The sequence below is a fragment of the Muscardinus avellanarius genome (genome assembly GCF_963383645.1).
Source record: "Muscardinus avellanarius genome assembly, chromosome: 1".
NCBI classification, from domain to species: Eukaryota; Metazoa; Chordata; class Mammalia; order Rodentia; family Gliridae; genus Muscardinus; species Muscardinus avellanarius.
In genome coordinates this window covers 124,020,217-124,092,305 of record NC_137786.1, presented here as the reverse complement: position 1 = coordinate 124,092,305, position 72,089 = coordinate 124,020,217, and the positions used below count along the sequence as shown (strand labels likewise).

At 42.3% G+C, this 72,089-nt stretch overlaps 3 protein-coding genes across 3 annotated transcripts; 1 reads left to right on the top strand and 2 right to left on the bottom strand.

Annotated features, from left to right (window-relative positions):
- Window positions 1–7,784: 7,784 nt before the first annotated feature.
- LOC308271919 (putative olfactory receptor 10D4) lies at window positions 7,785–8,717 on the bottom strand (the record flags this gene model as incomplete). The annotated part of the gene is made up of 1 exon (XM_080708592.1): window positions 7,785–8,717. The coding sequence occupies one exon, from the start codon at window positions 8,715–8,717 to the stop codon at window positions 7,785–7,787; it is 933 nt and encodes a 310-aa protein (XP_080564718.1).
- Window positions 8,718–15,442: 6,725 nt separating this feature from the next.
- Window positions 15,443–16,375, bottom strand: LOC308271912 (olfactory receptor 10D3-like; the record flags this gene model as incomplete). The annotated part of the gene is made up of 1 exon (XM_080708578.1): window positions 15,443–16,375. The coding sequence occupies one exon, from the start codon at window positions 16,373–16,375 to the stop codon at window positions 15,443–15,445; it is 933 nt and encodes a 310-aa protein (XP_080564704.1).
- Window positions 16,376–36,200: 19,825 nt separating this feature from the next.
- Window positions 36,201–68,891, top strand: LOC308278322 (uncharacterized protein; the record flags this gene model as incomplete). The annotated part of the gene is made up of 7 exons (XM_080718028.1): window positions 36,201–37,128; window positions 48,305–48,538; window positions 49,899–50,072; window positions 51,608–51,837; window positions 54,013–54,903; window positions 64,394–64,487; window positions 67,939–68,891. The coding sequence occupies 7 exons, from the start codon at window positions 36,201–36,203 to the stop codon at window positions 68,889–68,891; spliced, it is 3,504 nt and encodes a 1,167-aa protein (XP_080574154.1).
- Between the last annotated feature and the right edge of the window lie 3,198 nt (window positions 68,892–72,089).

Here is a 72,089-nt window from a genome sequence, read left to right as displayed (position 1 = left end):
GAAATCCTATAGAGGAGCAAACAAGACAACCTAAAGGAAGAGAAAGGAGGGGGGAAGAAGGAAAATCTCTAAAACACACAATGTACTTACACATATTGCAGTCAACCACCAAGCTAAGCAAGGGAGGGAGAGATGAGGAGGGAATGGGGTGGGAATTGGGTAGGGGTTAAATCAGTGATGTGTACAGGTATGTACACACAAGTTTTTACCCCAATATGATGTATGAATATAATGCACCAATAAATAATTTTTAAATTATTGTAAAAAAATAATATTGGGCTCGGCATAGTGGTGCATGACTATAATCCCAGTACTTGGGAGATGAAGACAGGGTTCAAGACCAGCCTCTGAACTTAGTGAGACCCTCAACAACTTAGCAAGAACCTCCTTCAAAATAAAAAGTAAAGCCTGTTATGGTGGCACATATTTATAATCCCAGTACTTGGAAACCTGAGACAAGGGGATCACAACAAGTTCATGCCCAGCCTCAGATGAGGCCCTCCACAATTTAGCAAGACCATGATTCAAAATAAAGAATAAAGCCAGGCATGGTGGTGCGCACTTGTAATCGTAGGATTTGGGAGGCTGAGACAGGATATTCTCAGGAAGATCTTGGAAGCCAGCCTCAGCAGGTAGTAAGACTCTCATCAACTTAGTGAGAACCTGGTTCTAAATAAAAATAAAATAGGTCTGTGTGTGTGGCTTGAAGGTACAATGCCTCTGGGTTCAATCTCCAGTGCCACAAAAAATAAGTAAATAAAAAATAAAGAATAAAAAATAGGACTGGGTATGTAGCTCAGAGGTTGAGTACCCCTGTGATCAATTCCCAGTTCTGAAAAAATAAAATAGGGCTGGGGGTTGGGGGTATTACTCATTGGTAGAGCACCCCTGGGTTTATACTTCAGTACCACAAAATAATTAGTTAACAGAAATTAATAGCATATATTTGATAAAGACACCTTGAAATATATTAAGTAGAGCTAAATTGCAAATAATTTTCTGGCTTTGACTGTATATATTTAATAAAATGCAAGGTGTTAGCCTTTTGGTGAGAACAAAGGCAATATGCACTGCTAGGAGAAAAAAAGAATGGAGAGAGATTTATGACCTACAGCAAGAAAGAACACCCCAGGAGATGACTTCCCAAGCCAGGTCTCTCTGACCACAGGAGGTGAGGATATTTGTATATATTCAAATTGGAGACTTGTATATATTCTAAAGGAGACTTGTGAATATTCAAAGTGGAAAGACATGATGTCACCTGTAGAGGCAAGCACATTCCCGAGCATGCCTAGTTCCAGATCATGCTTTACATCACATGATCAAAGATAATGAGCAAGAATGCCTCTGGGTGGAGAATTTAGCATTGTCTGAGATTTCAATGACCAAGGTTTATTCAAGGGCACCTAGAATAGAGGCTGGGGCAGGTCATCTAGCTTAAACTGGTTCTTTTTGGCTTTTATAAAAGACCTTATATAAAACCAAAACCACAACTTAAGGAAATGTTTGCAGCCATTTAAAGAGGCAGCAGTTTCTTCACTCACAATCAACAAAAGTGCTTGCCCCTAAAATGTCCTTACCAGCAGCTAACACACTAATTAAATATATCCTAGAATAAATGGATAGTCAGTGTCAGAACATTGAGTAATAAAAAACATGTGATAGGTAATGGAAGTCAAGAATGATTTCAAGGGCTCAGGATTTGTCCCATCAGTAACAAATGTTTGTTAGCTTGAAGTCATCGCTGCTTGGCAGGGGTGCACCTACAATAATACAGAATTTTTACAGGACCATCTTTGAAAAAAAGGGAAATCACTCAGCAATCCCTGTATTGCACTCCATGCTGAGCAGAGCCTAGTGTGGCCTCTGTTGGTAGTATCTGATGACTACGCAGCAGGCTGCCTGTCATGGTATTGCTCTTTTAGCATGGTAGTGCTACATTAGAGCTTTTCCCACTGTGAATGGATTGGTGTGCTTCACTAATGCTTCAAAATACTTTAGGACTACTTTAGAGGAGTAATAGTGTTATGATTAAATATAGACTGTCCCCTGAGAGCTCATGTATTAATGTTCAGGGTTGATGTGATTAAGTTATGAGGGTTGTAATCTCAGCAGTGGGTAAATCCATTATAATAGATTTACTGGGTGGTAACCTAGGGAGGTGGTGTGTCTGGAGGTAAGTCCCTGGGGTGTGGTCTTGGGGATGGTGACCTTTGTCTTTGAGTCACTTTGCTTGCTTGCCCTCTCTGCTTCCAGCCTTCATGATGTAAGAGCAAAGCCTCTGCTCTCCTCCTCCCTCTGTTTCCCACTGCCATTCCCTGATATCTGCAGATGTAACTTGGCCTGACATGGTCTGAAACTTGGATTTCTCAAAAAAAAAAAAAAAAAAAAAAACTGAGCAAATAAATCTTCCCTTCTCTAAATTGTGTGGTCAGTTGCTTTGGATTATAGCAGTGAGACTGTTGACTGAAACACAGAAACATTCATCTGTTCCATTCATTGGTAGCTTGCTTCAGTTGAGTTTTTGTCTTCTATTTAGGTGCTGTCATCAGGACATCTGATCATTCCAGAACTGTTATTGTACAAATATCAACCTGATTTTCTAAAGTGCATTTTGGAATTTCACTGCCTTTTCTAACTATGAATGAACTGGATATATTACATAATATTAAATATTTAGGGCTTCACAGATGTCTCTTTTGATCTAAGTCATGCACTAGTTGCGTTTGAGAATATGGTGTCCTGAAAATAAATTCCAAGTCATAAAAATAATTTGCTGATATAAAATTCCATATTATAAAAATAGTTCATAAAGATATGAAAATATCCATTTTTAAATCTCTTACCAACAAGGAGGAGGGATAACTCTTTGTGTCAATAAATTTCCTAAAGTGTAAGAATAATTGACTGATTCATAAAAACCTAAAAATTAACATTTATGTTGGGTTAAATATATCTATTTATTAACATTTTCTTTTTATAGTGAAAACTTTCAAAATCCTTTCTTCTCTTCCTTCTAGCTTTATAGAATCTATTTTCTAATCACCCAGTTAGTGTAATAGCACCCAGAATATCTTGCTCCCATCTGCCTGAAATTTAAAACTAATGATCCACCTTTCCAACTAAGGATCAATATTTAGTCAAAAATACTAAAGAGCTTGGTGCAGTGGGATATGACTATTTTCCTAGCTACTTAGATGACTGAGGTAGGAGGATGGCAAGTTTGAGGCCAGCATGGGCAACTTAGCAAGTTCTCAGATAGAAAATAAAAAGGGCTGTGAGTATAGCTCTGTGGTAGAGCACCCCTGAGTTCAATCCTCAGTAATGCAGGGGGGGAAAAAGACTAAGGATAACAAGTGCTAGAAAGGATGTGGGATGTGGGGGAAAGGGAATTTTTCCACACTGCTGGTGGAATTGTAAAATAATATAGCCACTAAGGAGAATAATATGGAAGTATCTCCAAAGAGTTCAATAGAACCAGCATATGACTCAGTATCCCTTCCGGGTACCCATCGAAAGGAAATGCCATCAGTGTGCTGAAGAGACATCCACACTGGCATGTTCACATGGTCCACCTGTGAGTCAGCACCTTAACGGGTCCACATGAAACTCCCTCTTCTCCACCTGCAGGGACACAGCAAGATGGCACCTTCTCACTGGTGGGTGTAGGTGCTAGTCAACTTGTGTGTATAGTCTGGGCAGTGAGAATAAAAACAAATATAAAATGCTTTGGTCTCTTTTGCCCAATTTTTCCTATTAGAATTAAAAGATAAAACATAGTATAGTTTGCTATGAGAAATGGAAGCTGTGTTTGGAGCACATCCTGAAACACATACCTACGATGAAATTTGTGTTACTCATATTCCCATGTGAATTCCTGGAACTTATGTGGTTGAAGCATACCTCTGTTAATTTGTGCATAATATTCATTACTTTCAGATGGTGATTCACTCCACTACTTAAGTTGTGTTAGGTATATTTCACATATAATTTATAACACCCCTGTCTACTGAGAATCTTTGAAGAAGAAGCTGCAATACATTAAAGAATTTGCAAACTATTTGACCCCAAGCTGACTGAATATGGTGGATGTAGATGAATGGAACCTTCTAGGCCAAGAGCCAAAATTACCAAGGGCTATCTTGGTCATTTTAATAGCCATTCACTATTAACTTTAGCATCTGACCTAACATCCACATGATTATTATGTAAAGTGCTTGGAATGTATCACTAAGCAAAGTAGACCTCTAGCCTCCACCAGTCTTAAGAATGCTGTAAGACAGCATCTAAAAACTATTGAAAAGCTGCCCACCTATGCTTTCACAAATGCATTTATCCAATGTGTTATGACTTTTGTTCTGTGGCCATAAAAGTTCATAGAACCCCTTCCATACAAAATATGTCATTCAGGTTAACATGAATTTACTTTCCCAAGCCAGAGTCACTCGTGTCTGGCTCCGAAGAAACTATTATATTATTTCTTTTAAAGCAGAGTCCTTATTTGCTTCACATATAATGAGCGCGAAGGGTAAGTATTGGGGCTGGAACCTAGGGTCATTCTACCTCCAAGCTATACCTCCAGCCCTTTTTTATTTTATTTTTTTAAAACATGCTCTTACTAAGTTTCTAAGGGGCTTGCTAAGTTGCTGAGGCTAGCCTCCAACCTGTGATCATCCTGTCTCAGCCTCCCGAGTACTGAGATTTTAGATGTGCACCACCATGCCTGGACATGTATATTTTATAATACTCCAAAATTCCATCAGTCTCCATGAAACCCTTTATAACATAAATACTATCTTGAAGCTGTGTCTTCTGTGCCTAAAATTTAGTAGTCACTTAATTAAAATGATTGTAGAAATTAATTACTGCATTGACTAGTTACTGTGAAAACAGGAGTGAACTGAAATTCAAGTGTCGGCCCTGGGATCCTTACGAAGTTCACCCTGTGCCTTCAGGGTTAGGGGCAGACTCTTCCTATGTTTTGGCTGTTTATGTCTCCTAATGAAGAACCTTCTCAATTACTAATTAACTCAGAAAAGGCAGCTGCAGGGAATCAATCAGGCACATCATGACCACACCCATGCAATGTTTTAGAAATAAAGGTAAACAGGGAAATTATAGCACTAATAATGAGCCTGAGGGATGCCAGAGTTCAGTGCTCCAGAGCTGCTGTTTTGAGGAGAAACCCAAGAGAAAAGGTGAATATACAATACAAGATGGTGAAAGATCAGCTGATGTTTCATCATCCCTCATTCATACATTCCCAGTCAGTAGTACCAACCCCCGGGGGATACAACAATGATGGGGAGACAGCAGTATCCTCTGGTGCAATTAGCTGGAGAGGGAGTACTGAATAAAAATATGGGGGTGTGGAAGCACCCAGAGGTGCACTGAGCATTTTTTTTTTCTGAGAAGGGGTAATAAGCCAGTAAGTCTGGGAATCTGTACATATGGAATACAAACATTTATTTTTATTTTATTTTTTATTTTATTATTTATATTTTATTTTTCTCTTTTGAAAACATTGGAATAACTTGTAAACAGAATGACTTTCACATTCCAGCAACCTGGATGGGGGCTTGAGGTTTGAGTTTAAAACTTTTGTTAAGGATTTATTGTGAATCAGCCCCTCTCAAGGCACTCGCATTGTTACCAACTCATTTAATGCTCCTAACAGTACTTTGAGAACATGGCTAGACAATCGATATCTTTTCCCAGGGTATTTTCACATTATTGAAAAGGCAAGCCTCTTATTTGAATATTTAAGATTTTTCTGGTGCTCATAAAGTTTTGAAGTGATTTTTATAAAGTGCAGTGATGAAAAAACACAAAATTTGAAAATCAAGCTATTAAAATTCAAGTATTCAGAAGTATAGCCTTAAACAAAGAAAACTGCAGAAATCCTTTCATATACAGGTGTGTGATCGAAGAGGAAGGTAGAGAGGTGGCACACATCTGTAATCCAAGGGCTTAGGAGGCTGAGACAAAAGGATTGCAGGTTTGAGGCCAGGCACAGTAACCCTCAGCAATTTAATGAGACTAGCTTCTAAATAAAAAAGCAGCCGGAGCCAGGCATGGTGGCGAACACTTGTAATCCCAACATTTTGGACGCTGAGACAGGAGGATCGAGGTTTGCAGGCAGCCTCAGCTACTTAGTGAGGCCCTTTGCAACTCGGTGAGACCCTGTTTCAAAATAAAGAATAAAAAATAGGGTTGGAGGAGTAGCTCAAAGGTAGAATGCCCCTGGGTTGCATCCCAGTACCGCCAAAAAAAAATTAAAATTTTTAAATTTAAAAGGGTTGGGGATTTAGCCTTTAGCATAATCCCCAGTACAGAAGAAAGAGAAAGCAGGGGAGAAGTCTGAATGTGGTGCTGCCTCTCCGTTTCTATTGCTCAGAGTCCTCCAAGAGCAAAAGGAGAAGGAAATGTGGCCCCACTATAGCCACCTACTATGACTTGTGTTTGCACAAAATGAGGCAAACTTTCACAACCTTTGTTAAATGTGGAACACATAGAACTGGTAGATTTATATGTCCAGAAAAGGGAGGAGAAAAGCACGTGGCATATTTATACTTTCAGAAAATACTAATTTATGTATAAATGTGAAAAGTAAGGCAACAAAATGATAGACTGCAATCAGATCAGCCAGCCTCAGAAGGGCAAGGGTGGCATGTGAATCCTTGCAAGAAAATCAGAAACATAAGGAACTTTAAATAATGTGGAGAGACCCCTAGCACAGTGGAAGGAGTAGGGACTTAAGGAGGGGAAGAGATTGCGGAAGGAAGCAGTTCTAATAATATTAATAATACTATGGGAATATGTAAAGGTATTGCAACCAATTTCACTAACACGTGTGGGGAGGGAAGAGGGGAAACAGGGTGGGGCACGGAGGGAAATACATTAAGAACTGTGTGCATACGTGATTTTATCACACTGAATTATACATCATAATTGCACTGCACTAATAAGACAATCTTTTTTAAAGAAAACATCAACACACGGTGACACCATCAGAAACCAAGGGCATCGCTGACCTCTTGTGCAGGGCTCTCAGCCTCATTTCAACCATTCTTCATCTGATCATTTCAGTTCCCCCATCATCTTAGCCAAGAGCTAGTCAGCATGGTGTCCAGCTTGTTGTGTCCATGGTGCCATCTTCTGGACAAAGAGAAGTACTTTACCTTGATTCATAAACCAGGCTCAAGGACAGGATTACACCACCAAGAACTGTATTAGAAATAGAAATCATTGTCCCTTCCAATATCAGAAATTAAGAACCTCTGGTTATTTTTTAAAACCATTAATAGCCATTAACTATAATGTTGTATGATTTTTAGCTTTGAGATGATCCTTAAAATGACCAAATTCAACTTCTTCACTTTAAGATGTTGAAATTACAGTTAGCTGGGCATAATGACACATGCCTGTAATCCCAGCACTTGGTAAACTGAGACAGAAAGATTGCAGAATCAAAGCCAGCCTCAGCAACTTAATGAGATATTCAGCAGCCTAGCAAGATTGTTTCAAAACAAAATAGGATGGAGGTGTAGCTCAAAGGTAGAATGCCCCTGGGTCCAAACTCCAGTATCAAAGAAAAAGAGAGAGGAGGAAAGAGATGAGGAGGAAGAGGAGGAGAAAGAGGAGAAGGAGGAGGTGGAGGAGGAGGAGGAGGAGGAGGAGGAGGAGGAGGAGGAAAGGAGGAGAAAGAGGAGGAGGAGGAGAAAAATTGGTTCCAGATAAACACCAAAGTCATAAAGACAGATGATGAGATAATGACTTGCAGCTCACTCCCCAGGAGTCTTCGATCCTTGGGTCAGTGTCTTCCTCAGAGCCATCTTCACCTCTTTGTTTCTCAGGGAGTAGATCAGAGGATTCAGAGAGGGGGTCACAATATTATTCAACACCTGCACCACAGAGTCCAGCCAAGGGCTGGAGGCAGGCCGGAGGTAAATGAGGACCACTGGTCCATAGAAGAGCAGGATGGAAGTCATGTGGGCGCTGCAGGTGGAAAAGGCTCTCCGCCTGCCTGCTGAGGAATTCATTTTCAATATGGAGAGAACAATGCAGGTGTAAGAGGCAAGGACAAGGAGAAGACACACAAGTGCAATGAGACCAACGTTGATGAAACTCACCGCCTGTGCTAGCGAGGTGTCAGTGCAGGCCAGAGCCAGCACCACTGGTATATCACAGAAAAAATTGTCCACTGCATTGGGACCACAGTAGGGCAGCTTAAAGATGAGGAATGTGAGCACAGATGCATGCAGACAACTCCCCACCCAAGTGCCTAGAGTCAGGGCTGCACACGCCCGATGGCTCATGATGACTGTATACCGCAGAGGGTGACAGATGGCTGCAAAGCGGTCGTAGGCCATCACTGTGTACAGGAAACACTCACTGCAGCCCAGGAAGTGGTAGAAGAAGAGTTGGGAGGCACAGCCCTGGTACGAGATGGTACGGCTTTGTCCCGTTAGGTAGAGCATCATTTTGGGAGAACTCACAGAAGGGAAGAAGATGTCAACCACTGATAGGTTTCCCAGGAGGAAATACATAGGCGTGTGGAGGCTGGGGGAGGTGAGAATCACCAGGAGAATGAGCAGGTTCCCCAGCAGCGTGAGCAGGTAGAAGGCCAGGAACAGGACAAAGAGCCCATTTTCCAGCCCCTTTGTATGAGGGATTCCCATCAGAAGGAACTCAGTTACTGGTGTGTGATTCCTCATCCTTGGGTCTAATTAGTCTAGGGCGAGCAACGACTAGCCTGTACATGGAGGGGAACCTCTCTAAAAGCAACTAACACTTTCAGAAACTCACTGGGAGCCAAAAGTTGTGATGTGTCATAAATAATTTCTAAATGGGAGTCATTCTAATCCTGTCACTAAGTAATGTATGGCATAGAGTAATTCTTTTATTTATTTTTCAACTGTTTCCCCAAATTAAGGGAACTGCTAACCCTAAAGGAAGTATAGAACAGGCAGCATAGTATTAATATTTTATGCTGTGTAAAGTCTTTTAATTGATATAGACTTGAGTTTAAATGTCATATTTGTTCCCATTTTGTGACTTCAGATAACTTTGGAAAAAATATTTAAATTTTCTCTTAATCTCTATTTAGAGTATGCTAATTTCTTTGGTTATATTTTAATATAAACAAATGATTTAGATTAACTCGGCCCTACCCATCCTTGTTTTTTTTTTAATTATTCCACAGCTGGGCACAGTGGCACATACCTATAATTACAGTATTTGGGAGGCTGAGACATAAAGACTATAAGTTTAAGGCCAGCCTCAACAACTTAGCAAGAATCCAGCAATTTAGTGAGACCTAGTATCAAAATTAAAAACAGAAAAGGGCTGGGGGCACAGCTGGAAGGTAGAATGCCCCCTAAGTTCAATCCCCAGCCCCAGAAAAAAAAGGTATATATTCAAGATACTAAGATTCTGATTTTAACCAGCCTTTCTTCCATGACATTTATGTAGAGTAACAAACAACGGTCCTGATTGCTGTTGCGGCAGATGATTCATGAAGTTTCTCCATCTCAGTGAGAACAACTGAAAACTGAAAATCATCTATGGCATAAAAGAGAAAAGAATGGGAAAGATGATTTTAATAAAGCAGTATACAATTTCCAATGTTGAAAAAAAAAACAAGGATCAGTTTCAGTATGGAGTTTAGCCTCTCCATCCCAAAGCTGTCTGCATCAAGATTAAGCATAGGGGGTCACCGTGGGGGAGAAAGTTATAGTCACACTTCAGTGGCCAGGTAAGCTCAAGAGAAAACACCACGCAGTCCACTCAGCAAGGACTAAGACAAACTCAAGCTGAACTCACCCATACTCCTCGCCCTCTGTGAGCACATATAACCCTCAGAGGAGGAGAAGAAAGCACGCCAGAGAAAAGCACTTACAGACTGAAGGGAAACATGAATAACCATAATACGCTGAGGCCTGGCCCCACTTCCACAGCTCCCAAGTTCCCCTTGCCCTTACAGGATGTGGAGCAGAACAGGCAGGCTCAGAAACAGGTTTCTCCTCCTCAGGCTCACTCAGGCCCTAAAGTCTAGAACCAGCAGTGTCCCTGGCCCCAGAGTAAAGAAGCAGCAACCACCCCCTCAGGAGAGAATAAGTGTCTTGACTTCCTCTGGGACCCTGCTCCCTAGTGGGTGCTGACTTCATGGCGGAGCCCATAGAGAGAAAATACAGTGGAGCCGTCCCTCTCCTCTCTGCTCTTCTTCTCCACCCCGCCCCACCACCCCCTCGTTCCTTCTTAGACTAATATGTACTTAGGATGGATGGAAAAGGAAATATTATGCTAAGTGACATCATCCAGTCTTGGAAAGTCAAGAGTATATTCCATATATTTTCTCTTGTATATGGAAGCTAGAGAGAAAATAGGAAATAAAAAGGATTTTAGATAAATAAGGAGAGAGACCAGTAGAAGAGTGGGAGGGGTTGGGGGAGGGATATAGAAAACAGGAAAAGGAAGATGGAGGAACGGAAGAGTTCAAATAAGGTTCCATCCACACATGAAGGTATCACTACCAACCTCACCACCATGTACATGGAGGGAGGGGGGAGCGGGAGGGGTGCCGGGTGCCATGCCCAGGGAAGCACACCAAGTGCTGTGCCCTGCACATTTGTACCACTCTACATCTCACTGTGCTGTGTAATTACAATGCACCAATTAAAGTATAAAAGCAAATAAAATGCAGTTACTTAGTGCCACTTAGGTATATTCTGTTTTGAAAATTTTTTGATTATAACTCTTGAGAATGATTTTCCTGTTGTAGAGAGTCATGCCTATCTTGGTTTCAGATATTTGAAACTGCCCAGTGATCCTGTGACTTGAAGGATCTCAATTTGAAGAAAGAGCTGGAGATTAGGAAAGAAACTCCACTAAAAGAAAAGAAGCAATACCCACTCACTGCTGGTGCTAACAAAACAACACATAAAGCCACAACTCTGCAACTATTTTCCACAATTATCTTTCCAAACCTCCATCATTACCTGCAGAACTCTCTGTGCATATAACATATTCATTACCTGAAACTACATAAAGCTATAATTGTAGTTATTTTACTAAGCATTAAATTCTAAGTTTAATTCCAATAATAAGGGCTATTAAAATAAATACAAGAACAGATCAATATCTTAAGAAAACCAGAATTTTAAAGGGAAAATGCTTTTCGCTTGTTAACTGGTTTGAATGGAGACTTCATTTTCAAAGTTTAGAATGGATTGGGGGAGATACAAGGCAAAGAATGCTATGTGGAGTGCATTAGACCAATAAGGGGACACTATGATTTTTGACATCAGAAAGACTGCATAAGAGTTGAAAAATAAGTTATTCATTAAAATGATTGGCTATTTTACTTTTTTATTATTTTTGTGTGCATAGTGCTGGTAATGGAACCCAGAAGCTTTCTACCTTCAGGCTACACTCCAAGACCTATTTTCTATTTTATTCGGAAACAGGGTGTCACTAAGTTGCTGAGGCTGGCTTTGAACTTGTGCGATCCTCCGGTCTCAGCCTCCTAAATACTGGGATTACAAGCCTGCGCTACCACACCTGGCTGCTATTTTACTTTTTAAAAGAATATAGTGACACTATGACATCTCTGTAAGTAGAGGACTCATCTTTCCTGGAAAATGAGAACACGCAGTGATTGGGGCCGAGATGCACAGAGCTTTTTAAAGTATTTTACAGCCACAACCATCAGTTGGTTGTTTTCCAGCAGTGCTGGGAATTGAACCCAGGGCTTCCTGCATGCTACCCAAGTGCTCTACCACTAAACTTCATCCCTAGCCCGAGTCCATTTCTGAAGGAAACATTTCAATTCATTGCCCACTGACAACTTGGAGGAGTCAGAGGGTTTCAAGTTAGCCAGGTCTGACATTACAGAAGCAAAAATGGAAGGATGTTTATGGTGTTTCTCATCTGTGGGCAAATGCTTCCAGTTCACTCTTTTGCCCAGTTTTTCCTTCTTGCTGTGTCCTCTGTCCTTATATCTAAACGTAAATTTTCAAGGCCCCTTCTGTTGAAATCCTTAATCCCAATCACCTGTTGACTATTTCTTCCACATCAGTCATCTGCTGTATGTTTTACACTTTTTAAGTGCAGAGATCATGGTCATCTTGTTCACTCCTGTAACTATGTTGGCTAGTATTGGTTTGTTTGTTTGTTTGTTTGTTTGTTTGTTTGTTTGGTGGTACTGGGGTTCCTGGAAGCCCTTCTACATCCGGGCTACACTCCCAGACCTATTTTTACATTTTTTATCTGGAAACAGGGTCTCCTAAGCCAGCGCACGTGGCTGGCTTCAAACCTGCGCGATCTTCCTGTCTCTGCCTCCCAAGCAGGGGGATTACAAGCGTGCGCCACCACGCCCAGCCTAGTACTGGTTTTCATAAACAACAAACTATTAAGACTTTTGATGTCCTAGGGATACCCTTTTGACTTGTGTTCTCAGCTAATCACTGATTAAATGGTTGAATAATAGTTTATCAATCATAAAACAATCTAAAATGACAATAAGAAATGTCAAAATGTTTACAGTCCTTAATGACAAAATGAATAAGTAACATACATAATCAGTGGATAGAAGAAAAAAATCATTGTGGACTGAGATGTTCAGAGGAGGCATTACTGAAGTGGTAAAAGAACCCAAATTGCCAGGCATGGTGGCACACACTTGTAATCCCCACGCTTGGGAGGCAGAGACAGGAGGATCACGCAGGTTTGAAGCCAGCCGTGCTGGCTAAAGAGACCCTGTTTCCAAATAAAAAAGTATAAAAATAGGTCTGGGAGTATAGCCCGAAGGTAGAAGGGTTTCCAGGAACCCCAGTACCACCAAAAAAACAAAGAACCCAAATATAAAAGATATGTGATTTTTCACAACATCAAAGTAAATTTGTAAGCTCATCTTTTTAATTAAATAGCAAGTTAACTGATTCATTTACTTTTAATTAACTAGTGAATTGATTTTATTTTTAGCACATTCATCATGTGCCACATATCAAATACTCGTAAATATAAGGAAGAGTTCAAAAAAGAAAAAATGTTTAAATAAGGTGGAACTCTATCACTGATGGTTGAAAATCAGTCTACAGATTTTTGGCACTCCCTTCAATAGACAGGGCCTAATCTCTCTGTCACTGGACATGGGCTGCCACAGCAACTTTCTTTTTTTTCTTTTTTTTTTTTTTTTTTTTTTTTGGTGGTACTGGGGTTCCTGGAAGCCCTTCTACCTCTGGGCTACACTCCCAGACCTTTTTTTTATATTTTTATTTGGAAACAGGGTCCCTTAAACCAGCACAGCTGGCTTCGAACCTGCACGATCCTCCTGTCTCCGCCTCCCAAGCGCAGGGATTACAAGCATGCGCCACCACGCCTGGCTTACAACAACTTTCTTAAACAAAGGGAAAATAAAAGCAGGTGTGCTGGCATGTGACTGAGAAGGGCAGGTCACAAGAGCCTCCACATCTTCCTACTTAGACTGTTGGGTCACTTGTGTAGGGTGAGCAGCTGCCAGCATGAAGGGTATGGTGGTGCTCTACTGAGAGGCCCCGCATCAGCCCAGGATGGACCGACCCCTGTCTTGCATGTAGATCCCAAGTTAGAAAACTGCTTCCTGGCTGCCAGAGTGATGCAGCCCCAGGAAAATGCCGGAGGACAGACCCCCAACGAAGCTCCTCCAGTATTCTAGACCATCTGACATGGCCTAAGACAATTCTTTTTCTAAACTGCTAAGTTTGGGGGTAACCTGTTGCATTATCATACATATTTAATACAACATGTATGTATGTATATGCTGTATACATATATGCATGTATATGGTGTGGGGGAATCCAAGAACATGCAGACAAAGAACGAAGGTTGCCTGTGAAAAACCACATGGTGATACTGGCAACCATGGTGGTTCTAGGTACAGGTTTGATTTATACCATGAACAGCATGATGTTGTTCCCATTTTAGTGTTATATGGCTCATTTAAGGAAAAAAAATACCCAGGTTCTATCTGACACCTGTTAGAGTTTAAAGTTAATAGTGAATCGATGACAATTGAGTGAGTTGATATTACTACAGAGTGGAAACACTGAAAGCTCAGCTTCCAGTCACAGCCTGTTCTATGAACGTCACTCAGACTGCTCCCCTACTTACACCCAGTCTCATCGCTATGATGTGTATAGTTATATAACTGCCCTGCGCCTTAGTTCTTCTGTACATAACTGAAGACAGTAATCAACCTACTAACAGAAATTGCATTAGTTAATACTCATAAGGTAGTTATAACAGTAAATGATACAGAAAGAAGCTCTATGGACAGGAGTCACTCTCTATACCTCATAATTGTTTCATTCTTATAATGCAGCATGCCACAGAAAAGTTGAAGTGTTTGGATATTCCTCTATTCTTGGTTTCCTCATATATAAAGGGAATATGTCATAGCAAGTACGTCTTAGGAATCTGTGAATTAACTTAGTCAATACACGGAAAGTGCTGTGAACACTATTATAAACATAATACATCTTAACATTAGTTTTTATTTCAAGTGTTTGAATAGATGTATCTAAATAAATGGATCTCTAGCCTGAAATAAATTTTATTAAATATAAATATATGTATTATAAATACTCCAAAAATAAATATTACGTATTTTTAGTGTTTAATTTCACCTACTTACCGAATATCAGATTTTCAAGAAATGAAAAGTAACTACAATAGACAGAGATGTCTGACTCAAAAAGTTTTTACAAATGTAAAACAAAAAAATTATTTTCTTAGACTGTGTCTAGAATACTGGAGTACCTTTGCCAGGTATCGTACGGTGGTATCTCACATTCAGAATGCATTCGCCCAATGCAAACCATAGTTTGTTGATAACTTACTTAAAGAATTTAATGCCAGATCACTCTGGAAGCAAAGGAAAAAAATCCATAAATTGAATTATTTTTAAGACAAAGATAGAAAGCCCTTGACGAAGTTACAAACTAGATGTAAAATTATATTTATCAAACTGTGATACTAAGCTGAAATCATACTCCATGTAGACTCCAATTCCTATCTTTATTCAGTGGTGAGAAGCATACTGTGGTAAGAAAAAGAAAGGCAAAAAATGCCAAAAGGAAGGTAGGGAGACAGGAAGAAAGACAGTCCGTGGCATATAAAAACCTGTGCCTATATGCTGACCAATCAAAACAGAGTTACAGCAGATACTTAGCATGTGAAGAAAGAAAAGATACACTCTGTTGGTGAAATTCGAAAAGTAGAAAATGCTGTTTTAATCCAAAATGATATATCCACCTCTTCATTCTCTACATCACTTATAGGAATCATTAGAAATGAGAAGTAGTAATTTTGCCCTGCTCTGAATTTGGCAATAATCCTGATAGAAGAGGAGGAACTCTGAATCAAATTCCCCAAGAACATCAGGGGAAAATTACTCTGGTACTTATACCCCAGGAGAGTGGGTCACTTGAGTTAACAATTTCCTCAGGGCTAATTTCACATCCTTGTTTCTCAAGGAATAAATCAAAGGATTGAGGGAAGGAGTGACGATATTGTTAAACACCTGAACAACAGAATCTAGCCAGGGGCTAGAAGCAGGTCTGAGGTGAACAAGAATCACAGGCCCATAGGCTAAGAGGATGGAAGTCAGGTGGGCACTGCAGGTGGAGAAGGCTCTGCGCCTGCCTTCAGAAGAACGGATCTTCAATATGGAGAGAACGATGCGGGTGTAGGAAGTGAGGATGAGTAAGAAACACAGGAGCGCCACGACACCGATGTTGGTGAAACTCACCATCTGGGCCAGAGAGGTGTCTGCACAGGCCAGGGACAGCACCACCGGGATATCGCAGAAAAAGCTGTCTACCTCATTGGGGCCACAGTAGGGCAGCTTAAAGATGAGAAAGGTGAGGATGCTGCCGTGCACACAGCCCCCCAGCCACGTGCACACTGTCAGGCAGGTGCACACCCTGGGGCTCATGATGACCGTGTAGCGCATAGGGTGGCAAATGGCCACAAAGCGGTCATAGGCCATCACCGTGTAGAGGAAACACTCAGTGCCGCCCAGGGTGTGGTAGAAGAAGACCTGGGAGGCACAGCCCTGGTAAGAGATGGTGTGGCTCTGACCCGCGAGGGCCACCATCATCTTCGGGGAATTCACAGAAGGGAAAAAGATGTCAAACACAGACAGGTTTCCCAGGAAGAAATACATGGGGGTGTGGAGGCTGGAGGAAGTCAGGATGGTGAGGAAGATGAGCAGGTTCCCCAGCAAGGCAAACAGGTAGAAGGCCAGGAACAGGGCAAAGATCATGGTCTCCAGCCCTTCAGTATTAGGAAGTCCCAACAGGATGAACTCTGTCACGGAGGAGTAGTTCCTCATGCTCAGGCTGCATGTGGTTCTGAAAAAGTAAATCCATCATTGTGACGTGAGACCATGAGGAACCGAGAATCCTTCCACCAGAGTGGACTTCTCCTTAGGCTTATCTACAAGCCACAGATGATCAATGAGGGAAAAGAGACAAGCCATGAGTTTCTCTACAGTTAAATCAAGTGTCACATTTTGCCTGTTTTTTCACAAGTTAGATGAGGCAGCAGAATAATTTATCTTTACAGTCCTTAAATATTTATAGTAACCAAGTCTTATCAACAATTTAATGTAGATTCTTCCAATTTTTTTTTCGATACTGGGGATGGAATATAGGGGCATTCTATGTTCAAGCTACACTCCCAGCCCTATTTTTTCATTCCTTATTTTGAAACATGGTCTCACTGAGTTGCAAAAGGCCTCACCAAGTAACTGAAGCTATCCTTGAACTGCAATCCTCCGGTCTCAGCCTCCCAAATGCTGGGATTACAAGCGTGTGCCACCATGCCCGGCTAGATCCTTTCAATCTTGTTTTCATCAAACACACTTGCATACTTCAGAGCCATCTACCTTCCCCTGGAAATGTTTGCGATCAGGTGCAAAATCATGCAACATCAGCCAAGCCATAATTTGTTTAAATGTGGGCCATCTTCCTAAATACATGCACATAAAACTCTGAACCTAAAAATAAATGAAATGTGCCTACCTGTTTATTTTTACCTTCAACAACAGTTTTACATTCCCCATTGTTTAAATTCAAGAAAATAGGAGTGTAATTCATATTTATAACCTGCTCATAACATGTTTAATCCATGCTCCAGCTGAATTAAATCTAAAAAGCAATGTGCATATGATCAAAATAACTACAGCAGAAACTTTTTCCTCAGTTTGGTTTTATATTACAGATCCCACAAAATCAAATTTTGTTAGCATTGATACTATTTGGTGTTGTTAATTTATATCAGTACGAGGTAAACTTATAAAACAAACTGAATTTTTAATAGGAAACAATTAGATAATATTGCTATTCTCTTGCCCTTTTCTATATCATTTCAGTTTTGACAAGGATAAAGAGTTGCTGTAGATAAAGCCCTCAGTGAGTGGTTACCAGCAAAACTAAAGAGGTACAGGAAGCAGGAGGTGGCCAGATGGCTGCTGTGGTCCCTCTGACAGCCAGGCCCCGGCTAGTAGAAGACTGGCCTTGCTCAACATGGAGAAATAGGCTGTGATCCCAGCATAGATATAAATAGGAAGCAAATAAATAAATAAATAAAACCCTTCTTTTCATCCCAGTATGCTATTGAAACTTTGATTTAAGCCTGCGCAACCAATATAATCTCACACACATTCATTTTTTCTTTATCTAGTAGAATAGAGAGATGAGTAAAACGAAATGTCATCCCTTGAATTATATAAAACTGATTTCTAACCTGATCTGACCAGCATTTTCTTCTTCTGAATCTTGAGCAAATTAATAGCCTTCTCTGAGTCTCATCTACTAAAACTAAAAAAGAAACAAAGAAAAAAACAAAAAAATGTGAATTCACTGAGGCAAGAATTATAAAATGCTTTGCTCATTGTTTGAAACTTAGTAGAAAATACTTAATAAATAATGTTAGTTTCACAGCTAAGCTTGTGTATATAAGACTGAGGTAAGAATGTCAATGTGGGAATAACAAAACCATTGCAGATGTAGTTAAAATATAATTAGAAATAAACTTAGAAGAACCCAGATGATTTTATACAACAGAAAAAGACACACAGGTCAGGAAAATGTTATTGTTCTTTAGGCTCTAATCAATGCATTATGTAAAGACACTGACAGAATTAAAAGAATGTTTTGAGCAGGGTATAGTAGTGCACGCTTGTAATCCCAGCATTTGGGAGGCTGAGACAGGAGGACTGCGGTTCGTGGACAGTCTTAGCTACATAGTGGGGCCCCTTGCAACTCAGTGAGACCCTGTTTCAAAATAAAGAATAAAAAACAGGGCTGGGGGTGTCGCTCAGAGGTAGAATGCCCCTGGGTTCTATCCCTAGTACCAGAAAAAAAAAAAGGAGGTTTTGTAGACTAGATATACATAAACGCTTCCTTTAATCTGAAACTTTCTGTCTCCAGCTGAGTAACCAATTCATGCTGCTAAATGGCACAAGCTTCTGGTTCATATTGCAAGGCAAAGTGAAAGTATCACAAGTTACCTTAGATACACATTCATAATCCTCCTTACTTGTCCTCTGTATTCAATACCTTACCTTCACACACATGTTCTCAAGATAGAATCAAGAATCTGACATCTATACAAAGAAAAATATCCTATTCAAGAACAGGCTCCCTCTCATCATGAAGAGAACCATTTGGAAACACCGAATTTCCACCAGAGCAGATGAGCACAATGCTCATCTCTTAGAGAAATAAAAGATGGAAACCAGATGTCTTCTTCTAACACAAAACTCTAAAATTTTATATTAGCTTTTTATGAATATTTTTGTTTACCACCACACTCACTGATTTCCCCCTTATCCTTTTTCTGTTTGTAACAGAATAAAAACGTATATGCCTATTAAAGGAAGTTATTATATTAATTAAGTGAGTAGTATTAAGAGTAGGGATAGCAACTAAATTTTTTGCTAACTACAAAATAGGATTTCTGAATAAAGAACCTACTTCCATATCCCCTACCTTCCTCCTATAAGATATTCTACACACACATACACCACACACATGCACACACACACACACACACACACACACACACACACACACACACACCTTTCCCTGAATTGTTTTCTCAGTACTGCCTTAATAAAGGATCACTGGACTTGGAGACATCTAAAGAATTCTTTCTACATCCATGATTCTCCTCCATCCCCTGATTGAGCAGGTAAAATGACCAGGATGCAGAGAAGTTTTCATTAGGATGGAGGAGAGCAAAGGAAAGAGAGAAGTGTATGCAAAACACAAATTAATAGATTTTTTTCTAACATTATCTAGGTATGAAGAATGTGTTCCAACAGTCAGCTCTATTTTACATAAGATGCCGTAATGTAGCACCAAGATTCTGCACCTTTTCCTCCTGATCCAAGACACAGATTCCACTCTCAGCCCTGTTATCAATTTGTTCTTCAGAACTGAGTTTATAATGCTTTCAACCTGGAGAGTACGAATACACCTGGACTCCTTGAGACGATATTCCCAATGGCTCAATCCTCTGACTCGAGAGGCGTTGATGGAACAGAGGGAGTAATTAGAGACTGTCATTTCCTCCTATCCCTTGCCCTTTCTCTACCTCATTATTTTATAACTAGATACATTCATTATGAAAGTAGTACAAAACTTTATAGCATCTTTGGTAAATATTCAAAAAAGCAACAAAAATACTACATTTCCTCTACTTCAGTATTACCTATGTTATTATTTTACTGTTCTTTCTGATCACACCACCACGTGATTATGGTATAACCTTGATTAATTAAAATTATGCTACTTATGTGGTTCTGCATCTTTTTGTTTAATAAAATTTATTCTTTAAACTATTTCCCATGTCAGTTGTTACAAGTATCATTTCTAAGTGTAGTATTTGTTCTACAACTTATAGTCGCCCACTTACCCAATCGTTTTCATTATTTTAGATGTTTAAATTGTAAGGCTTTTTATTTTATCATCAAAATGAACATACATAATAGAAATAAGGATAGATGGATATATATTGCAATATGCTGAGCCTCTTAACTCATACAGTTGTCTAGACAACTTATCCTAATAAACAACATATTTTAATAAAAAACATATATTAATAAAATTTACCTTAGTAAAACAACTTGTCTTAATAAACAACTTATCTTAACAAAAATAAGTTCACCAGAGTAGAAATACTGTAAATTTGAAAACTGTAGTATTTGAATACTATAGTTTTGAAAATTATTGTCAAATTATTTTGTTAGCATCAGTGCTTGTGAGGAATAACTTTTACCAGTATTATATGTTACTATATTTTAAAATGTTAAATATTTTCATTTCACTAGCAGTTAACAGCCAACGTGTGTGTGTGTGTGTGTGTGTGTGTGTGTGTGTGTGTGTGGTACTGGAGATGGAAACCAGAAGCCTTCTATCTCCGGGCTACACTCCTAGGCCTATTTTTATATTTTTATTTGGAAACAGGGTCTCTTAAGCCAGATGAGGCTGGCTTCGAACCTGTGAGATCCTCCTGTCTCAGCCTCCCAAGCACAGGGATTGCAAGCGTGCACCACCACTCCCAGCCATTCAAAACCCATTTTTAAATATTTATTTTTGCTATTCATTTTAAATATGACAATTTTTTATTTATTAATTTTCATTATTCTTTAAAACAAAACAATGTGGTGCCAGTGTAGAGAAGAGAAACCAACAAATCAAAGAGAATAGGCAGCATGAAAGCACAGCCTGGGATATGCAGAAGGTTGATCCAATCCCCATGTAGCACAGAAACCCATGGGGAAGTTTTTTCCAGGAATTCTTGCTTGGACAACAGGATCAACAAGGACAGAAGTCAAATTACTCTCCTAACAAATACACTACACAGCATTAAAGTCAATTTTAAGAGTGGTATAAACTCAAGTCTGTAAGAAAAATAATTCAGCTTTTATTAGTCCAATTAGGGAAAATCTTCTTGGCCCTGATATGGAGAGTAATAGCAGTAAAGAAAACATGAAAAATTTTGTTTTTTAAATATTGTGAATATCAGCCATGCGTGGTGGTGCACACTTGTAATCCAAGCTCTTGGGAGGCTGAGACAGGAGGATCACACAGGTTCGAAGCCAGCCTCAGCTACTTAGTGAGGCTCTCAGCAACTTAGTGAGACCCTGTTTCCAAATAAAGTATAAAATAGGTCTGGAGTATAACCCGGAGGTAGAAAAGCCCCTAGGTTCCACCCCCAGTACCACAAAAATAAAAAATAAATTAATATTGTGAATATCATTTAGAAAATAAATATGAAAAAAATAAAGAGAAAACATAGGCAGCACGTTATATATTAATGACTCATATTCAAAATATAAAAAGAATTCCTAAAATTTATATTATAAAACAAGTAATCATATATAATCATAGGCAAATTAATTCATTAGGCTTCACAAACATGAATTATCAATGGCCAATAAACAAAAGAAAATCTGCTCAGCCATTTTTTCTTTTTTCGTGTGTGTGTGTGTGTGTGTGTGTGTGTGTGTGTTTGATTGAATTGGCATTCTACCTCTGAGCTATACATACCCCTATTCTATTTTTTACTTTAAAACAGGGTATCACTATGTTGCTGAGAGTTTCTGAGACTGGCCTTGAACCTGCAATCCTCCTGTCTCTCATGTATTAAGATGACAGGTGTGTGATATTTGAATACAAAAATATTCAAAGCCTGACTTCTTTTATCTAGACAAATATTTGAAGACCCAAATTGTTACCAAACTTGAGTACTATGGTCCAGAGTCAGGAAAAATTAAAACTAGACCCAGAAAGAATTTAGGCACAGGCAAGGCTTCATGAGGGGCTCTCCTTAGACGAGTAGGGCACAGCACCAAACAAGAGTGTCAGGCTGGCTCAAAGAAAGCAGGAAGGGGCACAGCTTCCACAGCATCGATGACGGGGCAGACAGGGACTTGCCTCTCAGTGCCAATCACCACACGTGGAGGTGGGTTTACAGTTGGGCCTGGGCTCTCCTTCATCGTGCCTCTGCATGTGACACAGCCTCTTTATCATCTTAAATCTTGATTTGGGGATGTGCACTTTCTTTGCTCACAAGTTAAAGGTAGCCATGTGTCACTTCAGTGATGATTCTACCATGCATTTGCCCCTCATCACCTGGAATCTGCCCCTCATCACCTGGGAGGGTCTCTCATATTATTTTCAGAACAGGGAGGCCAGTGTCCTGTCTCAGCAGGCTGTTTTAGTGACCTTGCTTTGCCTGGCTTCAGCGTCTTGGCATTTCTGCTGACCACATAATCTCAGAAGCTGAGCTGGCTTCTCCTGGCATGTTAACTCTCTCCTGTAGCCTTGAAGACTGGCTCACTTTTTAACTTCTCATTTTGGGGTATGGCTGTTAGCTCCTTAGAACTGAGAGTTAGCATGAGTACTCGCAAACTGAACCTTTAATATTATCTCTTAAAATAGCATCAAAACCTAGGCGACCCCCCTCTCCACCCGGAAGGACCCTGTGGTCCGGGCCCCTGGGCCCACGACCCTGGGCAGGTGGGCAGGCGCTGGCGGGGCGCCCCTAGGCGAACACCTCTCCACCTGGAAGGACCCTGTAAAAAAGGAAAAGAAAAAAAGGAAAATATCGGAGAGGGGTAAAGGAGGTGGCAGATGCCAGGATACTGGAGATGCAGACGAAACTTATCCAAATGAACTGGAATTATTGGAAAAATTCCGCACTAAGGAGGACTGTTTCTTCTCTACATTGTTAAGAATCTTGGACATCACCTGTAAGGAGAGAGACTTTAGAGGAGAAAGGCGGTGCTGAAAGCGGTCTCCGCGTTAGCGGTGGAGAATTGTATTCAGGAGAAGCAGAAATCAGAGCCCACCAACCTTATTTTTTTTTATTTTTTATTTTTTGGAGAAATTACACCAAAGGTTGAATGCTACCATCGCGCATGCTTAGGAAGATTGGACAACATTCAGAGTGGAAAAAGAGCTTGGGAAAGATTTGAAATGGTGGAGGCAGTGGCAATGGCAGTGGCCAGTACTCAGGGGAGGCAGAGATCTGATACATTACACCTGGAACCTTTGAAGTAACGACCCCAGAGGCAGAATGCTACCACCACCATGCACCCTCGAGAATGTGGGACAAATAGCTGGGCGAAGAGGGTGATTGGATTAGAGCCTGACGAAGGGTGAGGCCGGCGATGGACACAGCAAAGCTGGGATCGGAGCCTGCCGTGAGGCAAGGCCGGTGCTGGGGCCTCTGAGGCCGGGATCGGAGCCTGCCAAGGGGTTAGGCCGGTGCCGGGGTCACTGGCCGGCATCGGAGCCTTCCGTAAGGCAAGGCCGCTATTGAGGCCTCTGAGGCAAGGATCAGAGCCTGCCGAGGGGTTAGGCCGGTGCTGGGGCCAGCGAAGCCAGGATCGGAGCCTGCTGAGGGGTCAGGCCATTGCCAGGGCCAGCGTGGCCGGTATTGGAGCCTGCCGCGAGGCAAGGCCGGTGCTGGGGCCTCCGAGGCCGAGATCGGAGCCTGCTGAGGGGTTAGAGGCCGGTGCCGGGGCCAGCGAGGCCAGGATCAGAGCCTGCCGTGAGGCAAGGCCAGTGCTGGGGCCTCCAAGGCCAGGATCGGAGCCTGCCGAAGGGTTAGGCCAGTGCTGGGGCCAACGGCCGGCATCGGAGCCTTCCATGAGGCAAGGCCATTATTGAGGCCTCCGAGGCCAAAATCGGAGCCTGCCGAGGGGTTAGGCCGGTGCTGGGGCCAGCGAGGCCGGGATCGGAGCCTGCCGTGAGGCAAGGCCAGTGCTGGGGCCTCCGAGGCCGGGATCAGAGCCTGCTGTGAGGCAAGGCCGGTGCTGGGGCCTCCGAGGCCGGGATCGGAGGCTGCCGAGGGGTTAGGCCGGTGCCGGGGCCAACGAGGCCGGGATCAGATCCTGCCGTGAGGCAAGGCCGGTGCTGGGGCCTCCGAGGCCGGGATCGGAGCCTGCCGAGGGGTTAGGCCGGTGCTGGGGCCAACAGCCGGCATCGGAGTCTTCCGTGAAGCAAGGTCGTTTTTGAGGCCTCCGAGGCCGGAATCGGAGCCTGCCACGAGGCAAGGCCGATGCTGGGGCCTCTGAGGCCAGAATCAGAGCCTGCTGAGGGGTTAGGCTGGTGCTGGGGCCACTGGCTGGCATCGGAGCCTTCGGTGAGGCAAGGCTGCTACTGAGGCCTCCGAGGCCTGGATCGGAGCCTGCCGAGGGGTTAGGCCGATGCCGGGGCCATTGGCTAACATCGGAGCCTGCCGTGAGGAAGGTCGGTGCTGGGGCCTCCAAGGCTGGGATCGGAGCCAGCTGAGGGGTTAGGCCAGTGTCGGGGCCAGCGAGGCCAGAACCGGGGCCTCCCATGAGGCAAGGCCTCTGCTTGAGCCAGCGAGGTCTGGATCAGTCCACCGGGTAGCCTGGCCACAACTGGGGCCATCAAGAGTGGGATCGGTATTTGCAACATGGCATGCACAGAGAAATATCGCAGAAAATTAAAACCAGATGCTTCCCCTAATCAGCAATAACTAGGAGGAAACGGGCAACAGGAAGTGGTCGAGCTATAGAAAGGGCCCTATAGTGAAGCAATTAAGGTGACCAATCAGAGGGTATGGAATAGGGGAGGATGGAGCCTCTTTAAAAAGCAGAAGGTACATAAACACATGTATCAAAGTTAATCACCAAACAAACATGGGATCGAGGGAGGGGGAGGAAATGGGATGGGGACTGGATGAGGGCTAATTGGATGATGTGTGCTTGTATATCCTCTCAAGTCTTGTATTCCAATGTGATGTATGATTACAATGCACCAATAAAAATAAATTTAAAAAATAATAAATAAAATAAAATAAAATAAAATAGCATCAAAATAGGGCATAGTGATAAATCTAACACAATTTTACAATTGCTGAAATTTTACAATATTGTTGAGAGAAACAAACAAACAAATGCAAAGTATATATAGTATTCATGGATCAGACAAAATGTTGCTAAGATGTCAATTTTCCCATAATTGATCTACAGATCCAATGTAATTCTAATCAAAATTCCAGCAGGCTTGTTTGTAGAAATTGACAAACTGATTCTAATGTAGAAATTCAAATACTGTGAATAGCCAGAATTATTGTAAAATAAACAGTGTTGGGAGAATGGTTAGCTGGCAGTGCCAGCCAAGCGCACCTTTCTCTAGGCTCTGTTAGAACATAAGCAGGAATCGCCAGAACGCAGGGCAGACTCGGCCACTATTCTTCCTGTGTGCAGACAGGACCAGGGTAGAATTATTGTGATGTTGATAGCTCTGTGTGACGGGCCCCGCCCATCAGCCAGTAAGTCCGAGAGCTAAGATGGCGCTGAGCGGAAATCTTCCCCAGAGCACTTAGGTGGTAAACAGCTTTCAGGAAGTGACGACAAGAGCATGAGATACACGGGAACACCGCATGCCATAGGGCAACAGCCAATGGACTGGCTGTTGCCATGAGTTGTGCACGTGAACAGTCTGCTGATTGGCTGTTGGGCTCTATATAAGGGGAAGATTTCTGGGGGAGAGAGAGAAGAGAAGATTTACGGGAAGAAGATTTGCGGGAACTGTACAAGAACCTGGGGTAATAAAACTGCTTGAGGAAGATCGTGTAAGAGTCGTCACTGCGCGCGACAAGTGGTTGGCCCGTACGGGGACCTTCGCTTTGATCAGAACCTCGGCAGTCCAGGGCAGCCGGCTGGTAAGTACTCCTTGACTCCGAAAAGGGAGGAGGAGGCTCCGTTTACGGAGGGTTATTTTCCCCGATCAAAGGGGGCTCCATTAAGGAGGATATTTAGTAAATAAGGCTCGCGGATAAGCGAGGCTCGCGGAAAAGCGAGGAACAGCGCTGTATTTTCCCCGATCAAAGGGGGCTCCATTAAGGAGGATATTTTTTAGTGTAAGCAAGTTAGAGAATCGGGCTGGTCCTGATTCGACAAGATGGGAAATAGTCCATCTCACCCATTGCATAAAGCATTGAAAGCTTTGTTGAAAAGTAGAGGCCTAAAGCTTAGGGACAAGACAATACAAGATTTTCTCGAACAAATAGATAGGGTAGCGCCATGGTTTACAGTATCAGGGAATCTTTCTTTAGCAAGCTGGGATAAATTGGGAAGAGACGTAGAACGCGCCGAAGAACAAGGTATTGTCACAGGAGGGACTCGGCCGCTTTGTCGGCTGATTCGTGCCTGTTTGGAAGAAAGGCGCTTTAGAAAATTTGTGCAGGAGGGCCAGGCAGCTTTAGACGGTGTAAAAGAGGAACGTTCAACTTCCTCTAAAGTGGCCAGTGAGGAGGATTCAGAGTCAGAGGGGGAGGATGACTCTGAGGAGGAATTAGAGGCCATTTGTAAACAAGTGAAAGCTTTTGAACTGATTAAAGAGGAAATTTCGCCTCCTCCGTATAACCCTTCTGCGCCCAGAGCAGGAGAAGGTGTCTCTTTTAGTAGTCAGATGTGGAGAGATGCGGGAATTTTTTTAGCAAATCAAGCTTTCCCAGTTTTCCAGCTGCAGGAGGGGGGAAATCGTTATCATGAGCCTTTGGACTTTAAAATAGTTAAGCATCTCGCAGAGTCAGTTCGCACATATGGGTCGTCAGCTGCTTTCACTATAGCAATAATAGAGAGTTTACATCGCTATGCCATGACCCCAGGAGACTGGCAAAATTTAGTTAGGGCCACCTTAAATCCTGGCCAATACTTGGATTGGAAAGCTTATTATATAGAATATGCCACTGAACAAGCTGCACGTAATCGAGCAGCAGGAAATTCAGCCTGGGATATAGACATGCTGATGGGCCAAGGACGATTTGCTAATCAACAGCTTGGGTATCCACAACAGGTGTGTGAACAAATCAACAGACTCGCTACCCAGGCCTGGAAGGCCCTCCCTAACAAAGGAGAGGTATCTGGTAACCTTACAAAGATTACTCAAGGATTGACTGAACCCTTTTCAGACTTCGTTGCCCGTCTAGTAGAGGCTGCGGGAAGAATTTTTGGGGATTCTGACGCGGCCATGCCGCTCATTAAACAATTGGTCTATGAGCAATGCACTAAAGAATGCAGACAGGCCATCACTCCTTACAAACATAAAGGCCTAGAGGTGTGGATGAAGGTGTGCAGGGAACTCGGAGGACCCTTAACCAATTCAGGACTTGCTGCAGCCATTATACAGGCCTCCGGACAACAAAGTAAGAATAGTACCAAAAATGGCAATTGTTTTTCCTGTGGAGCGACAGGACACTTAAAACGAGATTGTCCTAAGTGTAGGGCGTCCCAATCTTATCCTTCTCCTCCTGAGTATTGTCGTCGATGTAGAAAAGGAAGGCATCCTACTTTTGAGTGCCGTTCGGTTAAAGATATCGATGGCAACCCCTTGCCCTATACTGGAAAGCAATCATCAAATACTCAGACAAAAAACGGGAGGGCGGGCCCTCGTTCCCAGGGCCCACAAAAATATGGGAACCCTCAGGTGTATGGGGCCATGGAGACACAGCCACCTCAGTGGCCCAATTTACAGCCTCCGGAACAGTCCGGCGAGCCACTCCAGGTTCGGCAGGATTGGACCTCTGTGCCACCTCCAGGCTGGTATTAACGCCACAAATGGGGGTTCAAATTATTGAAACAGATTTTCAAGGTCCTCTGCCACCTAATTCTGTTGGCTTACTTTTTGGAAGGTCTTCCTCTACCATGAAAGGACTTGTAGTCCATCCGGGGGTTATAGATGAGGATTATACCGGTATTATCAAAGTGATGGTTTCAGCGCCCCGGGGTATCGTTGCCATTTCCCCTGGGGATAGAGTGGCACAGTTACTTTTGCTTCCCAGTCTACATGGTATGTTTCCTTCAGCAGAGGGACGACGCGGTATTGGTGGGTTCGGTTCTTCAGGAAATGAGTTAATATCTCTTGCCTTTGATATGGGAACTCGTCCCTTGATAACCTTGGACGTGGAAGGCAAGCAAATCCTAGGACTTTTAGATACTGGGGCAGATAAAAGTGTCATCGCCTGTAAAGATTGGTCATCTTCATGGCCCACTCAAAAGGCTACCGGAGAACTTAGAGGTTTGGGTTATGCTAAAACCCCTGACCTCAGTGCTAGGGCTTTACATTGGAAAGATCAGGAGGGACATAAGGGGCAGTTTGAACCCTATGTGCTGGAGCTGCCAGTTTCCCTCTGGGGAAGAGATTTATTAGTGGACATGGGATATTCCTTACAAAATACATCTTATTTCCCCCAAGCCCATAATATTCTCCTTCGCCAGGGCTACCACCCTTCCTACGGGCTGGGAAAACACCTCCAGGGACGTAAAAGCCCAATTCCTACTAAAGAAAAGAGTGGTCGCGAGGAACTGGGTTTTGTGCAGTAGCCACTGAGGAGGCAATTCCCATTACCTGGAAGACGGGAGATCCAGTATGGGTTCCTCAGTGGCCTCTCTCCCGTGAAAAGCTTGAAGTAACAAGGAAATTAGTACAAGAGCAATTACAGTTAGGCCATATCCGGCCATCCACCTCTCCTTGGAATACCCCGATTTTTGTGATAAAGAAAAAATCTGGAAAATGGAGGTTATTACACGACCTCCGAGCCATAAATAGCCAAATGCAGATTATGGGGCCAGTCCAACGAGGGCTTCCACTCCTCTCTGCTATTCCGAAGGAGTGGCCACTTATCAGCATAGATATAAAAGATTGTTTTTTCTCCATCCCTTTAAATCCTGCGGATACTCCTCGTTTTGCTTTTACTGTTCCCTCTATTAATCAAGAGGAAATTGACAGTAGATATGAATGGGTGGTCCTCCCACAAGGAATGGCCAATAGCCCTACCCTCTGTCAATTATATGTAAATAGTGCTCTTGAGCCCGTAAAAACCAAATTTCCAGAAATTCGGTGTATTCATTACATGGATGACATTTTGTTAACCACAAAAAATCCCTCCATACTTGAGGAGGCTTATTGTCACCTTGTAAAGATTTTGGAAACTCATCAATTATTCATCGCCTCAGAAAAGGTACAAAGAGGAGAAAATATACACTTTCTTGGCAACATTGTTCTCCCCCATGCAGTCCTGCCTCAAAAATTAATCATCCGCACTGATCAATTAAAAACCCTCAATGATTTCCAAAAACTGTTGGGAGACATTAATTGGGTTCGACCCTTTTTACAAATTCCTAACCATGCCTTGAAACCTTTATATAATCTGCTCGTAGGCAATCCTCAATTAGATTCTCCTCGCGTCCTTACCGATGAGGCCCGCCATGCGTTACAATTAGTAGAACAAGCACTTACGAAAGCGTCTCTCCGTCGAGTGACCCCTGGACAGCCATTATGGGCTTGTATCCTGGCCACTGAAAAACAGCCTACTAGTGTTCTTTGGCAACAAGGACCCCTTCTTTGGATTCACCCCAAAGTCTCCCCTCAAAAGGTAGTTGAATATTATCCCACCAGTGTAGCAAGCCTTGCCCTTAAAGCCATTCAGCAGTGCATCCAACATTTTGGCAGAACGCCCGATAAGTTGGTGGTACCGTACACTGCTCTGCAAGTACAAACGCTGGTAGCCACTATTGATGATTGGGCTATACTTATGTGCTCTTTCAGTGGTGAAATAGACAATCATCTTCCCAAAGATCCATTGTTACATTTTGTTCTGGAACATCCTCTCATTTTCCCATTGGTCACTAAAAACAAACCTGTAGCTAATGCAATTAACATTTTTACTGATGGATCCAAAACTGGTGTGGGGGCCTACCTAATAGAGGGAAGCGATCCTGTTATCATCCAATATTCACATACCTCTCCACAACTGGTTGAATTAAATATTGTTTTAGAAATTTTTAAGAGAGTTTCTTCTCCTTTCAATTTATTATCAGATTCACAATATGTGGTTAATCTGGTTAGATCGCTTGAATGCGCGGGTCAACTCTCTTTACATACTCCTATTCATTCTATGGCTAGCCAAATCCAGATTTATATACATTTAAGAAAGACACCATTCTTTATCCAGCACGTTAGGGCACATACTGGATTACCTGGCCCTATTACATATGGAAATGATCTAGTAGATAAACTCACCAAGATACATATGATTTTTTCTCTTACTCAAATGCAACAGGCACAGGCATTTCACCGTCAATATCATGTAAATTCTAAAACATTACAACAGCGATTTAAAATCCCTCGACATCAGGCTCGGGAAATTGTAAAAACCTGTAATGCCTGTGCCCCTTTTTTACACCCCTCACATGTGGGCATTTGCCCACGAGGCTTGCTCCCTCTACATCTCTGGCAAATGGATGTAACTCACATATCTGAATTTGGAAAATTGAAATATATCCATGTTTCCATAGATACTGTCTCTGGAATTATTCATGCATCTGCTCATGCCGGGGAAAAGGCACATGACGTCGTCAATCATTGCCTTGAGGCCTGGGCAGCATGGAATATGCCTAAAGAAATAAAAACTGATAATGGCCCGGCTTATACTTCCCAAAAATTCACATCTTTTTGTTCACAGATGGGAATAACTCTAAAGCATGGCCTTCCGTACAACCCTCAGGGACAGGGTATTGTGGAACGCGCCCATCGTACTCTTAAAGAATGCTTGATAAAACAAAAAGAGGGAATTGGAACCAATATGAAACCGAAGCAGCGCCTATCCTTAGCCCTTTTTACTTTGAATTTTTTGCAATTAGATGTCAATGGCAAGACTGCTGCCGATCGTCATTTTGCCCCCTCGGGTACGAGCCAGGGTTTCGTGCGTTGGAAGGATGCCCTCACAGGGCAATGGAGGGGACCTGACCCAGTGCTCACATGGGCCAGAGGCTCTGTTTGTGTGTTTCCACAGAACGGCGCCGATCCTGTCTGGGTTCCAGAGCGGCTGACTCGTCTGGTGAAACAAAAGGATGATGAGCCATCGACTGATTCTTTTGGGGACCATGATACTGTGGAATTCCAAGGATAGGAAGTGATCCACAATGGGGGCTTTTGACTGCTTTTTCTTTTCTATTGCCTTTGAGTCATTCTGCTCAAGTTCTTCCCCGCTTAATCCTTTTACCTTTTCCCCTTAAAATTGGCACAGGAGCAAATTCTACTTTTGCAGGTTATAATTTTACTTATTAGAGCCTGACCATGGCCTTTCATTCTAACCTATTTGATCTGTGGCTTCTTTGTGGGATAAATGGCAGTTGCACGGATTTAGCTCCCCTTGTCATGATTAATGATAATGCGTTTATTGCCGCTAATCTTTCTTGCGAGCTTTCTGCATATCCTACAGATAACCGGTCATCGAAATTTGACAATTTGACAAGACGGTTGCGGTTGGAGATCATCAAAACCAATACTACTCAAGTTGACCCGGTGATGGCCCGCACCTTGATGTCCTGGATCCAACAAGCAGCTCGTCATTTAAAAGAGTGGGCTGGACTGGGTGCTCTTGGTCTTTGTCTGGTCTTACTGTGTATCTTATGTCTCTATTGTCTTAGAAAACTAATCCGTCAGCGCGCTACAGATCAAGTGCTCATAGCTCAGGCATTTGCAGCCATGGAGTTGGGACAATCCCCTCAAATATGGCTTGCGGCGATGGGAAAGTCTTAATGACAGGATGCCAGCTAGGACTGCACTCGGGACCCCGGGAGGGTGCATCCCGAGGAGGGCATGCTCAACTGCATACGGGTTGCCACTGATTCTTGTCCCGTCCCTGGCAAAAGGTGGTGGGCCTAGAAGCCCCTTCCAAACATACAGGGGTTGAGTCCTCTGTCCTCTCCTGTCTGAAAAAACAAAAAAGGGGGAACTGTGACGGGCCCCGCCCATCAGCCAGTAAGTCCGAGAGCTAAGATGGCGCTGAGCGGAAATCTTCCCCAGAGCACTTAGGTGGTAAACAGCTTTCAGGAAGTGACGACAAGAGCATGAGATACACGGGAACACCGCATGCCATAGGGCAACAGCCAATGGACTGGCTGTTGCCATGAGTTGTGCACGTGAACAGTCTGCTGATTGGCTGTTGGGCTCTATATAAGGGGAAGATTTCTGGGGGAGAGAGAGAAGAGAAGATTTACGGGAAGAAGATTTGCGGGAACTGTACAAGAACCTGGGGTAATAAAACTGCTTGAGGAAGATCGTGTAAGAGTCGTCACTGCGCGCGACAGCTCTGACTTGTTGATCACATAGAATCTCACTGGATTTTAGTGGATTAGTCCCCAGAAATGGATCATCCCTTTCTTGTTCCCTGTGAAGGTAAAACTCAGCAATGTCTCTACTAACTTGTTGACAGAAAAAAATCATTGAACAAAGTATCCAGCAGTCATAGAGATCAAACTAACCCAAGAACAATAGATATGTGATGTGGATGGTAACAGTATCTTCTGCACTATGGTAAGAGAAAAGAAAAATAATGGGCATTTAATTTGGAAAAGAAAAGACAAAATTAATACTGTATGAGGATAATCTAGAATGCCATGTCTATGTAGATGAAGAAAATGAAATGGAAGTGAATAGCATTAGTAAAGGTATCTAAAAGAAGGTAGACAGAAATTTTAAAAACTTACTAGCCTATATTTGATAAAGAGATTTTAAAATCGATTAACCAAAGGCAAACTGAAAATAAATATTAAAATAGCTTTTAAAGGGAGTATGGTGACTTGTTATGGATTAAATGTGTCTTAATCTAAATAAACACCCAATATCAGAAAATTGGGTGCTGTGAAACACCCAAATAGGTTAATTAGCAGAAATCTTAATTCAGAGGGCTTCAGTTCTTCAAAATATATTTTGTAGGAAGCTATATCCTCTGCATATAGTCAAAAGTTTTTCATGAGCACAAAAGGTATATAGGACTACAATTTATCTTCTCTAAAACTAATGTTTCTTTGGGCTTCTACTATATGAGATCAGTGTTTATTCTTTTTTCATAAAATCTTATCTAAGAAAGGCATTAGCTTCAAGAAAAACTTATATCTTCTCTCTTTTTAATCATATTAAGTAAAGCTATAAAAAATAAAGACAAGTAAACAAAAACACCTTCACAGAACAACAGAAATGTATTCTAAGCTTGGATGATAAAAGGTATAAAAAACAAGCCTCAGAGAATCATAGAAAATCTGTGAGCCAGACAAGATGAGGTAACGTTTACTCTTAGTGAAAAAGTTGCACAGAACAAGTCTGCTGGGCCCCATAGAGAGGATGTTTAATTAGTAAGTTGTTTTTCTAGAAGGAATAACATTCTGAGCATCCCCAGAGCACAGAAGACTCAGAGCACCTTTTGGTGACTAGCCATAATCACCAAAAAAAAGAAAGACAAAATATGAGAGACTGTGAACTTCGCCAGAAAATTGTCCCTTTGGGGATGAAAGCCCATATTTTCCACTTTCAAAATCAGAGAAGAAACCACAATAAAATTAATCATTCACTGAAAAAGAAGTCTTTACGCCCAGAGTTATCATGTTTATTTATTTTGGAAATTAATTTTAGCTGAATAAAATGGCTATGGAATAATGGCTCAAATTTAAGAGATGCATTTGAACAAAATTCTGAGTACATATCATAATGTAAAAACTTTATCCTCACCACTGAGGAATCTAGAATCAAAGTGGTAGCTCCTTAAACCAATTTAAGTTCCATTTAAAAAGTTTGTTTCTATAGTGTTTTCTTCTGCATTTTCAACTATTCAAGAAAAAGAATACTACTCATCAAGGATTGAGAGTTTGTTTAAACCTTGAATTCTGTCTTATGAGTCATAATTTAGTTGTAAAATTGGTAAGTAGTGAAAACTGGCAATACCTCAGCATTCCTCGTTGTTGGGCACTTTGGAGGGACCACAGTGTGGAGTCACTGCACAGTTTGGGTTTTCTTCCTTCTTCTTTAGCTTTGGGCTAGATTGCCTTAGTCAGAACATAGCCAGGATTGCATGGTTTTATAAGAGACTCGAAATTTTATAAAAACATAAATGAATTAAGCATTTTCTTTATAAACCTTGATATTAAGACTCTGAGTGCCCAACTCAGTTCCAGTCAAGTTCCACAATGAAAAAGTCTGTTTATCTCAGAAATCCAAAATGAAAATATTCTGCAGATATGACTGTGTCTGACAGAAGCATCTGAGAAATGAATGCAGTGGTGCTCCCTTTTTTACTGGAGAGGTCTGAGTCTCCAACCAGATTTTCTTTTTTTTTTTTTTTTTTTCTTTGTTTGTGGTACTGGGGATGGAACCCAGGGGCTTTTCAACCTCCGGGCTACACTCCCAGACCTATTCTTTTTATATTGTATTTGGAAACAGGGTCTCACTAAGTAGCTGAGGCTGGCTTTGAACCTGTGTGATCCTCCTGTCTCAGCCTCGCAAGTGCAGGGATTAAAAGCATGTGACACCATGCCCAGCTTTCCAACCAGATTTTCTTACATCACTTCATACCTTTTAATTACCTTTTCTCTTTGAATATAAAATTTCTGGGCCGTCCAGGCCTCTCTTTGAGAAAAAAATGAATCTGAGCCCTGGAATAACAGAAATCTTACAAAAATAAAAATAATTTCAGACAATAATTTAATCTATTTTGAGAAATTATTGTATTTGTTTCATAACAAATATTATTATAATTAGTATTATAACTTAAATATTATTGTATTTAATTTGTATATGTAATGATGTAGAAACATTTAATAATCATAAATGTATTATTATATAAGTCAGCCTTTTAAAATCAAAAAACAGATATTTAGGTTATCTATCTTTGTTACGTAAAGGTCTAATTTTTCTTGGACATTTTAAAATAATGACATAATTTGATGACGCTTTAACAAGACAATGAGTGATTGCTTAAATCCTGGTGGGGAGAGAAATAATAAAAAATTATAAATAGAAATAGATCTTGAGGGAAGAACTGGCACTCTAACCACTATTGCTTTGGCTTAGTTTCGTATTTCTCATATGACCAGGAAGGTGTGGTCTAGGTAGAGCAGGAATGGAGATCAGTCCCCAGAGATGCCAGATCATTGCTGGTATCCTACTTGCTCACACACACTGCCAGCCAGAGAGTTGTAGGAGGGCAGTTCTCACCCATCTATCCGGGATGGAGATTGGTTTAGAAGTTGTATTTAAATGAATAGTCTCTGATAATCAGAGAGAAAACTAAATTTTTTTTTCTTTTTTCTTTTTTTTTGGTGGTACTGGGGTTCCTGGAAGCCCTTCTACCTCCGGGCTACACTCCCAGACCTATTTTATATTTTTGAAACAGGGTCTCTTAAGCCAGCGCGGCTGGCTTCGAACCTGCGCGATCCTCCTGTCTCCGCCTCCCAAGCGCGGGGATTACAAGCGTGCGCCACCACGCCCGGCTGAAAACTAAATTTTTGGAAGGGAGTAGGTGCTGGTGGTGGGGCGGGGAGGGTGAGAAAAGAAAGGACTAGCAGAAAAAGAGAGATACTTGAATGAAGAGTGGCACTGGCAGAAGCTTGCTAATATTAGTTAGTACTCTAAGTATAGCTTTTCTCATTCTACTAAAATCAAAATATAAAATTTGCTCCACTTTTCACATTTTAAGTGATTTTATATTAATTCAGTCTTTTAAAAACTATTGGCCAATTTTGGCACAGAAATAGGAAAGAACCCATTCCTCTTCAAAGGTCCCCTCTGAAGTGAAGGAACTATTTAAAAGGTATATGAAGCTATAATTCCAACGCTAGGAAGCCTGAAACAGGAAGATCCCATATTCCAGGCCAGTCTCAGCAACTTGCCAAGACCCTGTTTCAAAATAAAATAAATAAATAAATAAAAGGGTCTGGGGGGTGTAGCTAGAATGTAGAATGCCTCTCATATTAACCCCTAGTATGTATTTTTAAGAAAGATATATAATTTTTTTTTTTTTTTTTTTTGGTGGTACTGGGGTTCCTGGAAGCCCTTCTACCTCCGGGCTACACTCCCAGACCTATTTTATATTTTTATTTAGAAACAGGGTCTCCTAAGCCAGCGCGCGGCTGGCTTTGAACCTGCGCTATCCTCCTGTCTCCGCCTCCCAAGCGCGGGGATTACAAGCGTGCGCCACCACGCCCGGCGATATATAAAAATTTAATCCTCTTTCTCTACCAGAGAAAAGAGTAGCCATATTTCTATAGTAACGATAAATACTAGATTTCCTTCCTGCCTGTAGGGACAAAGCCCCACATATAAGAAAAGATGTCCAACGTGAGCCTCGTGGCCACATTCCTCCTCACGGGCCTTCCCCACCCACCAGCGCTGGACACCACACTCTTTGGAGTCTTCCTGCTGATCTACGTTCTCACTGTGCTGGGGAACCTCCTCATCCTGCTGGTGATCAGGGTGGACTCCCACCTCCACACCCCCATGTACTACTTCCTCACCAACCTGTCCTTCATCGACACTTGGTTCTCCACCGTCACGGTGCCCAAAATGCTGATGGCCTTGGCGTCCCCGAGCGGCAGGGCCATCTCCTTCCACAGCTGTGTGGCTCAGCTCTATTTCTTCCACTTCCTGGGAAGCACCGAGTGCTTCCTCTACACGGTCATGTCCTACGATCGCTACCTGGCCATCAGCTACCCGCTCAGGTACTCCAGCATGATGACTGGGAGGACATGTGCCCTGCTGGCCACTGGCACCTGGCTCAGCGGCTCCCTGCACTCTGCCGTCCAGGCCATCTTGACATTCCGCCTGCCCTACTGTGGACCCAACCAGATCCAGCATTACTTCTGCGACGCCCCGCCCATCCTCAAGCTGGCCTGTGCAGACACCTCGGCCAACGAGATGGTCATCTTTGTCAACATTGGGGTGGTGGCCTCGGGCTGCTTTCTCCTGATAGTGCTCTCTTATGTGTCCATCGTGGGCTCCATCCTGAGGATCCGCACCTCTGAGGGAAGACACAGAGCCTTTCAGACCTGTGCCTCCCACTGCATCGTGGTCCTCTGTTTCTTTGGTCCTGGTCTTTTCATCTACCTTCGTCCAGGGTCCAGGGATGCCATAGATGGAATTGTGGCTGTTTTCTATACTGTGCTGACTCCCCTGCTCAATCCTGTTGTGTACACCCTGAGGAATAAGGAGGTGAAGAAAGCATTGAGGAAGCTGAAAAATGGGGTCAGCTTTACTCAGGGTAAATAATCAAGTGAGGCTGGATATGCCTAACTTTACTTTAAATTTATAATTAAACTTTCAACAAGAGTAAAATACTCAGAAATTGCGTTTAAAATGTACGATCTTAATGTTTAATGAAGTAGCCAACTTTTAAAAATATATTTGCATATCAATTGTAAGAATCCCAGTTAAAATATCCACTGAACGAAGATAATCTAAAAGAAAGAATATAGCCAGGCGTGGTGGCGCATGCTTGTAATCCCTGTACTTGGGAGACAGAGACAGGAGGATCGCACAGGTTCGAAGCCAGCCTCACTGGCGTAAGAGACCCTTTTTCCAAATAAAAAATATAAAATGGAGTGTAGCCCAGAGGTAGAAGGGTTCCATCCCCAGGACTACAAAAAAAAAAAAAAAAAAAAGATAAAAGAAAGAATAAAAATTTATTCTTGGTTTTCTGTTCTATTAAGTAAATCATTAGGAAAGTAATTAACGTTTAGCATTCATGTAAATATTCTCTAGAATTCCTATCCAGTATAATATTCTTATAGTTTATCTATTTAAACAAAAGCTTTAGAAAAAAACTCAATTTTTTGAGATTTCTATATTGAAAAGATACTCATAATATTCACAATCTACTATATAGTATCCATATGATGAAATTTTCACTTTATAAGACACTAGACAAAAAATTGTTTGATTCTCAAGAGAAATGTCTTTATTTACCTTCATGAGGTATTGAAAACCACCCAAGTCTTCATTTTTTTCACAGTGACCTCCAAGATTTTTGAGAGTAAACATTTGTTCTTTCGTACAAACCATATGTACATTCAAAGTATCATGCTGGTCACTGATAATAACTATAGAGATATTTTTTCTAAAATTACATAACTCTCTATGTTTTATCCTAAATGTAAAGTATCTGTTTCAGTAATTTTAAAATTATTTTTGTAAAAAAAAAGAGAACAAATATAAAATATACAAAAAGTGAGCAAAAATACTGAGATTAAAATGTGCAATCAAAAATATGGAGAGCACACCTAATTTATATCAAACTACAACACTACTTTCTGCAATTAAACTATGTCCTTATGTCACATATGCTAGATTTAGAGTATAAAATGAATGTTGGGTACTGTCTAGGGAGATAAGGCCTAGGCAAGAACCCCACAATCAGTAGTCTATAATGCACAAATATTCAAAGTGTAAATTAATTTATCTAAAAATAACTAATTGATTTAGATGCCATATGTTTCTTGTTAATGCAATACATGCCAACTCCGTCTAATAGGCCAGGAAGGGAAAGCTGTAAAGCTAGTACTGAAGAAGCTAATAGACTCCTTGGACTCTCGCCAGCTACAGTCCAGAGATACTTGAGCAAGAACATCCCTTCTGTGCCAGCTTGCCATATCCTGATCTGAGTAAGCTGTGAAATGACACTGAAAGGGGAAAAAAATCTTACTAACTATAGTAGCATAACCTACATAAGCCGAAAAGCAGTTATCTATGCACAAGGCTAGTTATTAGTGCTTACTGCAAATTACTAGATGGACAAAGACCCAATATACAATACAATTCACTTTGCAAAAGAGAAAAATGATGTATACATGGGCCATGTTGATTGTCTTTAATTCCTGGTAACATCACACTGTTCTATTTAATTTATGATTACATAAAATGTTATGGAACATTAATTGGGTGGTAGGGCACATGATAAGTGATAGATACACAAAAGAACATTTAAATAATAAAGTCACTATTCACCAAGTTTGGAGAGGAAAACAAGCATAGCCCCATGAAAGGTATGTTGTGGAAGTGCAATGGTGCCCAAGATGGATTTATTATAGTTTTAAATTGGAAATATGCTTGAAGATTCAAAAATATAATAATATATATTACACAAACCATGTTGAAATTAATTTAAATTTTTCATGATGATATCTGAGGTAAATACCTGTTTTAATTAAAAAGTTTATTAAAATAATTGTAGGAATACACAACTTTATAAAGAATAAATAGTGTTACAGAGTTCTTGTCTATATTGCCTGGTTTCCCTCACTAGTAAAAATTTGCAAAACTATAGCATAACATCACAAATAGGATATTGACATTAAAAGAATCGACAGATTTTATTTAGAATCATTGGAAAGGAAATTTGGAATAACTATAATTAATATATTAGGAAATCTAATACAGAAAATAGCCAATATGAAAGAACAGGTAATGTTAGCATAGATGGAAACTCAACAATAGAATCAAAATTTAAAAAGTTATTATCAAAATATTATTACAGCCAGGCATAGTGGTACATGCCTGCAATCTCAGCTACTCTGGAGGCTGAGGCAGGAAATTCTGCCTTGGCAATTTAATCCTAGGTACCAAAAAATCCAACCAACCAACCAACAAACCAAAAAACACTGTAATGGAAATGAAAAGTGCCTTCATGGGCTTAAAATTTGTCACGTTGGTCAACAACTATTGGTGCAGTTTGAAGTCATGGCTACTTGGTAGGAGTGGATCTACAATAGTACAGAATCCTTGCAGTCTTCTGGGAGCATCTTTGAACAAAAGAGAAATCACTCAACGACCTATGGATAGCACTTGCTGCTGAGCAGAATGCAGTGTAGCCTCTGTCAGTAGCATCTGAGGACTGTGCAGCTGGCTGCCTGTCATGGTACTGCTTCCTTGTGCTGACATTAGAGCTGTGCCCACCGTGAATGTCTTGTTATGCTTCACCAATGCTTCAAAGTAAGACCACTGTAGAGGAATGACAGTCTCAGCTGTTCCATTCACTAATATTTCATCACAGTAGAGTTTCCATCTCCTACTTAGGTGCAGTCAGCAGGACATCTGGCCACTCCAGACTTATTACACAAATCACAAATCACATTTTCCAAGTCCCGTTTGGCTTTACACTGTTACTGCTGACTGGGAATGAACTGGATGGGCAACATATTGCTGAATCCTCAGTGCTTCACCAATGTCCTTTGTAGTCATGCACCCAATTGCTTTCAATAGTATGGTTATACAAAATCTGAAAACAAAGGCCATAATATAAAAATATTTCTTAATGATAACTTTGAAAAGGGGCATAGTGACTCTTTTTGAAAATTTCCTATCAAGTAGTTCTACCAAGAATGAAGTCAAGATAAACTTTGATCCTACCAATTTTGCCCACTCACAGTGTGAGAAAAATTAGGTCATATTTTAAATGTGTGAGTTGACACTTTAATGGGGTCTACCTAAATCTCCCTCTCCCACACCCATAGCCACAGGGTGCCATGGCACCTGCTGGTCTTATGGCTGCTTGGGTGCTGATCTGGCCAGGACATGTACATAGGTTTTTATTATTTTCTTCTAGTGAGATTATTAAGGAATAAAAAGAAATATACTCTTTTTAATTTATAAAAAGAAGATACTGTTTTCTCTCATTAAAATTAAAAGCTTCACCCAGTGGGGAGGGTACAAAGAGCTGTGTGCATGCATTATTGTCTGAACCTCTATACCCAATATGATACAAAATTACAGTGCACCAAATAAAAAATAAAATGATAACAATAAAAATAAAAGAAGTCTGGGGACAAAGAAAATTTAAAAATTCAAAATAGAGTACTATTTGGCATGGGAAATGGAATCTCTAAAATTCATTCATACACATTATGTTGCTCATATTCTAGGTGTAACTTAGTACAAATGCATGGCTGGAGCATGCTTTTTTTTTTTAAGTGTAATGCTCTTCATCTTCCATTAGTGATTGGCTCCTCTGCCTCATCTGATTAGATGCCTGGCCATTTACCATGGTATTTCGCAGATACTTTATAATACTCTCTAAATTCCATGAGCTTCCCATGGAACTCTGTAGCTCTGGAACATAAATACTGTCTTGAAGTTCTGTTCCTTCTGCACCTGAAACTTAGTAGTTGCTTAATTAGAATGATTGTAGGAATCACTGCATTGATCATTTACTGAGAAAACTGGAGTTAGCTCATAAACGAGCACCAGCCCTTGGATCATTACAAAGTTCACTCTGTGCCTTCGAGGTAGAACCAGACTCAACCTGTTTTTAACTGTTTAATTTCTTCTAATGTAAAGCCATCTTAATTACTAGTTAACTCAAAAAAGGCAGTTTCAGGAAATCAATCAGACACACCATAACCACATCCATGCATTGTTTTTATTTATTTTTTATTTTTGGTGGTACTGGGGTTCCTGGAAGTCCTTCTACCTCTGGACTACACTCCCAGACCTATCTTTTTATATTTTTATTTGGAAACAGGGTCTCTTAAGCCAGCGTGGCTGGCTTCGAACCTGTGCGATCCTCCCATCTCTGCCTCCCAAGCACGGGGATTACAAGCGTGCGCCACCACGCCTGGCTGCATTGTTTTAGAAATAGAGCAAAACGGAAATTATGGCACTAATAATGAGCCTTAGGGACACCACAGTTCAGTACTCCAGAGCTGTTGTTTTAAGAGAGACCCAAGAGAATAGATGAAAATATGGTATCAGATAGTGCAAGATCAGCTGAGGTTTCATCATTCCCTCTGTGGATGCAAGCATTACTTTCTGGTTTTTATTATTTTCTTCTATTCTTACCTTTTGAAAACAGTTCTGAACTCCCCCAAGAGAATAATAATGACACAGTGAAGTTATTGCAAAATGAGGCTGTCCTAATATTTGATAGTGCAAAGGGTTCATTACTGAATTACTAAAATCCGCTCTTTTCTTTATTTTCCAAAACTTTTGCTAGTGTTTTATGTCATCCCACCTCCCTCATCTTATTCCATTCAATTCCATTTTAATTGCATGAAGAAAACATATTTGAGGAAGGACTACAGGCTGATGCTTAGAATTTCACATTGTTTTTTATTAGACTTGTCACATAAAAGAAGTCATGAAACTGAAGGGGAAGGAAGATGGTTTAATTTAGATATACAGAGACTGAAGGAATAGACTTATTATCAAAGGTAAATCTCTAGCAAGTGAAATTATTATGACCTTAAACAAAGAAAATAAGAGGTAGATTTTAAAAATCTTACAATGACATCCAATGGGTAACTATACAAGAGTGTATACTTTGCCCCATCAATGATTATTTATACTTATGGATGTAACTTGCTCCTCAAAACCAGTTAAGTTACTGAAAATACATGAAAATAATGTTCTATAGTGTTTAATATCATGTGCTTTAGATCCAAATTGTCTGAGATGACTTTGACCATCTTCCTCAGTTGTGATATGAATTTAGATAATATCTCCTGTCTTTTCAGATTCTTCTAAAGAATGAATTGAGATATCCTTATAAAGCATGTCACATATCACAAACTCAATAATGTTTACTATCTTGTTTATGAATAATTTAATTGAGTGTGCTTTTATTTTTGCACATTTTAGTATAGTTAAATCTCTTGAAAAAATAATTAACACACAAGTAACAAGTTTACCAAAAATTTTAGTTGACCCTAGGAAAGATCGCCTATTCAATAATGATAATAATTATTGAAGTAACTTCTTGTCAGTAAAGGCTAAATTTTTGTATCCTTAAGGATACTATTTAATGCAGGTAACAGAATAAAAACTAAGCAAGGGGACTGTGTCACAGAAAAAAAAAAAAACACTCAACACAGCAAAAAAAAAAAAAAACACTCAACAAAAATGAAAAGGCAACTTATGGGAGAAAAAACTTTGAAAATGATACAGTTGACAAAATGTTATTATTGAAAATATTCAAGGAACTCACACAACATGATAGAAAACTAGGAAAAAAGATGATCTATAAGAATGGGCAAAATACTTGAATAAATATTTTTTCAAAGAAATAAAAATTGCCAGCAGGCATATGAATAGATTCTCATCACCAGTTATCAGAGAAATGAAAGTCAAAGCTACACTGAAATGTTACTTCCTACCTAAAAGGGTGGCTATTACCAAAAGTCTAAATTCTAGTTGATTACATGTAGACATCCACAAGTTTGGGCTGTGTATTAAGTGGTGTTTTGTCTGTGCTGGCCTTATTTATTTCATGTGTAAAAGAAATATGTTGAAATGCTATGGTAATAAGGATATAATTATATTTTTCTATTATATTTTCTTAAAGATACTATTTAATGCTGGTAGCAGATTAAAAACTAAGCAAGGAGATTAGTTAAACATAACATTGGCCTCTCGTATAATGTGGTCTGCCAAAGTTCCAAGAGTAAGGTGGTGGCAGAAGGAGATACCTAAAGGACCACTATCTATAGCAAAAGACTCCTTCTTTGTGCAAAACATGAGCATCTCCTTAGGTAAAGTAAGGAATTCATGGTCAGTAATGTGATGGAGGCTAGAGGTACCTACTGTTAACTTCATTCTGAACCCACTTACCAACCTTAAAAGTACTCAGGTCTCATGCAAAGTGGTGATTACTCTGCATTGGTCAAGGTAATCCTGGTTACAGAGATACGGCTGCTAGAAGATGACTAAGACAATTTTTCTATGGGAACAATCAACATGGCCAACATGTGCTAGTAAGGAGGACTCATCACTGGGACCACACAGCATACACATTTACCCACACCGCCACTAAAAGATATAAAAAGTTATTTGCAAAACAGCAGCCAGAGTAAATGACCTCTGATATTTGTTTCATTCTTTGAATAGTCTCCCAGTAACTGTAAAAAAAAAAAAAAAAAAAAAAAGTATAGTTGTATGGTTTGCGAGAGATAGATCCACAGACACGCGAGATCGGCCATGCAGGCGGCATAAGTCTTTATTAGACCGGCCCATCAGTCCCAGGCAGCTCCCTCCCCCACCCCCGTGTCGCGGGTGCGGGTTGGGGGTGGGAGAGGGCGTGGAAGAGAGCCTTCCACGGATATAGAAAATCTCTCCGTCTCACAGGCTTCTTCTGTGTGTGGCTTCCCTGTGTGTGTCGAGATCGCCGCGTTCCCCTTTTTATCAAAGGGGAGTGGCTTTCCGTGGGAACTTGCAGGGTAAGGAGGCGGGTCAGCCCCGCCCCTGTCCCATATGGGGGTTGAGGACCTAACATCCCGGCCTTTTTGGTCATAAGGGCGACGACTCTATCGAACTACTTCCTGCTGACAGAGTGGGCGGAGTCAGGGGCCCCAGGCCGGGAGTCAGGGTCCAATCCCCTGGAAGGGCGGGGGCAGGCAGGCGTGGCCGCGGTGAGAGCTGGAGGTTACCCTGGTTAACAGGCAAGGTGCTATTAGAAAAAGAAAAAAATTGTGAGAGCAGATCCTAGGAGCCCTTTAAATATGAGGTAGATTGTCACTAGATCTATTATTTAAATAGCAGCATTTCCCTGAGGAGAACGTCTTTTGCCCCTTCAGCAGTTTTTATTCGACCAGAGTTATTAATAGCAGCAACTCCCTGAGTGGGTATAGGTCTGTCTGGTCAAACGAACATCTGCTACTGCGTCAGGAGCATCAGTACCCGACTTCCAAGGTTTAATACTTATGGCAGTTCAACATCCGAAGAGGGAGAGCACCATAACCTGTAAACAAGTGGACCTGCTAACATGTAAACATCAAAGAGAGTTATGTCGAGAAAAACGAAGCTTAGTAGGTCCTAATACTGTGCAAGAAAATTCGTCCTGGGACTGTTGCAGTGGGGCCCTTTTCAGCCGAGTAAGATGGTGCCAGTTGGGGTCCCCCAGCAGTTTGGCTGCGGTGGGTGTGGTGAGGATTACTGTGAAGGGCCCCGTCCACCGTGGTTGAAGTTGTTTTGGCTGGAGTGACTTGAGAAGGACCTGATCTCCCGGCTTGAGGGCCTTAGCTGTATGGTGTGGAGCTGTTTCGTCAGTCCCCGGTTGGGGAAGGTATCGGTCAGCATGTTCCCTAAGAAGGTGCCTGAGGAGAGACAAATAAGGGAGATAGGAAGACAAAGGAGGGGGGTCCGAAGGAAGAGTGTGATTAAGCAAGAAAGGGCGGCCGTATAGCAATTCAAATGGGCTCATAAAGGTGGGGCTTCGGGGGGTGGCCCTCACCCGGGCCAGAGCTAGTGGCAGGAGCTCCGGCCATGAAACCCGTAATTCCAGAGAGAGTTTCGTTAAGTGATTTTTGAGAATTCCATTCATCCTTTCTACCTTTCCTGAAGACTGTGGTCGGTATGGAACATGGAGATTCCACGCAATGCCCAGAGCTTGTGTCACCTGCTGAATGACTTTAGAAACAAAAGCTGGACCGTTATCAGATTGCAAGGAGTTAGGGAGGCCAAAACGAGGAATGATATCTGAGCAGAGAACATTGGCTACCGTGCTGGCTGTCTCATCCTTTGAAGGAAAAGCCTCCACCCAACCCGTTAGGGTGTCAACCATGGTAAGAAGATATTTAAGTTTTTTATGGGGAGGCATATGTGTGAAGTCAATCTGCCAGTCCTGTCCTGGCAGGTGTCCCCTCATTTGGTGGGTGGGGAAGGAGGGGCGAAGGCCTCCCTGAGTGGATACAGCAGCGCAAGTGGAGCAGGAGGCACTGACTTTACCAATTAGCTGTAGTAGGAGAGGAGAATAGAACAAGGGGCTCAGAAAATGCTTTAGTGCCATGGGTCCCACGTGAAGAGAGTTATGTATTAAGCTGATGATTTCTTCAGCCTGGGCCTTAGGCAGAGCAATTTTATCCTGTACCATGAGCCAGCCATCTTTCGCGCTGGACGCCCCAAGTTTTGTCAGGTGTTCTCGTTCAGCCGGGCTGTAATTAGGCACCATTGTAGGGAGTGTTAGAAACAGTATAGGTGCCGGCGGGCTTGGCTGAGCCTGCTGTGTCAGCTGTCGCGCTGTATAATCAGCTTTATTGTTTCCTTTTGCCACTAAGGAAGACTCCGTCCGATGGCCCCTACAGTGAATGATGGCCAGCTCGGATGGTAAGGAAAGGGAGTCTAGAAGCTTTTTAATTAGGGTAGCATTGATAATGGGTGATCCCTTGGTGGAGAGAAACCCTCTCTCTCTCCAGATTGAGGCATGACAATGTGCTATTAGAAAGGCATATTTAGAATCGGTGTAAATGTTTGCTCGCTTGTTTTTTGCCAGCTGTAAGGCTCGAGTTAGGGCGATCAGCTCAGCCTTTTGTGAGGTAGTACCGTCCGGTAATCTGGCAGCTTCAACTGTTTGGGTTAGAGTGACCACTGCATAGGCTGCTCTCCTCTTACCTCTGGCATCAGGAACAGAGCTGCCATCAACGAAATAAGTGACATCTGGATTAAGAAGGGGGGTGTCCTGGAGGTCCGCCCGAGGTTTGGCTAGAGCTTCAATTACATCAACACATGAGTGAACATCGCTAAATGAACCCGAATCAGGGCCCTGACCCTGGCTCACTGGTAACAGAGTGGCCGGGTTAAGGGCTGGGGAATGAGATAGTTTAACACTTGGGTTTTCCATAAACAGCAAATAAAGTTCCTGAATACGGGATGGTGACAAAAGAGGGAGTGCTCGTGGAGAGAGCAAATCCTGGAGCCTATGTGGGGAGAAGACCTGCAGGGGCATCTGAAGGCAGATTTTAAGAGCCTCTTTTGTGAGTGCGGCTGCTGCTGCCAGAGCCCTGAGGCAGGGTGGCCAGCCCCGGGTGGTGGGGTCCAGTTGCTTGGACAGATAGGCCACTGGCACCTGAGTTGGTCCCAGGGGTTGCGTGAGCACTCCTGTGGCTATTCCTTGCCTTTCGTCAGTAAATAACAAGAAGGTCTTAGTGGGGTTGGGGAGTGCCAGTGGAGGCGAATTAAGGAGAGCCTCTCGAAGAGCCTGGAAAGCTTGTCGAACGATCGCAGGCGAAGTGAGAGGGCCAGCCGGGGTTTCCTTAATTGCCTCATGTAGTGGCTTAGCTATGATGGCAAAGTTGGGGATCCAATGTCGGAAAAATCCCACAAAGCCCAAAAAGGATTGGATCTGACCAGCTGTGGTGGGCGGCTGTAAGTCTCGTAAGGCCTTGACCCTGTCCACCGTGAGTCCCCGAGTGTTGGGGGTGAGGTGGAGGCCTAGGTACTGCACTTCAGGCATTGATAATTGGGCCTTATGTGGGGCCACCCTATAGCCCTTGCTCCCAAGGAAATTAAGGAGGAGAGCAGTGTGACGCTTAGACATTTCTAAGGAGGGGCTACAAAGCAAAAGGTCATCTACATATTGTAGTAGAGAACTAGGCTCTAAGGGGCATTGAAGGAGATCCCGCGCTAGAGCCTGCCCAAAGAGATGTGGGCTGTCTCGAAAACCCTGGGGGAGGACCGTCCAGGTAAGTTGCTGGGCGACCTGGGTGTCGGGGTCCTCCCAAGTGAAGGCAAAAAGGGGATATGATTCCGGATGAAGGGAAATTGTATAAAATGCGTCCTTTAAATCAAGGACTGAGAAGTGGGTAGTATTGGGGGGAATCTGAGACAGGAGGGTATAGGGATTAGGGACCACCGGGTGGATTGGTATCACTGCCTCGTTAATCAAACGGAGGTCTTGGACTAGGCGGTATGTCCCGTTAGGCTTTTTAACTGGGAGGATGGGGGTATTATAAGGGGAGTTAATAGGGATGAGCAATCCCTGCGCCAGGAGACGAGAAATGATTGGCTTAAGCCCGCGCCGATGAAGGAGGGATATCGGAAACTGGGCGCGAGCAGGAAAAATATTGGGGTCACGTAGGGTAACCCGAACCGGGGTGTGGTGAGTTGCCACCACTGGGGTACTGGTGTCCCATACTATGGGGTCCACCACATCTGTCGGAAGGGGGGGTTTTTCCTTTTGGTCTTCTATTGTAGCTGTAGCTATTAAAAATATGTTAGAGGAAGCGGACACCAAGGGAAGATTAAATGAAAGTTCTGCCCCAAGTTTGGTTAAAAAATCTCTACCCAAAAGGGGGGTAGAACATGATGGAATAATCAGGAATGGATGGCTGACCATAAAATTCTCCAGATGGCATAACAGGGGGCCTGTGATACGTGGGCAGGAGGGTAGGCCGTCAATCCCTTGGACCGAGATTTGGGAAGGGAAACTAGGTCCAGAGAAGGAAGGGAGGACAGAGTAGGTAGCTCCCGTATCAATCAGGAAAGAGATTGGTTTACCCGCTACCTGTAGCGTGACCCTGGGCTCAGCTTGGGTAATACGGGTGGCCGAGGCCGGGGAGTGTCAATCTTCAGCCAGACCCAGTAGTGCCATTGGCGGGGCCTGATCTGGAGGGGTGGTTCCCCGGTGTTGAGGCACCTGAGACTCACCTCCTCTCCAAGGACATTCACTTCTCCAGTGTCCTTCTTGGCCACACGCCGGGCACGGTCTGGTTGGCGGACGTGGTTGGGGACAACTGCGTGCCCAGTGACCAGCACCACCGCACTTGAAACAGGTTCCAGAGGGTGGCTGTCGTTGCTGGCGTCCTCCCCTAAGTGGCGCTCGCCGTCCCGAAGGCTGCTTATCCTCAGCTGGCCGCAGGGCCGCCGCCAGGGCTTGGGCCTGTATATTCGCCATCTGGCGAAGTTGGAGCGTACGTTCTACTTCTGCCTGTTCCTCTCTGGAATTAAAAACTTTAAATGCCATGTTCACCAAGTCTCGGATAGGAGTTTGAGGGCCATCCTCAGCCTTTCTTAGTTTTCTCCGAATGTCAGGAGCTGATTGCCCAATAAAATGAGTGGCTAATATGACTGAGCCTGCCTCCGTAGATGGGTCTAAACGGGTATAACGGGTAAAAGCCTCTCGTAACCGATTTAGAAAAACAGCTGGGTTTTCGTCTGGACCCTGGGTAATTTCCTTAAGCTTATCATAATTAACTGCCTTATGGGAGGCATCTCTCATACCATCAAGAAGACATTGTATCATATAATTTCTTATTTCTATCCCCTCCTTTATATTATAATCCCAATTAGGTTCCTCGGAGGGAACTGCAGCGTTACCGGTAGGAAGTAATGGGTTGGTTACGTGGGCCTGGTCGGCCCTCTCTCTGGCCGCTTTCAGGATACGGTCACGTTCATCTGGAGTTAAAGAAGAAGTTAGAATGACATGAAGATCCCGCCAAGTTAAATCGTATGCTTGTATAATATGTTGGAATTCCTTGATGAAACCACTGGGATTGGCTGAGAAAGAGCCCAGTTTTTTCTCAAGTTGTCCGAGGTCAGGAAGGGAAAAAGGAACATGTACACGGACCACTCCCTCTGCACCAGCCACCTCACGAAGCGGGGCCAGGAGAGAAGGAGGATTTCTGGAACGAGTCCGGTGACCTATGGGGGTAGGCGAGGGGGAGGTCAGGATCGGTCCCTTGAGGGAGGAAGGCGGGGGAGAAAGAAGTGGGTTAGAGCAAGAGGCCGCTCCGGAAGGAGCTGACGGTCGCAACGGTACGGAGAGATCTTGTGGGTCAGGCTCATCCGTAAATGAGGCCGGTGTCTCGGCCAGGTCAGGCTCCGGTATCCATGTTTCCTTGTACAATGGCGGCTGTGAGTCAGCTGGTTTACCAGCCTGTGTCCCAGAGGGGCCACCAGGTGGCGCTTGTGGGTTGCCAGGGGGTGTCCAAGATGGCGGCTGTGGCCCGCGGGACTCCCCAGCCAGCATGACTCGGGCAGCAGGGCTAGGTGGGGAGGCAAACAGAAAATGCAGGCGCCAGAACGGCTGTAAATACAACAGGTCAGGCCATTTCGCCGAACGTGTGCAATATTCACTGAGAGCCATTAACATTCTAGGATTTAATGTCCCCATTACCGGCCATCGAAGGTTATCAGTTAAATCATATGTCGGCCAAATCTTAGTGCAAAGAGAAATAAGTTTTTCTGGGGACAGTTCCCCTGAGAAGCCCAAAGCCTGGAGATTAGCCAGGACGCGGCCCAGGGCCGACTGGGAATCAATCTTAATCTTAGATTGCTGGTTTCCCCCCATCTCGGATAAGCGGCAGGAACAAAGTCAGAACTCCAGCGTCCTGGGGTCCAACCCTTTGTTCAAAAATAGATTGGCGTGTCAGAGAAAAGACGTCTCTAATTCCCGTACACACCCGCAGCGCGGCCTGGCCGGCTGGAGGGGACTCAGGGCCGAACGTTCGGATTTTTTTAATCAGCCAGAAACCTGAGTCCGGAGGGGGCTAAAAGCCGGAACCCGCTTATCCAAATTAAAAGGGAAGCTTACCGCAGTGTGAGCGCAGAGGGGCTGCAGAGCCAGGCCCACGCTGTGGAGATGTGTGTGAAACAATGGCAGTTAATAGTATTTTAAGATGTCCGCCGACTTTTATGATTGGCCAGGAGAAAAATGGGAGGGTTTTAGAATTTTAATTAGCCCTAGGATTGGTTAAGAGTGAAAAATAGGGTGGAGTCTAAGATGGCCGACCTGCAGTTTGGGAAAAAAAAATGGCCGCCGTTACCCTCAGAGAAGAAAGGAGGCAAAATGGCTGCCGACCTGTGGGTTGGACAAAATGGTCACCCCAGCATAACCACGTGCTAAGGGAAGATGGCTTCCACCAGCATAACCATGTGTTAAAGATGGCCGCTATCACTATAACCACGTGTTAAAGATGGCCGCTATCAGTATAACCACGTGTTAAAGATGGCCGCTATCACTATAACCACGTGTTAAAGATGGCCGCTATCAGTATAACCACGTGTTAAAGATGGCCGCTATCACTATAACCACGTGTTAAAGATGGCCGCTATCAGCCTCAGAGGAGGAGGCAAAATGGCTGCTGCCGTCCCCCTAAAAGCCCAGAAGCGAGTATCAAAATGGCTGCTGCCGTCCCCCTTAAAGCCCAGAAGCGAGTATCAAAATGGCTGCTGCCGTCCCCCTAAAAGCCCAGAAGCCAGTACCAAAATGGCTGCTGCCGTCCCCCTTAAAGCCCAGAAGCGAGTATCAAAATGGCTGCTGCCGTCCCCCTAAAAGCCCAGAAGCCAGTACCAAAATGGCTGCTGCCGTCCCCCTAAAAGCCCAGAAGCCAGTACCAAAATGGCTGCTGCCGTCCCCCTCAGAGCCCGGGTGCCAGTACCAAAATGGCTTTTTTTTTTTTTTTTTTTTTTTTTTTCCGACCAGGAATTGAACTCAGGTCACGGCGATTAGAGCGCCCCATCTTAACCACTGGACCACCAAGGATTTGGTTTTAAAATCTAGTACTTACAGCAATGTAGTAGCAGGCGGGGAGAATCGGAAATCCGCTGTGTCTTTTTTGGGACGCGCCCAGCTGCTGGGAGCTGGGGCTGGGGCTGGGAATGGGGTCGGAGATCTGGGAGCTGTTGGGGGCTGCCTCGGGGCATGGGTTGCCGGGCCCATGGCGTGGAGACAAAAAATGGCTTTAGGCGCGCGCCCAACATGGGGCTGGGCCCCGAGGGGCACCGCCAGGGGCAAATTAGCTAGAGATCCCGGCAGTGATGGAATCCTCCATGGCACGGGGAGCTGGCGGCTCGGGGCCGCGGGCGTAGCACAGGCGAGGGCGGGAGGCGGGAGCGCGTATTTTTTTTTTCAGCAGTTTGTAGAAGTCTGGGCGGGCGGAGGCCGCGCATGTAGTTAAATAAGCTGAGAGTCCAGTAAGCCAGGTCCCCGCGTCTTTCGGGAACGCGCCGAGCTGCTGGGGGGATCCTAACCGCCACAGCTGGGGCTGCGCCCGGCCGCGGTTCGGCGTGCGGGCCGCTCCCCATGGCGGCGGCGGCGGCGGCGGCGGCGGCGGCCCGCGGCCAGGACCTGGTCCCGCGGCGCATCACGCCCGACCCGCCCGGCGGGCAGCGGCTGGGAGGCAGCGGGCTTGGGAGGGTCGAGGCTGGCGGCATCCGAGGCTCGGGACCGCGGCCGCGATCCTGCTCGTGCCGAGCTGGAACGGTCGCTGTAGGAGGTCCAAGCGGCAGGCAGGTAGAGCGCCGTAGCAGTCGGAACATGGCCGCCGGCTATCAGCAGAGCGCGGGAGGCCGCCGGACTCCCAGGAATCTGCAGGGAGGCCCGTTTTAGGCGCCGGGGCATTGTCGCAGCCAGGATAGGAAAAAGGTCTCCGGTCCAGTCAGGCATAGGGCGTCAGCGGCGGGGTGCCGGGCGGGGCTCGGGCCATAGTCTTTTAGTGTCAGGCGATGTAGCGCAAAAGTTTGGAGAGCATAGATCCAAAGGCCAAAATAGTTACGTCGGGTTTCATTTCGGCACCAGGTCCCGGGTTTCGGCACCAGGTGTATGGTTTGCGAGAGATAGATCCACAGACACGCGAGATCGGCCATGCAGGCGGCATAAGTCTTTATTAGACCGGCCCATCAGTCCCAGGCAGCTCCCTCCCCCACCCCCGTGTCGCGGGTGCGGGTTGGGGGTGGGAGAGGGCGTGGAAGAGAGCCTTCCACGGATATAGAAAATCTCTCCGTCTCACAGGCTTCTTCTGTGTGTGGCTTCCCTGTGTGTGTCGAGATCGCCGCGTTCCCCTTTTTATCAAAGGGGAGTGGCTTTCCGTGGGAACTTGCAGGGTAAGGAGGCGGGTCAGCCCCGCCCCTGTCCCATATGGGGGTTGAGGACCTAACAATAGTGTGTGCAAGAGAAAAATAACCCAAAATAAACATATTAAGTCAGATGGATGAACAGTTCATTCCTCTCTATCTGAGATAGCATTCAAAATTCATTCTTACAAAGAAAAAAACTATCACACACACACACAAAAAAAAAATGAATAATCAGAATGGGAGCCAGGCATGGTGGAGCACACCTGTAATCCCAGTACTTGGGAGACTGAGACACCAGGATCACAGCTTCATGATCAGCCTCTGCGATTTAGTGAGGCCTTCTCAACTTTGTGACTAATAGGGCTAGAGGAATGGCTTAGAGGTAGAATGCCTCTGGGTTCAATCCTCAGTATCATAAAAATAAATAAATAATAAATAAATAAATGTCCAGTATGTACCAATATTGTGAAATGGTTTCAAGATGTATCTGAAAATAATGTCAGTATTAGAAAGCCAGAAGCTTCAGGGAAAGGGCTGCAGGAGTTCCCCAAGTACCAAGGGGTATTAGCAAGAGAATAAAGGAAGATCAGAGTCTTTTACATTTCTAAGAGAAGCAAATTTCTCCAAGGATGTGGCTGGGATGGCTCATGAGGAAGCCCAGGATCTTTTACATTTTAAAGATAAAGGAATTTCCCCAAGAATGTGAGGGAATGCCATGAGCCTCCAAGATATCCCAAACTCCCTATAATCAACTAATACCTTTGGGGGTATAATAAAAGGTTTGGGGTCTGTGCCAGAGACAGGACAGGTCTACAGGAAGGAATACACACATTAAAAAAAAAAAAAAAAAAAAAAAAAAAAAAAAAAAAAAAAAACCTGCCCTGGAGAAAGGGCAGATCTAGTCTGGTCAGAAGACTTGGTATAAAATGTCCTGGGTCCAGAAAAACCTCCGGTGACTTCTTTTAAAGTCACCTCCCTATATGACCTCTGGTATAGGGCTTTATTAAATCTGTCCTATCCTCCCATCTTTGTAAAAATTAAATCGTTTAAGCTTACAGCAAGAGTTAGGAATATAATTTTTACACATAGCTCAGAACAAGAACCCACAGCTATATTTCTCATGTTTACAGTTTCGAGAGCCAAAAAAATCCCCCAGAATAGTCTTCCACCATTACATAGCACAGAACTAATTATGACATTAAAAACTCTTACAAAAATCTGTGAAACAAATATTCCATGCTAGATGATTTTGAACATTTTTTAACACTGAGAACTGTGCATGCAGTAAGTTTTCTGTGGATAACTAAATAATATCCTTTTTTTTGTACTGGAAATTCTATCCAGGGGTATTATACCTCCAAACTATACCCCAGCACTATTTCACTTTTTATTTTGAGCCAAGGTCTTTCTGAGGTGCTGAAGGTATCAAAAAAGTGCTGAGACTGTCCTCTAATCTGTGATCCTCCCCTCTCAACCACTCAAGTACTGGGATCGTAGACATACACCTGTAATGATATTCTTAATTTTGAAAGAATAAAATACTTTCTAGTGTTTACTCGCTCTGAAAATGGAGTACTTTGTCTTTCAGCTTCCACAGCGCATTCTTCACCTCCTTGTTCCTCAGGGTGTACACAACAGGATTGAGCAGGGGAGTCAGCACAGTATAGAAAACAGCCACAATTCCATCCACGGCATCCCTGGACCCTGGACGAAGGTAGATGAAAACACATGGCACAAAAAAACAGAGGACCACGATGCAGTGGGAGGCACAGGTCTGAAAGGCTCTGTGTCTTCCCTCAGAGGTGCGGATCCTCAGAATGGAGCCCACGATGGACACATAAGAGAGCACTATCAGGAGAAAGCAGCCCGAGGCCACCACCCCAATGTTGACAAAGATGACCATCTCGTTGGCCGAGGTGTCTGCACAGGCCAGCTTGAGGATGGGCGGGGCGTCGCAGAAGTAATGCTGGATCTGGTTGGGTCCACAGTAGGGCAGGCGGAATGTCAAGATGGCCTGGACGGCAGAGTGCAGGGAGCCGCTGAGCCAGGTGCCAGTGGCCAGCAGGGCACATGTCCTCCCAGTCATCATGCTGGAGTACCTGAGCGGGTAGCTGATGGCCAGGTAGCGATCGTAGGACATGACCGTGTAGAGGAAGCACTCGGTGCTTCCCAGGAAGTGGAAGAAATAGAGCTGAGCCACACAGCTGTGGAAGGAGATGGCCCTGCCGCTCGGGGACGCCAAGGCCATCAGCATTTTGGGCACCGTGACGGTGGAGAACCAAGTGTCGATGAAGGACAGGTTGGTGAGGAAGTAGTACATGGGGGTGTGGAGGTGGGAGTCCACCCTGATCACCAGCAGGATGAGGAGGTTCCCCAGCACAGTGAGAACGTAGATCAGCAGGAAGACTCCAAAGAGTGTGGTGTCCAGCGCTGGTGGGTGGGGAAGGCCCGTGAGGAGGAATGTGGCCACGAGGCTCACGTTGGACATCTTTTCTCACTCTTGGTCACGCTCCCTATGGAGATATGAAGGCTGACCTTTAGCATTTTATTACCATTCTCTATGTGGCAACTGCACCATCCATAGTGGATACTTCTAGAGTTGTACTCAGTTTTGCTTGTTGTAAAGCTTCTTTGGTAAGGGTGATGGAACAACCTTGGCATCTTTATAAGAGACACACCGATAAGAGACAAACCCAGATATTTGCAGAAGAAAATAGAAGACAGACTTTGTATCTGATTGTTTTATGTCTTATAGATTTCAACCAACAGTAACAGGAAACACACAATTTTGTTTTCTCGCCCTTTCTGTGGATCAGGCAAGCTGAGGATTCATCTCAAGGTCTCATAGGTTTTTGTTTTGTTTTGTTGTTATTTTGCAGTACTAGGGATGGAACCCAGGGGCATTCTACCTCCGAGCTACACCCCCAGCCCTATTTTTTATTCTTTATTTTGAAACAGTGTCTCACTGAGTTGCAAAGGGCCTCACTAAGTAGTAGCTGAGGCTGTCCTCAAACTGTGATCCTCCTGTCTCAGTCTCCTAAATGCTGGGATACAAGCATGCGCCACCACGCCCGGCTTCTCATAGGTTTAATCCAGATAAAAACCGGCAATACAATCTCATAGGAGGTTCTGGATCCTATTCCAAACTTATTGTGGTTGTTTAAAAAACTTAGTTCCTATAGTTTGGGACTGAGGTCCCAGTTTTCTTGGTGATTTTTGCAGTACACATTACTCTAGTGTCCTAGAGGCCACCTGCAGGCTCTAGGAGGTCTAGTCACCTGGCCTCTTCACAGTATGACAAAATCTTCTTAAATCCCCCCCAAAATAACTCCTTTGGCTTTGACAAAGTGCTGCATGATAGAATGCAAAGAAAAGGTGTTCATCCTAGTATACGGCCCCCACTCAGTCCAATGTAGGTGATTGTACAGAGAAAGGACACCAGGCAGAGATGGTCTCCAATACTGTTTGGAACTCTACCTGCTACATTCTATTCTATCCCCAAAGCTTGTGGGGGCAACATAGAGCCAAGAATTTAATTGATAGTATCGAGGAAAGTTTTGAAAATCCAAGGTATACTGAAACTATTTTCCCATATCCTCTTATGCTATCGGACATCACTAATATCATCTAATTCTTCGAGGGTTGCACACAATATATAAGATGATAGATACATGAAAAGTACTTACTGCAGTCCTGAACATGTGGTAACTGCTCAACAAATATTGAAACAATCCCACCAGGCCTTGTAGCAAGGCCACAGAATTGCCTTTTCTGGTGTTAAATGGAAAGAGACTAAGCGATTTCTTGGCATTTGCTGAGACTTCTCAAGAAGTCTTTCTTCTTGAGAAAGACATGTCACCAAAGCCACCATAACTAACTCCTTATATAAAGGCTTATCTCTGGTATCTGAAAGCAGTAAGAAAGTCAGTCACTCCATAAGGGGGCTCAGTAGGGGACAGATCTTTGCCATGCATTTTTCTTAGACAACTAAATATGTTCCAATCATGGCTTTATTAGAGATCATGTAATGCCCCCTCCCAGGTTCTCCTACTCCTCATATTCATAAACACAAACTATACTCCCACAGAAGAAGACAATCTGTCTAGTCTACATTTCTTATTTTATCCTACCACACAAGAAAGAAAAAAACAGAACCAACACAAGCAGAATCATCTGAATGTCAAGAGAAGTTGTACAACTGATGCAGAAATAATAGTTCTGACCTAAACCAAAATGTTGTCCAAAGTTTATGATTGGTATTAATTGTTCTGTGAGGGAAAATTGGGAAAACAGTTATCCATTGCAGGGAAATCAGTAACTGTCTTAGAAGAGCTTAGATAAATGTATCCTATCTTCAGGGAATGTTATGTAAGATACATGAAAGCTGTATTTTTTCAAATAGGACAATAACAGACACAGGATTCTTGTAATCCCCAACACAATGTCAGGAAACCAACAATGAACAAATAGTATAACTCTTAAATTCCTACTCTGCTGTCAAGACTTTATCACCAGGATAGCTTTCTATTCATATTTGATAAAAAAAATTTACATCAGGTTATGGTAGGAATCTCAGTTAAAGGGAATCTGTATTTGATTTGGTTGTTGTCTTACATAACGTGTGTAACCCTCAGCAAGTTAGATGATATTAGTGATGTCAGATAACATAAGAGGATATGGGAAAATGATTTCAGTATACTATGGAGTTTCAAAACTTTCCTTGATACCATCAATTAAATTATTGACTCTGTGTTTCCCTCACAAGCTTTGGAGATAGAATAGAATGTAGCAGGTAAAGTTCCAAACAGTACTGGAGACCATCTCTGCCTGGCGTCCTTTCCCTGTACAATCACCTGCATTGGACTGAGTGGGAAGCCTCTAAGAAGATGCACATCTTTTCTCTGTATTCTATCACACAGAACTTTGTCAAACCCACCCAACTTATATATCAACCAATCATCAACCTATTGATTGATCTGCTTTTGTATCATCTGTCAAGGGAGAATAGATACCTAAATTAGGATGAGGTGTATAATTACTAAATAACATTTCTATGCATGAGAATTTAAAGACAGGAAGAAACCAAAAGAAAATAATTGATATCTGCTTTTCTCAGAACTCACCTTACAGGATGTGATTCCTTTCAGTTATAAAATTCATCTGAACTTTTTCTATAATTTTTTACTTTTCATATTCTTTGTACAGGCACTACTTTGAAAGCTCTCACTCAACAAAAAGAAAAACTGTGTTGGAAAAAAAGTGGTCCATTTCTAATCAAGAGGGTGGAAAGTATCTGGGCTAAGTGGTAGGAGCTTAACTTGAGTTGGAGTCTCAGGAGACCTAATATCTCTTGGGTTTCCAGGTTTCCTAGATGAATATGAAACACCAGGAAAAAAAACAATGAAATATTTTTCATGAGCTTATGCAGTTCCCTACTTTTTCTTATTTGAACCCTCCTGGGATAGCTCATGCCTTCCTGGAACTAATATTTATACCTCAGAGGTAATAAGTGGGACTTAGTTACCCTTCTCCCTCACCAGTGATAGGAAGGTGCTCCTAAGTGCTTTTTCTCAGCTTACAATTGTCCAGAATCCATATTAGGCAACATTTGTTTGCCCTGTCCTGCTCAAAGTCACTGTATCTCCTGCCATCTTTCTATAGCAAGTTGAAACATTCAAATTCCCAAACTTTGTTGTTGCTGCTTAGAGTTTTACAGACACTTTTCCCAAAGAAAAACCTAAGGATTCATAATGATTTCCCAACTGCATAAGTATAATTAGATTTTATTGCTGTCATAATTTTCATTGTTTCTTCAAGTGTGAGTAAACACCTGTGATATTACAAAGGTTTATCTTCTTTTGTATATTCACTCTCCAAGAACTTTATTCCTTTTTTCTTTAGAGGTAATAGTCTTTTACTGAAATGTCTAAATATTTACAAAGTAAAAATATTAAGTTGTTTTTATTGTAATGTAAAATGTGCTCTAAAAATTAAATATTTTTCTGTAGACTTTTTGAATATTCTAGGTATTTTATCAATTGATTCCAATATGGTTTTACACATTGATATTTTTACATGTATCAGTATCCACTCATATAATATTTAATGTTTTGAGTATTTTTCTTTTTCTTCATTTGGAGTTAATTTAGGTATACTATAAGAATATTTTGTACATAAAGTTATATTGTGGCTAAAATTATCTCATCCACAAATTCTTTTTGCAGAAATTTGTCTTATGTTCGTAACTGTTACATATTCTTTTAAATAGTTTGCTTATTTTATTTTAGCTTTATTACTTTATTGTCAAAGAAAATGAGCTGAAAATTTTATATTCTGAGATGTTATAACTTTAGTTCAACATATCATTTTTATTATTTTGTTGTTTCATATGAAATGATTTTCACTTAAGTTAATATACAATGAATGCCAAATTTATACCATCCATTGATCTGTAATGGAGTTTTTATGTATACATTGTGAGTTAAGATCACAATTATTTCCATTTGAATATCCAAAGAACCTAAAACAATTTATTAAAGAAACCTGTCTCTCCCTACCGTGCTGCAGGCCGTCTTTATTATGTGACTCTCTGCGTATTTACTGCGTATTTACTCTTTCTTCTGTTGCATTTCTCTATTTGCCATGCCTCAGATACCACACTTTCTCAATTATTTTAGCTCTATAATTAGTTTTTTTTTTTTAACCTGTCTCTAGGACTCTTCCAGTTTTGTTTGATTTCTGCAAAACTATCTGGACCACTTGGAGGACCTATTCTATTCCAATACAGCATATACTTTCGAGTCTGCCTCTCCATATATGCAGAAGAAAATGCTGGTATTTTTTGGAATTACATTAAATCTATGAAAAATTTGAGGAGATGTGACATCTTTTAAATACTGAAACTTCCAATTTATGAGTGCTTATGATCCTCCAGTCCTTCTACACTATTATGTTTCTCTTGAAATATTTTTTAATTTGTATTGTCACATTATACATCTTGATGTACATTTATACCCAGATTAGGATTTTCTAGCTTCCACACTATTGGCCTCTTGCAAAATAAGCCTTGTTGTGAGAGCTTGTTCTGCACACTGTGGGATGTTTGGCAGCATCCTTGTCTCCTAGTCAGTAGGTGCCTGTAACTGTGACCTCAGCAGTATCCCCAGACACTGCCCAATTATCTCTGTGGGGCAAAATTACCTCTAGTTGAGACCCACTGGTGTAGATATTTAGTAGATGTTTTACTTCCTATGTTGAATTTAACAAACATGAGTAAATAGACAACAATGACGCATGTAATTACATAGCAGGCATTATTGCTTTTGTTCAACAGTCCATCATGTGAATAGATTTAAATTTTATTTTAACCAGCTGTTAAACATTTTAGTAATTTGCAGTTTTTACCTATTAAAAATAATGTTGCATTAAACTTTTGGTATACATATTATTAATATAGATGTAGATATTGATACTATATAGTTATGGAATTTCCTTTGGCAAACATATACTCTATATTATTTACCTTTCTTTTTAAATGCACATTTGCATTTATATACACATATTTCTATCAGATATATATGCACACACATTCCTTGAGGAATAAAATTCTGGGTCATAAAAATTTCATATCATTCATTTTAGTAGATACTTCTACACAGCTTCGCAGAACCAATTTAATGTTCCAGTGCTTGAAATTTCCACTTGTTCCACATGTGTTTCCCACTTATTTTCATGTTATCTTTTGTTAGTGGTTGTGTAATGGTATTCTATTAAGGTGTTAAAACTGTTTTTTTTTTCTTTAAAACTGATTATTAACCTAGAATTAAGATGGCAGTGGTGACAAGAAAGAGTTAAAAATTCTTTTAAAGACTAAAATAACAATATAGCTTATACTGTATAATCCAATTACCTTAAAAATTACTTGTTTCAGTGAATTCCTAAAGAAATTTGAAAATAAAAGAATTGGCTACTGACTTATCAACCTATAGGGATGTCCATAGAATATATGGGTAAGCTAACAAAAATATATATTTCAGTTAAATTCATGCATATCCTGTTGTTATAAGCAGCTCAAAAAAAGAAGAAAAACAGAAACATGAAATGTCCTCCAAAATCATTGCAAAATCATGTTTTTTTTTAGGATCTTGTGAGAATCTTTCTGGAGCCTCTACAGACTGCTCAACAACTCAGTGTACCCACTATCACCACAGGTACAAAATCATGATAGTAGTGCCCACATGTTATTGGCCCTGCCTGGCACTGCCACCATCTGAATTAATTCCCTCGCCTATGTCCTGTTTATTGTATGTTTCCTCAAAGTCTCATTGATACATTTTATCATTTGAGTGGGAACCCACCCCCAGTTTCTCTGTTTGCCAGAGGGAATGGGAGAGCATCTGGTACTTTGATTTCTATAGTGGAAAGCAGACCTACCTGTAGGAAGAGAGTTTAAAAGGTCCACAGCCAAACTACTTGAATAAATAAGTAACCCCCATAAAGATCCTTGATCTGCATGGACCACACACCTCTCCAATGCTCCCTTCCCCTCATATTTGCACACCACATTTGCACACACAGTGTGGCATGTAATAGAAGGCCATGTTACTCTCTTGTCACCCCCTTCACAGAGGTGTGATGCTCTGCAGTGCCACAGCTGCTGCTTACTGAAGTCCCTCACATCAACAATTCTGAGTCCAAAGAGGAGCCAGGCAATTTTCCTGACCTCTAGAAGCCAGTGCCCCCCCCCTCTTCTTTTGCAGTACTGGGGATGGAACCCAGGGGCATTCTGCCTCTGAGCTATGCCCCTAGCCCTATTTTTTATTCTTTATTTCGAAACAGAGTCTGACCGTGTTGCAACAGGCCTCACTAGGTAAGTAGCTGAGGCTATCTGCGAACTGTGAACCTCCTGTCTCAGCCTCCTAAATGAGCCAATGTCCTTTTTATTAAGTATTTAAACATAGCTAAATGGTTTGGAGGTCTTGTTGGGGAAGTTACTGCCTGTGCCTATATGTTGGAGTGTTGAGTCTATAAGCCTTCCTCTAAGAGCTTCACAGTGTCCTGTCTGATTTATAAGTCTTTGATCCATCTCGAGTTGATTCCTGCACAGGGTGAGAGGTAAGGATTTAGTTCCATTTTTCTACAAAGGGATAGCCAGTTCTCCCAGCACCATTTGTTTAAAAGGCTGTCTTTTCTCTAGTAAATGAATTTGGCCCCTTTGTTAAAGATCAATTGACTATATTGTGTGGGTTTGTTTCTCTATCTTCTGTTCTGTCCCATTGGTCTGTGTGCCTGTTTTTGTGCCAATACCATGCTGTTTTAACTACTATTGCTCAGTAGTATAATTTGTTTTTTGATTTTTTTTGTTTTGTTTTGGTGGTACTGGGGTTCCTGGAAGCCCTTCTACCTCTTGGCTACACTCCCAGACCTATTTTTACATTTTTATTTGGAAACAGGGTCTCCTAAGCCAGCGCACGCGGCTGGCTTCGAACCTGCGCGATCCTCCTGTCTCTGCCTCCCAAGCGCAGGGATTACAAGCGTGCGCCACCACGCCCGGCTCAATAGTATAATTTGAAGTCAGTGATTGTGATGCCTTGTGCATGGTTCTTATTGCTGAGAATTCCTTTAGCTATTCTGAGTCTTTTGTTTCTCCATATAAAATTCATGACTGATTTTTCTAGGTCTATGAAGAATGTCATTGGTATTTTATAGGAATTGGCATTGAATCTGTAGATCATTTTTGGCAGAATGGCATTTTGATGATATTTATTCTGCCTATCCATGAGCAAGGGAGATCTTTCCATCTTCCAAGGTCTTCAGTTTCTTTCTTTAATTTTTAGAGGTCTTTTACATCTTTGGTTAGGTTTATTCCTAGGTACTTTATTGGTTTTGAGGTTAATGTGAATGAAATTGTTTTTTGTATTTCTTTCTTCATGGATTCACTGTTGGCATATAGAAAAGCTACTGATTTCTTTAGGTTGATTTTATATCCACTACATTATGTTAAGTAAGATCTGCCAAGCACAGAAAGAGAAAATACATATTTGGGATGTCAGAGGGACTCCAGATAATGGAGGAGAAACCTCAGTGAAACCAGGGAAGAAGGGTATAGGAGGAAGAAGGCTGAAGTTCATTCATGGAAATACTACACGTGACTATGTGAACACATGTGAATATAATGGTGTTAACCTGGACACTCGGTATTGGGAGGGAGGGAAATGGGGAGGCAGTGGGAGGGCACCAAGTATTATGTGAATATATGTCATTGTCAACATGATGTGAGACTATAGTTCACCAATAATATATATATTAAAAATAAAAAATAAAGTAAAACGCAAGGAGGTCACAACTTAAGTATAGAGTTACAGGCTAAGTTTCAGGAAAAGGCAGTCACAAGCTAGGTTTAGGGTATGACAGTCACAGGCTAAGTTTAGGGAGGGGCAAGGTAAGCATTTTCAGGGAGAATGGGAGGTCATCAAGGTCTACTTTTTTATCCTATCTGGTCGAAGGAAGCTTGTCTGCTTGCAAACAATTTCCACTTAGCATGTACTGTTTATGTGGCTATACTGGTCCAAAATGGTGACCTCATCACATGAGCTAAGATAGCTCCCAACACAGAGGGACCCATCCAAATACATCACCTTTCCCTTCATCCAGATCCATGTCTGGACTCTCTTGGTGATGTTAAATCCACCTCTGGTTTGGCAGGAGAATTCCAGCTTAAAATCATGTGATCCTATGCTGAGCGTGGTGGCGCACGCTTGTAATCCCCACGCTTGGGAGACGGAGACAGGAGGATTGCGCAGGTTCGAAGCCAGCCGTGCACACTGGCTTAGGAGACCCTGTTTCTAAATAAAAATATAAAATAGGTCTGGGAGTGTAGCCCGGAGGTAGAAGGGCTTCCAGGAACCGCAGTACCACCAAAAAAAAAAAAAAAAAAATCATGTGATCTTTGGATAGAATCTCCTGATTTCCTGATCAAGTAATTGCTCTTAGAAGGATTCTATGCTACAAGGATACTATTATCAACTAAACTTCCTGGAATAGCCATAGGTCAGGGTTTACTGTTAACAAAGCCCAGAGCAACTTATTTCTACAGAGCAAGTTAATTGCCCCCAAAGGGTAAAGCAGGAGTCATGTTGGTCCCCCTGTCTCCTACTCCATGGGGACAACAGGAAAGAAGAAGCTGCCTACCAGAAAGGAAGAATCTTAAAGTCAAAGCCTAGTAACAGCACCTTCAAAAGTTTAAAAGTCTATAAAGGGGAGTGGTGAGCTAGAATTGTACAGAAAGAGCACAGTGCCACAAGCAAGTTTTTAAAAAGCCATGTCAAAGGAGACCAGTAAACCTGCTAAGCTAAAAAATGGGCTTCCATGAGCAAGAGCAAAGATCTGGAAGCTGAGACCATCAGCAGGCCGTGGCCTCACAGCAGATTCACACCCAGGTGGTGGCCACTGGCAGAGAAGTCTCCAAAACGGAGGTAGAGGTACAGTAATGTGTATTTCTAACTAAAAATGTATACATCAAATTACTGGAGCAGCTTTAGCTAATAATAGGTAAGCCAGGAATATTTTTCTGTTTCCCCAGGAGGAATATACTATTTTTCTGTAGAAAAAAATAATTTATAAAAGTAAATAAAAAGCTGAGGCTGAGACAGGAGGATCACAGTTTCAAAACCAGCCTCAGCAATTTAGTAAGACTAACAACCTAATGAGACCCTGTTTCAAAATAAAAAATGAAATAGGGCTGGAGTTGTAGCTTGGAGGTAGAATACCCCTGAATTTAACTCCTCATAACACACACACACACACATACACACACACACAAAAAAAACTGATATTTCAAGACAGCAGAGACAAGAGAAAAAAATAGAATATAGAAGAGAATCAAGACTAAGAGATTTAATTTTCTTCATGTAAGAACAAAATGTAAATTTATATAGATTAAGATACCACTTTGTTTTTTTTGTTTTCAGTGGAGACCTACGTCTATATCATCCCACAAACACACTCATAGGATAGAAACTAAGGAGGGAAATTTTAAGAGATTTGTCCAAAATAATGCGGCAAGTAAGTAGTGATTATCTCAGTACTGAAATTCTTTTTTTTTTTTTTTTTTTTTTTTTTTTTTTGGTGGTACTGGGGTTCCTGGAAGCCCTTCTACCTCTGGGATACACTCCCACGGGCTACACTCCCAGACCTATTTTTTTAACCTTTTCATTTGGAAACAGGGTCTCTTAAGCCAGCGAGGCTGCCTTCGAACCAGAGCGATCCTCCTGTCTCTGCCTCCCAAGCGCGGGGATTACAAGCGTGCACCACCACGCCCGGCCCAGTACTGAAATTCTTATGGTTTCAGAAATCAGATTATAAGACCTAACTGATATTGTCTTGAATTCAGTGTCTAGCTAATAGGAACATCCAGAAAGAAACACATTTATTCAGCACTTTCTTAACATCTTCCTGTGAAAGGTCTACTACAAATCTGGGATGAAAAGAGAAATGAAGTATAGTCCAGGTAGGGGCTCTGAGCCTAATGGGAAAACCAGGCACACTCAGGTCAACTGCAGCACGATTATGGCAAACCTGCCACGCAAATGTGAATGCAGCACCGTGAGGAGTATTAGGGATGAGTAAACATGTGGGGGAGAGAGGAATGAGGCTTTAACGAGCAGGCAACAGCCAAGTGAGAACTTGAAAATGAAGAGAAACTGCAGACATCCGAGGAACAGGCCAGTCCAGGTTAAAGAGGCTGATGTGTAAGGAAATAGGGAAAAGGGTGTGGGTTGGAGTACAATCTGAATGGAGTGCTGAGAGGAGCCTGGAGGAATAGCTCAACTCTGGATTGTGAGGGCTTCTGTTCCTATCAGTCATGCCAGTGAATCTGGACTTTTCCCCTTGGGCACTGCTGTACCACTAAAAGTAGATAATCAAAAAAGCATTGAGGAAAACACTAAGAATTGCTTCAGTTATGTTTCAAAATGGACTTAGTAGTTCTACTTTGAGATATGTTATTCATTTTCTATGCAGTTTACATCATTTCTTAAAGTGACCAAGTAAACTGGTGTTACTGTTTACCAGAGACACACCTCGGCTTAGCACAGGAATTCCTAATTCCAAAAAACCACCCAGAACCAAGCAACCTTGTCACTGAGTATTCTCTGTGGCACTAAAGAAGAGTGAGAGGACAAGATGACAGATACATGACAACTGTAGTTGGAGGAGAATGGCCAAATGGCAGATAGAGCTGCCACCAGGGCTCCCTTGGCCCCTATGAGTCAAGGATGCATGCCCTGCTTCAGTCACACACCCTGAAGCTTCTCAGTGATGCTGGGTGTCCCTGAGCCTTTGTGAAGGTGGCATGTCATTTGGATGTTTGCATCAGATCTGTAGACTGACTCTTGGAGCAAATGCTGGAGGAACAAAAGCGACACAAGGAAGAGCATCTCTTAGGCACTCCTCTAGTTTTGGGCTCTCCCCACGGCTAATGACATTCACTAATAGTCCTGGAAGGTCCCAGGTGTGGCGGCACATGCTTGTAATTCCAAAAGTCAGGAGGCTGAAATAGGAGGGTCACGGTTCACTGAAAGCCTCAGCTACTTAGTGAGGCCCTTTGCAACTCAGATCCTGTTTAAAAATAAAGAATTAAAAAAATAGGGCTGGGGGTATAGCTCAGAGGTTGAATGCCCCTGGGTTCCATCCCCAGTACTGCAAAAAAAATAAATGAATAAATAAAAGTAGTCCTGGAAGAAGGGCTTTCTGTGATGCAGCTTCTGATTTGGAGCACTTTAATTTACCACAGAGCAGCTCATTGGAAGCCATGGGTGAGACTTGAGTCACCTACAGGAAGATGGAATTTGTCTGACAATATAGGACCGCAACACATATTTGATGGAGACCAATAGTTAATATCTCTTGATTGCTACTGTGAATTATGTACATGAGTTTACTTGATCCTGACAACAATCCTACGAAGCAGTCACTTGTATTATCCTCATTTATATACAGACAAAAAAGATGAATTGGCAATTCCAAGTCTAAGTGGGAAAGTTGGGACTTGTTTAGCTCACTAAGACATTAGAAGCCATGGCATTAAATACAGTATGTACTTCCCTACTATATGGGTGGGAGGATGGATAGATGGATGGGTGAACAGGTGGAGGACTACACTTTTCCAGAAGTAGAGAAAATGTGCTCAGGTGCCCCAGAACTGTGATTTTATGACTTTAAATAATATGTGCATTTTATATAGAATTTTTGAAAATATATATTTCTAGCTAAAACTTCAAAGATTCCAAATATTTTAGATTCAGTATATACTCTGCATAACTTTTTAATTGGGTGTATTTGGAGTAGGAAATTAATTCCAACTCTGTGTTCTTCAAAAACAAATAAGATAAAACCTAAATCTCTGGCATACGGAGCACAGATCAAACTGAAGGAAAACAACAGAACAGATATTTTTTCATGAATTGATTTAGGTTTGATATCCTGGCTTGAAAAGCTCCATTTGTGGCCTTTCCTTGACACTCTGGATCCATGAGGGAGGGTTTCCAAAACCCCCTGTGGTGCCGAGCGTGGTGGTGCACGCTTGTAATCCCTGCACTTGGGAGGTGGAGACAGGAGGAATGCACAGCTTCGAAGCCAACCTCTCTGGCTTAAGAGACCCTGTTTCCAAATAAATAAATAAATAAATATATATATACATATATATACATATATATACACATATACACACATATACACACATACATATACATATACGTGTGTGTGTGTGTGTGTGTGTGTGTGTGTGTGTGTGTGTGTGTGTGTTTGGAAGTGTAACCCGGCAGTAGAAGGCTTCCATCCCCAATACCACCAAAGGAAAAAAAAAAAAAAACAGTGGCTCCTTTAAACCATCCATGGTTCAAAACCCTGTGTATGCTATGTTCTTTGACATATGTTATACATGATAAAATTTAACTTATAAATTTGGCATAATAAGAGATTACCAATAATACATAATAAGATGAAACAATTATAACAATATACCTTAATAAATGTCATGTGAAGGGTGGTCCTTCTCTCTTTAAAGAATCAGACAACACTTTTGGACTATGATTGACCATTACTAAAACTTAGGAACCATAACTGTGCATAAGGGGGGAGTACTGTACACTACTGTACTCTCAGCTTTAACCTTGGAGAAAAGAGCTATCGCCTGGAACCAAGTAAAATCTCATAATCAAGAGCTGGGGAAGCAAAGGCGGGATGATAAAAATCAAGAGTGAGATCAAGAGACAGAGAGAAAGATAGTTTAAGGATAGTTTATGGATAGTTTAAGGCCACCACTGGGGGTTTTGGAAACCCTCTCTCTGGGATCCAGAGTGTGAAGGAAAGGCCACACATGGAGCTTTTCAAGCCAGGATATCAAACCTAAAGAGATTCTCTCCTGTCCCTATTTGAAAATGACACAGAAGAGATGTGCCATGCCAGAGATTTTACAGGAATGTTAAACCTTTCTTTCCACTGCTCTTTTTGGCAGATGTGAGCAGCAAAGCAATGAGAGGTGGAAATCAGACTTTTGTGTCTCACTTCATACTGGTGGGCCTGCACCACCCGCCACCGCTGGGGGCGCCACTCTTCCTTGCTTTCCTCCTCATCTACCTCCTCACCGTCTCTGGCAATGGGCTCATCATCCTCACTGTCTTTGTGGACATTCGGCTCCACCGCCCCATGTACTGGTTCCTGTGTCACCTCTCCTTCTTGGACATGACCATTTCCTCTGCTATTGTTCCCAAGATGCTGGCTGGCTTCCTCTTGGATAGCAGGGTTATCTCCTTTGGGGGCTGTGTAATCCAACTTTTTTCTTTCCATTTCCTGGGCTGCACTGAATGCTTCCTTTACACACTCATGGCTTATGACCGCTTCCTGGCCATTTGTAAGCCTTTACACTATGCGACTATCATGACCCGAAGTGTCTGCAACTACCTGGCTTTGGGCACCTGGCTGGGAGGGACCATTCATTCACTTTTCCAAACAAGTTTCGTGTTCCGGCTGCCCTTCTGTGGCCCGAACCGAGTGGACTATTTCTTCTGTGACATTCCTGCCATGCTGCGCCTCGCCTGTGCCGACACCGCCATCAATGAGCTGGTCACCTTTGTGGACATCGGCTTCCTGGCCCTCACCTGCTTTATGCTCATCCTCACCTCCTATGGCTACATTGTGGCTGCCATCCTGCGAATCCGGTCCAAAGATGGGCGCCGCAATGCCTTCTCCACCTGTGCCGCTCACCTCACCGTCGTCATTGTGTACTACGTGCCCTGCACCTTCATTTACCTGCGGCCTGGCTCACAGGAACCCCTGGATGGGGTGGTGGCTGTCTTCTACACCGTGGTCACTCCGTTGCTTAACCCCATCATCTACACACTGCGCAACAAAGAAATGAAGGTGGCCTTGCGGAGGCTGGGGAGCTCCAAAGTAGTGCAACCTCACTGACTACACCCAGCCCAGACATGCAGGGATGCAGAGCCCTGATTGACACCAAATAATGGGAAAGATTAAGACAGAAGCAGAGACACAATTTCAGGCACAGAGCAAAGAACCCCAAGCATAGAGGCAGGAAGCCAGAAAGTTCCACGTTACAGCCTGTTCTCAAACATTATCTCCCATATATCTTCCTTCAAGTGAAAATGAATGAAAGCCACTTAGCCCAGGTAGCATCTTACAAGTTAGGTCCATGATAAGTAGAGCATCCGCATAAAAGCTCTGTCTCCCTGTGGCATCTATCCACATGGACGTTATTGTGTCTAGTCTGTGCTGATACAAATAACCTTCATGAAAAATGTTTCATTTTACCTTGACAACAACCAGGTGAGACAGGCATTATTTTTATTCTCAGGTAACTGTGGAAACTGAAATTCAAGGAATAAAATGGCTTTTCCACATTTCCTTCTCTCTGCCTTTTGTCTCAACAGAGAAGATAGGAGATGACCTCGGACTTGAACTTGAGGGAGTCATTTCACCTCCAGTTGAAGAGCCATACCATACCTGAGTATGCATAGTCTTCTGAGTTTACACAAAGTTCTGCCTCTGGTGAAACAGAGACAAGTATGTCAAAGATACGCATATAGAAACTGTCTGTATCTCCCAGAACTTCTATGGATGTTGATGGAGCCAATCACCTGAGCTGGTCAACTACGATATACACTGCCACACTGCGGGCATCTGTTACACAGCTTTTGGGTATGAGCATTGGGAAGTTGAGATGGGTCATAAACTTGACTGCAAGACATGTATCAAACTGACTGGAAGGCCATCCTAGCGGCCTTTCTTATAAGAATGTTGCAAGCAGTTAAGTGGGGATCCTTCACTCTCAGGCCTCCTGAGTGCTTGAGATGCTTTTGTTGAGGTTCCAAAAGTACATGGGCAAATACAGCCCAGGAGGATCACTGCATTCTCCAGACTCAGTCCCAATTGTGAAGAGAAGCACAGAGACCTGCATGCATGTTTGTTTGTAAGACTTTGAACCTCGCAATGATGTACAATTACAATGCACCAAGTATAAAAAATAGGATAATGGAAAAATACTGATTCCTCTGCACAAGAAACCTTTTTTTTTTTTTTTTTTTTTTTGCGGGTCTGGGGATGGAACCCAGGGGCATTTGACGTCTGAGCTACACCTCCTGCCCCATTTTTTATTCTTTATTTTAAAGCCGGGTCTCACTGAGTTACGGAGGGCCTCACTAAGTTGAGGCTGTCCGCGAACCACGATCCTCCAGTCTCAGCCTCCCGAATACTGGGATTACAAGTATCTGCCACCACGCCCAGATACAGGAAACCTTCTAAGAAATGTGGGCTTTCAGGAGTTTGCTTTGTGGTGTAACAGAGATACAAGGCTAAGCACCAATTATGCACGAACAGGCCATTCAACTCAATCCAACATAAATGTATTCAGTATAGCTCCAAATCAGTGACATTGTTGTAAAGTCCAAAGAAGTTTCTAATTTTAAGAGAAAACAATGTATTTATTGTGAAGCAAAGAGAGAAAATATATGGCCAGAAAATGAATAAGGAGTAGTCAGCAAAATTCAGTGCAAAATACACATTGTTCAGAAAAAGAAGAAAGAGAAAAAGATAATTAGGCCTGGAATTTATAAAGCTGGCTTCCTGGAAAATGAATCATGTATGGTTTAAAAGTCTTGTAAGACCTAGTTAGTCACAAGAGAGGAGCTCAGAATTTTTCATGTGAGGGAAAGAATATTAATCCCTAGGGATAATCTTTGATGAATGCTCCAGAGAAGCCTAATTAACTATTTCAGGAAGAGCAGCCCAAGATAATTACAAACTCTCTCTGGCAAACATACAAAACTGCTGTACCACAGGCACCTAAACTAACATAGGTAATAAGATCTGTGGGTCCAGGAAAAGCCAACCTGGAAGTCAGATCAAAGTACACATGAGAGCCAGGTGCAGTGATACACACCTCTCATCCCAGCATTCATGATGCTGAGACAGGAGGAGTACAAGTAAGTTAGTGAGACTCTGTCTCAAAATAAAAAATAAAAGAGGACTAGGGGTGTAGCTGAGAGAGCATAGAGCATCCAGAGGTTCAACTTCAGTCCCAAAAGAAAAAAAAAGCAAACATAAGGACCTCAGTGTCATCAAAGCCAATGACACATTGCACACAAATATGAGGAGTTATATAAAAAATAATGACTTGAGATGTAGCTCAGAAGTAAAATATCCCAGGGTTCAATCCCCCAGTACCACAAAAAAATAATCAATTAATTAATTAACTAATTAACCCAGTAGGGCTTTCCCCCGCTCTTTTCTATTTATGTTCATATTATTCCTGCCATTTTCTTACATTTATTTAGGTTAATTTCAGAATATTTTGTCAAGTAGTAGACACACGAGAACATCTCTGGCTTCCCAAATGAGCTCACATTGTTTTCAGATATTATTTTAAAAATAGAGATGGATCCATAGTGTATTCAGTCTTTCTGTTTGAATATGCCATACCTATTCCTTTGTCCAAGTTTTCCTATGCTCACCTCCCTTTACCTTTGGATAATGGATACTTTTGCCATGGCTGGATAGACATTCTATCTAAGTTGATTGTATTTCTCTACTCAGATCACTCCTTTTTATGGTACTAGGGGTTGAGCCCACAGGCATTCTACCTCTGAGCTATGTCCCCAGTTTCTTTTTTATTTTTTTATTTTGAAACAAGGTCCCACTAGGTTGCTGGAGGGTTTGCTAAATTACCTAAGCTAGCCTTAAACCCCAAATCCTCCTGTCTCTGCCTCCCAAGTACTGGGATTACAGGTGTGTGCCACCACACTCAGCTTCAGGCCACTCATATAGTTATTTTTAAACTCTAATACTCAGCAAGAACCGTGATTATCCTGACTTATTAACTCCTGGAGGACATTTCAACTTATCACTCTCCCTGAGTTTCCTCAAGAGTTATTTTCTTTTCCTGTTAAATAAAGTTAAGTGAGATGATCTTTAAGTTACTCTAGAGGGTTAGATTCAAAATTTTAAAATTGTTCTATTCCCACTGTGTCTGTTAATGGTTGTAATAAATGTTCTTAACAAGGAGTGAGCCTCAGTATGATTTATAATTTACAATGCACCAATAAAAGTATATTAAAAATGAGTATAATGGAAAAAATGTTCTTGTGCAAAAAA